Here is a 72,089-nt window from a genome sequence, read left to right as displayed (position 1 = left end):
ACGTTCGCCGAGAGTTGGCCTGCAGGGACACCAACCTAAGCTTCGATCAGTTGGTGGACATGTCGATCCGTCTGGATACCCTGCTGGCTACCTGCGGACGTCCGGAGTTGGGGCCGTCCATTCCATCCTCCAGCACCTCCGAGCCGAGCCCTATGGAGTTCGGGGGTGCTGGTGCTAGAGAGAGGAGGAGAGAGACCCGGAGAGAGGCCGTCCCCTGCACCAACAGTGGCCGTAGAGGACACACTGCGGCTCGGTGCTGGAGAGGGTCTCCTGGGGATCGAGGCAACAGGTCACGCACTGATGAGTCATTTCAGGTGAGTAGGCGCCCAACTCACCCAGGGCTCTCTGTTGTCCACTTGTGTATTCAAGTTGAATTTCCCCAGGTTTCATCTCATTCCCAGCATAAGGCGCTAGTCGATTCAGGCGCAGTTGGGAATTTAATTGATCATAATTTCTGTGTTAAGTTAGGGATTCCCCTCCTACCAGTAGATGTGCCTTTTCCTATTCATGCCCTAGATAGCTGTCCTTTGGGATCAGGTTTAATTAGGGAGGTCACGGCGCCACTAAAGATGAAGACGCAGGGGGGTCATGAGGAAATCATACAGTTGTATCTGATCGACTCTCCTGCGTTTCCCGTGGTGCTGGGGCTTCCTTGGTTAATCTCTCATGACCCCACCATTTCGTGGCAACAGAGGGCTCTCAGGGAGTGGTCTGATCAGTGTGTCGGGTGGTGTATAGGTGTTTCCGTAGGTGCGACCACGGTGGAAAGTCCGAACCAAATGCCCGCACTGCACATTCCTCCTGAGTATGATGATTTGGCACTCGTGTTCAGTAAGAAGAGGGCGACGCGATTGCCGCAGTGGTCTCCCGAGTGGCGCAGTGGTCTAAGGCACTGCATCGCAGTGCTAGCTGTGCCACTAGAGATCCTGGTTCGAATCCAGGCTCTGTCGTAGCTGGCCGCGACCGGGAGACCCATGGGGCGGCGCACAATTGGCCCAGCGTCGTCCAGGGTAGGGGAGGGAATGGCCGGCAGGGATGTAGCTCAGTTGGTAGAACATGGCGTTTGCAACGCCAGGGTTGTGGGTTTGATTCCCACGGGGGGCCAGTATGAAAAAAATATATATATATGTATGCACTCACTAACTGTAAGTCGCTCTGGATAAGAGCGTCTGCTAAATGACTTAAATGTAATAGACAGGGGGATTGTGCGATAGACCTCCAGGCAGGTGCTGCACTTCCGCGTAGTCATGTGTATCCTCTGTCTCAAGAGGAGATGGCGGCTATGGAGACATACATCGCCGAGTCTCTGAGACAGGGATACATACGGCCCTCCACTTCTCCTGCGTCCTCAAGTTTCTTTTTTGTGAAGAAGGATGGAGGTTTGCGCCCGTGTATTGATTACCGTAGTCTCAATCAGATCACTGTTAAATACAATTATCCTCTCCCTCTGATTGCGAGTATGACGGAGTCATTACACGGAGCGCGCTTCTTCACAAAATTGGATCTCAGGAGCGCCTACAACCTGGTGCGCATTAGGGAGGGAGATGAATGGAACACAGCATTTAGTACCACCTCGGGTCACTATGAGTATCTTGTCATGCCATACGGGTTAATGAATGCTCCTTCAGTCTTCCAATCATTTGTGGAGGAGATTTTTCGGGATTTGCATGGGCAGGGTGTAGTGGTGTATATTGACGACATTCTAGTATTCTCTGCTATACGAGCCGAGCATGTGGCCCTGGTGCGTCGAGTGTTGGGTAGGCTGTTGGAGCATGACTTGTATGTGAAGGCGGAGAAATGCCTGTTTTTCCAGGAGTCCATCTCCTTCCTGGGCCATCGGTTGTCCGCGTCAGGGGTGGAGATGGAGATTGACCGCATTTCAGCCGTGCGTAATTGGCAGACTCCTACCACGGTTAAGGAGGTGCAGCGGTTTTTGGGTTTTGCCAATTACTACCGGAGGTTTATCCGGGGTTTTGGACAGGTAGCAGCTCCCATCACCTCCCTGCTAAAGGGGGGCCCGGTGCGTTTGCAGTGGTCGGCTGAGGCGGACAGGGCGTTTAGACAACTGAAGGACCTGTTCACCTCGGTTCCGGTGCTGGCACATCCGGACCCCTCTTTGGCGTTCCAAGTGGAGGTGGACGCGTCAGAGGCTGGTATTGGGGCTGTACTGTCTCAACGCTCAGGCACGCCTCCTAAACTCCGGCCCTGTGCTTTTTACTCTAAGAAGCTCAGCCCGGCGGAACGTAATTACGACGTGGGGGACAGGGAGCTGCTAGCTGTGGTCCAAGCCCTAAAGGTGTGGAGGCATTGGCTTGAGGGGGCTCAACACCCTTTTCTCATTCTGACTGACCATCGTAACCTGGAGTACATCTGGGCAGCTAGGAGACTGAACCCTCGTCAGGCTAGGTGGGCCATGTTTCTGGCCCGGTTTGTCTTTAAGCTCACCTATATACCAGGGTCACAGAACGTTAAGGCAGACGCCCTGTCCCGGCGATATGACACAGAGGAGAGGTCCATTGAGCCCACTCCCATACTGCCGGAGTCTTGTCTGGTGGCACCGGTGGTGTGGGAGGTCGATGCGGAGATCGAGCGGGCATTACGTACCGACCCTACTCTTCCAGAGTGTCCGGAGGGGCGGAAGTACGTGCCGCTCGAGATTCGTGATCGACTCATTTATTGGGCTCATACGTCACCCTCCTCTGGACATCCTGGTATTGGCCGGACAGTGCACTGCCTTAGTGAAAAGTACTGGTGGCCAACATTGGCAAAGGACGTGAGGGTTTATGTCTCCTCCTGCTCGGTGTGCGCTCAGTGTAAGGCGCCTAGACACCTGCCCAGGGGGAAGTTACAACCCCTACCCGTTCCACAACGGCCGTGGTCTCACCTATCGGTAGACTTGGTCACGGACCTTCCCCCCTCCCAAGGGAATACCACTATTCTGGTCGTTGTGGATCGGTTTTCTAAGGCCTGTCGTCTCATCCCAATGCCGGGTCTCCCTACTGCCCTACAAACTGCTGAGGCCCTGTTTACTCACGTCTTCCGGCACTACGGGGTACCTGAGGATATAGTGTCTGAATGGGGTCCCCAGTTCACCTCTAGAGTCTGGAGGGCGTTTATGGAACGCTTGGGGGTCTCGGTTAGCCTTACCTCGGGTTTCCACCCTGAGAGTAATGGGCAGGTGGAGAGAGTGAACCAGGATGTGGGTAGGTTTCTGAGGTCTTATTGCCAGGACCGGCAGGAGGAGTGGTCGGGGACTCCCTTCGCCACTCCTCTACGAATCTGACCCCTTTTCAGTGTGTGTTGGGGTATCAGCCGGTTCTGGCACCCTGGCATCAGAGCCAGATCGAGGCTCCTGCGGTGGATGAATGGTTTCAGCGCTCTGAGTAGACATGGAACGCTGCGCATGTCCATCTGCAGTGGGCTATCCGTAGGCAGAAGGCGAGCGCCACCGCAGTGAGGGTCCAGTGTATGCACCTGGAGATCGAGTCTGGCTCTCGACTCGAAACCTGCCCCTTCGCCTGCACTGCCGGAAGCTGGGTCGGCGGTTTGTGGGGCCATTTAAAGTCCCCCATGTAACCAATACTTCCCCCCTTTGGACACATGCCTCACATCGTGATTCATGTGTTCAAAAAACAAAACAACAGCAATATTGCCTGTTAAACCAAAATAATAACTGAACTTAAAATGACAACCTTTGATAATATCTTAACCTAATTGTATTCCATAATATTATTCAAGGAATATCCCTCATTCAGGACTAACTCACTCACTTCATCCTTGTCCTGTTTGGAATGATATATAGGACTATTGCCAAATTATAATCTTCTTAATAATTATCAGTATTATAAATTACCCTTAACTCGGTATAAATTACCTTAAACTCATCATCCTATGTCACTCGGTTTTCCAGTGTGGGTGATCAAATCACACTAGAAAGTCAGGACAAAGGTCAGAGGTCATTCAAACTTTTCAAATAAGTGTTTCAAATAGTAGACTATAGTAGGCTAATCATTAACAACCGTCAAAACATTTCATAAATGTTGTATCCCGAGGGTACAGTAAGTCCTTAGTACAGCTCTTTTCAAAAGAATGTATTTACTTAAAACTCACTCAGTACATAAAACCTAAAATTAAATGTGTTTGCCCATTTAAGATATATCACTTCTATCCCATGAAAATAACCCTAAAATAAAAATAAAAATAATATACAGCTAACCTTTCATACTAAGTGGGTTGTTTGTGCTTATTTGAAAAACATATAGTAAAACAACAAACAAAAAATGTCCAGGCCTTATTTATATTCTCTGAAAATATTTTAAAGAAAAGAAAAAATCACTCCCCCCTTTTTCCTGGAAGACAAAGTACACATTTATTTAGTTTTCATTTTGATACCTCTCAACCAGTCCAAACAATTTTAATTCGAAATTCTCACTCTCTATTGCCACATCTCCTGATCCCCCCACTCAGAAAACCCTCAAGAACATCACTCATGACTGCTCCCTTCCCCGGTGAATTCCACAATCCAGTGTACATAAAATGAAATAAAGTCTCATGAGATTTAAACCCCTAGGCTTTTCCCTAGTCGCACTGCTCCCACTCGATCACGCCCACCATGCTTTGTGACTTCGAAAACTCAAATCCCCAAATATGCTATCTCTTGCCTAGTTTTTTGTACTTTCCCACATGCCCTGTGGCCTCTCTTCTACCAAACCAGTTTACTAGTGTGATGATGGTCTGGTCCATCATCTTCTGTGGACATACCCCTTCTATTATTAGTCCCTCTGATATGCATTTAATTTGGACCCCCATTCTACACAGTGCATCTCTTCCTAATAGAATAACTGGAGTTTGTTCTGATACCAATATAGGTATACATGTAGTTTTTTCCTGCTTCTTATTTTACTGGAACTGTCATATGTATTAACTGCAGTTGTCATGAATAGTGTACTGTTTGTGCATCTTTGCCTGACATGGGGAGGTGAGAGGCATAATTTGGACTTAAACATGAGTAAGTTGCTCCAGTATCTATCATCATTGGTGTGCCTCTATTATTCACCTGAACCTGCAGCATATGTTCTTCATCAGCCTGCATAGTTACTGCCACTAGCTGACCCTCCCCTTTAGGATTCCCTTGGCATTCCTAGTATCCATGATTTGTTCCTCCCCACGGGTTCACTGGGCCCTGTGGAGCCTGTGTCTGAGACTGCTGCCATTCAGCTAAGCTGGGCCCATTTCCTTGCCCTGTTGTGGTAGCCTAGGCCACGACGGCTTGGTAGGACAATTCCTTCTTGTATGTCCTGATTTATTGCACCTCCAGCAGACACCTGGTCTTCTTGGTCCACCATTCTGGTGTGTCTGCTGCTGTGGTCGGTACCATTGATTCCTTGGTCTGTTTCCATTTCCTCTGTTTTGCCACTGTTCAGGGGATTGTTGTGTGTACACGTTCACTACTGGTAAGGCAGGAGCTCTTTGGCCTTGCTGCTGAGGCAGTATTGGTTGACCTCCTTGGAGAACAGGTGCCATGGCGCCCTCCTCTGGCAATGCTGGAGTGATCACTGGGGCTTGTGTTTTCTTTTTGTCCTTTCTTGTCAGTGTAGTATCTAAACAGTTTATGATTTTGCTGATGTTTGCAAATGGTGTGTCAGAGGAATTTGGCTCTGCTTGCGGAAACATCTGGAAAACATTACTATAGGGGCCCCCTAAGACAGAGGAGATTCGGATGTGTAAAGGCCAGGGATTGGTCTATAAAAAACCACCAATATTATGTTACATGTTATAAATACCATGGTTGGAACAAAGGACGGGGAGAATAACATATTAGAGATTGGGTCAGATGTTCTCCAGATGTCTGCAGGAGTCTGTAAATTGATACTGTAATCTTTGATGTAATAAACCATTATAATCAAGGACAGTGTCAGCGGATTTCTTGTCATCACAGCATATCAGCATCGTTGTCTCGACACCACACGATTATTCGCAAATGGAATACAGGGCCCTCTCTCATCTTTTTAAGTGCGATAACATGCACAATTGGTGGCTGACTAAATACTTTTTCCCCCCACTGTATACAGGCCCGTCTGATGTTTGCCAATGAACATCTGAATGATTCAGAGGAGAACTGGGTGAAAGTGTTGTGGTCAGATGAGTCCAAAATCGAGCTCTTTGGCATCAACTCAACTCGCCGTGTTTGGAGGAGGAGGAAGGAATGCTGCCTATGACCCCAAGAACACCATCCGCACCTTGGCCGTGTGTTTTTCTGCTAAGGGGATAGGACAACTTCACCGCATCAAAGGGACGATGGACAGGGCCATGTACCGTCAAATCTTGGGTGAGAACCTCCTTCCCTCAGCCAGGGCATTGAAAATGGGTTGTGGATGGGTATTCCAGCATGACAATGACCCAAAACACACGGCCAAGGCAACAAAGCAGTGGCTCAAGAAGAAGCACATTAAGGTCCTGGAGTGGCCTAGCCAGTCTCCAACCTTAATCCCATACAAAATCTGTGGAGGGAGCTGAAGGTTCGAGTTGCTAAACGTCAGCCTCGAAACCTTAATGACTTGGAGAAGATCTGCAAAGAGGAGTGGAACAAAATCCCTCCTGAGATGTGTGCAAACCTGGTGGCCAACTACAAGAAACGTCTGACCTCTGTGATTGCCAACAAGGGTTTTGCCACCAAGTACTAAGTCATGTTTTACAGAGGTGTCAAATACTTATTTCCCTCACTGTATATCATACGTTATTATTTTTATGTTTCCCGTCACTGTGTAATCCACTATTCTATCTCCACTTATCTTACACATAAATGCGGCTGGTTCTCGTTCTAATCTTCGTCTTGGCATTTATTCCCTAGCTCATCCTTTTTTGTCTTTCTCTTTTACTTGTCTATATCTGGACAGCTAGTCCCTATCGTAAATTCTCCTACCTAGATTTATATTATTACTATCATCCTGGTCTCATTACTGAATCAACGACATAGGTAATAGCTGTTTCCCATTAGCTTGTGCCTTTTCCTGATAATGTTATAATTGTAGCTTATTGGATTACTTTAGTTAAAATATAAATTTGTTGTTTAACAAATCTAGAACCCACAATAAGTTGGTGCTATCCCATCAGCATAATAGTTCAAGCTACTTGCAATCCACTGGTCCACGTAACCAAAACAAATTATCGTTTTAGAATTCATTAACTATTTGCATACGTCACTGGTGTTACGCAAACTATAGCATAAAGTAATAACAATTAGAATTTGTCAAATAAATGTTTTCCATTCAACCATTCAGATTTCTGCTTCAAATGTCTCTTACAGCTCGATTCGTACTCGCTGGACTGTCTCTCTTTTCCCCGCGAACTAGAACATGGCATTAGTCAAGTCTATTCACAAACCACCCATAACTAATAGTATATTTGCATTCATATTACTAAAATACATTACTTTCCTTTCAGTCTACCCAAACAATTCACAGTTGCAATTCTAACTTCCCTATTAAATCACTTTCCTTTGTTATCAATTCAAATCATTGCCACAGCTCTATCGCAATTGCCAGTCTGCTATTACATTTATGTAACTGCCCTTTCTGATTAGGCTCTAATTAATAAAACAAATACTTGCTATAGATGACAAGCATACATTCAATTCATATCCATATTCAATTCAATATTCCAAATTACAACTCTATTCTCAGTAGTTTTTAAACTATTAACTCATTCGGCAACACAAAAAATAACTATCTTTCTTCCCCCACTATTCCTGTTGAGTAAGTGAGTCATTCAATTCGAACCCCGCAAACTACTAAATCCCACAAAATCAACACTGACTGTTCTATAAATCTACACAACCCATAACCATAGTTGAACTATAATCAGAAAATCTAGATTTTAGTCAGTAATGCAGAATCTATGCTTTATTGAAATGACAAGTAAATCCTCCTTTATTCCAATTATAATGGTCTGTAGTTTTAGTATCTGGCACATACCACACTTATCAGAAAATAGCTTTACCGGACAAAGCTCTCACAAGCTCAAAGGGAATGACTTAGCAGTCAACGAGTTAAATCTACTTTCATTGATTTGGAAACAGATCTAACGAATTTAATCAAAATGTTTTTTTCCCCCTAATATACTAAAATTCCTTTACTATATCACCTCTGCTCCGAAATGATAGATAGAAATAAGATTAAGCATCATAACAACTATCACATGATCTATGTACTGTCTCCCAACCCCCACGTACGTCTACGTGTTTGGGCGCGCAAGCCAGCACTTATATATTATTCCACTTTTATCCAATCTCTAGTAATCAATTACCCGCACATAACATTCATCATATTTTAATATATTCATATCAACCAAATCATTCATATTTCTAATGATTCTTTATTGCCACAAGTTAGTTTACCATAATCTAGTCCCAGTGGAACATCAACTTTACTACCTAGACCCTGCCCCTTAGTCCTAAAATCCTCCCAGAATCCTATAGACTGGTCACTATTCCCTGAACTAACATCTCACAATATTCTATGACAGGCAGTGTTTTTACAAACCCCAAGATATCATTATATCAACAGTTTATTCTCCAAACTTCAGATTAACTAATTCCCATATCCACACGACTCTCATATCACATTCACACAACGCTATTTCCCAACACACAATCAATCTTCGTATAACCTGCAGGAATATTTTCCTCTATAAAAGTGCCCAGATTTGTAATTTTGACATTTCACTATGGTCAATTTGACCATAATCCTACATTACTTCTAAATTTCCCAAATGTAATGACCCCCTAAAAGCTTGACCGAAATACAATGTGTTGACGTCATATGATCACACCCGTACACATGACCTGTTCCTCCAACAAGATTTATCATACCCCTCCGGGAAAAGACACACACAACTTCTGATTTTCTTCTAATCAGGACACACACACTCCTTCTGATTTTCTTCTCATCACGACACACACACTCCTTCTGATTTTCGTCTCATCAGGACACACACACTCCTTCTGATTTTCTTCTAATCAGGACACACTTCTTTTCACTAGCCTGCGTGTCCGCTAGCCGGCTTGTCCACTAGCCTGCTCAAACGTATTTACACTTATAAACAATAACATTGCATGCATGCTTATTTCTTACAGTGGGGAAAAAAAGTATTTAGTCAGCCACCAATTGTGCAAGTTCTCCCACTTAAAAAGATGAGAGAGGCCTGTAATTTTCATCATAGGTACATGTCAACTATGACAGACAAAATGAGAAAAACATTTCCAGAAAATCACATTGTAGGATTTTTAATGAATTGATTTGCAAATTATGGTGGAAAATAAGTATTTGGTCAATAACAAAAGTTTCTCAATACTTTGTTATATACCCTTTGTTGGCAATGACACAGGTCAAACGTTTTCTGTAAGTCTTCACAAGGTTTTCACACACTGTTGCTGGTATTTTGGTCCATTCCTCCATGCAGATCTCCTCTAGAGCAGTGATGTTTTGGGGCTGTCGCTGGGCAACACGGACTTTCAACTCCCTCCAAAGATTTTCTATGGGGTTGAGATCTGGAGACTGGCTAGGCCACTCCAGGACCTTGAAATGCTTCTTACGAAGGCACTCCTTCGTTGCCCGGGCGGTGTGTTTGGCATCATTGTCATGCTCCTGAGTGGCGCAGTGGTCTAAGGCACTGCATCGCAGTGCTAACTGTGCCACTAGATCCTGGTTCGAATCCAGGCTCTGTCGCAGCCGGCCGTGACCGGGAGACTCATGGGCGGCGCACAATTGGCCCAGCGTCGTCCAGGGTAGGGGAGGGAATGACCGGAAGGGATGTAGCTCAGTTGATAGAGCATGGCGTTTGCAACGCCAGGGTTGTGGGTTCGTTTCCCACGGGGGGCCAGTATAGAAAAAAAAAAATGTATTCACTAACTGTAAGTCGCTCTGGATAAGAGCGTCTGCTAAAAAAAATGACTAAATGATGAATGCTGAAAGACCCAGCCACGTTTCATCTTCAATGCCCTTGCTGATGGAAGGAGGTTTTCACTCAAAATCTCACGATACATGGCCCCATTCATTCTTTCCTTTACACGGATCAGTCGTCCTGGTCCCTTTGCAGAAAAACAGCCCCAAAGCATGATGTTTCCACCCCCATGCTTCACAGTAGGTATGGTGTTCTTTGGATGCAACTCCAGTTTTTACCAAAAAGTTATATTTTGGTTTCATCTGACCATATGACATTCTCCCAATCCTCTTCTGGATCATCCAAATGCACTCTAGCAAACTTCAGACGGGCCTGGACATGTACTGGCTTAAGCAGGGGGACACGTCTGGCACTGCAGGATTTGAGTCCCTGGTGGCGTAGTGTGTTACTGATGGTAGGCTTTGTTACTTTGGTCCCAGCTCTCTGCAGGTCATTCACTAGGTCCCCCCGTGTGGTTCTGGGATTTTTGCTCACTGTTCTTGTGATCATTTTGACCCCACGGGGTGAGATCTTGCGTAGATCCCCAGATCGAGGGAGATTATCAGTGGTCTTGTATGTCTTCCATTTCCTAATAATTGCTCCCACAGTTGATTTCTTCAAACCAAGCTGCTTACCTATTGCAGATTCAGTCTTCCCAGCCTGGTGCAGGTCTACAATTTTGTTTCTGGTGTCCTTTGACAGCTCTTTGGTCTTGGCCATAGTGGAGTTTGGAGTGTGACTGTTTGAGGTTGTGGACAGGTGTATTTTATACTGATAACAAGTTCAAACAGGTGCCATTAATACAGGTAACGAGTGGAGGACAGAGGAGCCTCTTAAAGAAGAAGTTACAGGTCTGTGAGAGCCAGAAATCTTGCTTGTTTGTAGGTGACCAAATACTTATTTTCCACCATAATTTGCAAATAAATTCATTAAAAATCCTACAATGTGATTTTCTGGAGAAAAAAATTCTCAATTTATCTGTCATAGTTGACGTGTACCTATGATGAAAATTACAGGCCTCTCTCATCTTTTTAAGTGGGAGAACCTGCACAATTGGTGGCTGACTACTTTTCCTAAATTTAGTCCTTAATGCTGGAGAGACCCCTTCCGTACCCCACCCTCAGATTCAGCTTGTTCGAATCACACAGTTCTATGCTAATAGTAAGAACGCCGCTTACCTGTTTAACAGTGGCCACTGTATCTGTGTGATTCGTCAAAACCTCCTCCGAAAGTAAAGCACTCAACAATCTCTTTCAAGCCCCACGTTGGGCGCCAATTATGTTGTGGAAAATAATCACTATACTTTATTAAAAATCAAAGTTCTTCCAGAGTTTTTGTAGAATCAATAATGACTTTATCACAGTTTCAACAAAGCCAGGCTAGTCTGCAGATTTAGCCCCCCTCTCTCTCTCTGCTCCCCATCTATATAGTCTCCTTCACACCCACTAGCTTAAAATCCCTCCCTCTTCAGTATCCTGCTCTTTATCGCTCCGCCCACTTCCTTTGTCTATGATGGCGGCTTAAATCGACGGAATCTAAAACAAAAATCCAGAAAATCACATTGTATGATTTTTAAGTAATTCATTTGCATTTTATTGCATGACATAAGTATTTGATACATCAGAAAAGCAGAACTTAATATTTGTTACAGAAACCTTTGTTTGCAATTACAGAGATCATACGTTTCCTGTAGGTCTTGACCAGGTTTGCACACACTGCAGCAGGGATTTTGGCCCACTCCTCCATACAGACCTTCTCCAGATCCTTCAGGTTTCGGGGCTGTCGCTGGGCAATACGGACTTTCAGCTCCCTCCAAAGATTTTCTATTGGGTTCAGGTCTGGAGACTGGCTAGGCCACTCCAGGACCTTGAGATGCTTCTTACGGAGCCACTCATTAGTTGCCCTGGCTGTGTGTTTCGGGTCGTTGTCATGCTGGAAGACCCAGCCACGACCCACCTTCAATGCTCTTACTGAAGGAAGGAGGTTGTTGGCCAAGATCTCGCGATACATGGCCCCATCCATCCTCCCCTCAATATGGTGCAGTCGTCCTGTCCCCTTTGCAGAAAAGCATCCCCAAAGACTGATGTTTCCACCTCCATGCTTCACGGTTGGGATGGTGTTCTTGGGGTTGTACTCATCCTTCTTCTTCCTCCAAACACAGTGAGTGGAGCTTAGACCAAAAAGCTATTTTTTTGTCTCCTCAGACCACATGACCTTCTCCTATTCCTCCTCTGGATCATCCAGATGGTCATTGGCAAACTTCAGACGGGCCTGGACATGTGCTGGCTTGAGCAGGGGGACCTTGCGTGCGCTGCAGGATTTTAATCCATGACGACGTAGTGTGTTACTAATGGTTTTCTTTGAGACTGTGGTCCCAGCTCTCTTCAGGTCATTGACCAGCCGTGTAGTTCTGGGCTGATCCCTCACCTTCCTCATGATCATTGATGCCCCACGAGGTTAGATCTTGCATGGAGCCCCAGACCGAGGGTGATTGACCGTCATCTTGAACTTCTTCCATTTTCTAATAATTGCGCCAACAGTTGTTGCCTGCTCACCAAGCTGCTTGCCTATTGTCCTGTAGCCCATCCCAGCCTTGTGCAGGTCTACAATTTTATCCCTGATGTCCTTACACAGCTCTCTGGTCTTGGCCATTGTGGAGAGGTTGGAGTCTGTTTGATTGAGTGTGTGGACAGGTGTCTTTTATACAGGTAACGAGTTCAAATAGGTGCAGTTAATACAGGTAATGAGTGGAGAACAGGAGGGCTTCTTAAAGAAAAACTAACAGGTCTGTGAGAGCCGGAATTCTTACTGGTTGGTAGGTGATCAAATACTTATGTCATGCAATAAAATGCAAATTAATTACTTAAAAATCATACAATGTGATTTTCTGGATTTTTGTTTTAGATTCCGTCTCTCACAGTTGAAGTGTGCCTATGATAAAAATTACAGACCTCTACATGCTTTGTAAGTAGGAAAACCTGCAAAATTGGCAGTGTATCAAATACTTGTTCTCCCCACTGTATATGTTTGTGATTAACTCAGTTTTATCTCATAGTCCACTAAAAAATCTCCCTCAAGTTCTCCAAGTTCCTCACTTTCAGGTGGTGGTGGTGTCTAGATGGTGTAAAGTCAAAGGTCCTGCATCAATGTTATATATTATCACATATCATATAAATACCTGTAACTAACTCGTTTTTAAACGAATGAATTACATTAAGAGAATCTTGCCACATCTCTCAGTTTTGTCTGGAATGTTTTTCTCACTTGGTCCATGACCTTATGCTGTTCCATTGGTTTGGGTTTCTTCAAGTTCTTGCAGATTTTTAGAGGTACAGGCATGTCCACCTTTAGAAACAATAACCCACCATTAGCTAGTTATCTGTAAATAATTAGTACCACATTAAGTCAATTACAATGTCAGTTAATTTATACCAACCTGTGAAGACTCAATTGGCCTCTTCAAGGTTTTTTCCCGCTGTCCCTTTTCAAACTTAGTCCTTAGCCCAATAAGCAGCTGGCGATCATCTACAAGGTAAATAGATGTTCATAGTAAGTTGACAGGACATAAGTTGCACGGCAGGGGTCCAATTTCATTGTCTCTTGAAAGTGACATTTCTTCATTTGTAAGGGCCTTAAAGAACCAACCACTGCAGTCACTTCTAAAATGAGGCCCCTAGTTAACTTATCGGCCTAAACCTGTTTTACATACCTAGCTAGCTAATATGTTAGCTAACACAGATTTAGGCCTATAGCTTGGGGCCTCAAGTGACTGCAGTGGTTGGATAAGTCATCAAATGAAGAAATGTCATATTATTATTTTCATATTAATGATAGCTATAAAACACATTGCAAGTAGCCATCTAAAATAGGAAAGAAACAGGAGGAAATAAACGTACCACTAAATTGCATAACTCGGCATGGGCACTTTTTTATTTCATGAACTAAACAAATGTGAAGTGAATATTCATAAAAAAAACTAAATTAATGCGAATTTAGGATCCATATCTGCGTCGTTGTCTAGCTTGTCAGGAAGCTAATTCATCATCAGTTATTTAACCATAGAATTTGAAGAGACGGCAGAAGAGTGCTTGAGCAGGGCTGTGGCAAGCGCCACTTACGGTAAATATCTTGTGACTAGCTCTTAGGAAACTTTGCGATATTTTGTTTTTTTTATGTATTATTTTTTACATTATTAGCTCAGAAAGTGTTTTGTATCATTACATACAGCTGGGAAAAACTATTGGATATCAGAACGGTGGTAACTCACCAGCATTACGACCAGGAATACGACTTTCCCGAAGCAGATCCTTTGTTTGCTCTCCCCAGGGCAATTGAACTGATTCCAGCGGCTGACCCAAAACACTCGACTTAGGAGGCGCGCACACCACCCACCACTTCCAAGTATACTACTCCCTAATGTTCAGTCTCTGGTTAACAAGGTCGATGAGCTCCGGGCAAGGATTTCTTTCCAAAGAGACATCAAGGAATCATGGCTCTCTGGGGATATTCTGTCGAAATCGGTCCAACCAGATGGGTTCTCAGTTCATCATGCAGACAGGAATAAATATCTCTCTGGGAAGCAACATGTGTGTTTCATGACTAACTCACAATCAAATGGCGACCGTGTTATCTCCCAAGATAATTTTCTTTGGTTATAATCACGGCCGTGTATATCCAACCTCAAGCCGATACCACGACGGCCCTCAAAGAACTTCACTTGACTTTATGCAAACTGGAAACCACATATCCTGTGGCTGCATTTATTGTAGCTGGGGATTTTAACAAAGCAAATTTGAGGACTAGGCTGCCGAAGTTCTATCAACATATCGACTGTTGTACTCACGCTGCTAAAATCCTCGACCATTGCTATTCGAACCTCCGGGATGGTTATAAGGCCCTCCTTTCGGCAAATCTGACCACGACTCCATTTTGCTCCTCCCTTCTTATAGGCAGAAACTCAAACAGGAAGTACCCGTGCTAAGGACTATTCAACGCTGGTCTGACCAATCGGAATCCACGCTTCAAGATTGTTTTGATCACGCGGACTGGGATATGTTCCGGGTAGCTTGCGGAAATAATTTAGACGAATACACTGAAATGGTGACTGAGTTTATCAGGAAGTGTATAGGTGATGTTGTGCCCACTGTGACTATTAAAACCTACCCTAAACAGAAACCGTGGATAGATGGCAGCATTCACGCAAAACTGAAAGCTCGAACCACCGCATTTAACCATGGCATTGTGACTGGGAATATGGCAGAATACAAACAGTGTAGGTTCTCACTCAGCAAGGCAATTAAACTGGCAAAACATCAGTATAGAGACAAAGTGGAGTCGCAATTCAACGGCTCAGACAAGAGATGTATGTGGCAGGGTCGACAGACAATCACGTACTACAAAAGGAAAACCAGCCACGTCGCCAACACCGACGTCTCGCTTCCAGACAAGCTAAACACCTTCTTCGCCCGCTTTGAGGATAATACAGTGCCACCGACGAGGCCCACTACCAAGGACTGTGGCCTCTCCTTCTCCTTGGCTGACGTGAGTAAGACATTTAAGCATGTTAACACCCGCAAGGCTGCCGGCCCAGACGGCATCCCTAGCCGCGTCCTCAGAGCATGTGCAGACCAGCTGGCTGGTGTGTTTACAGACAATTTCAATCTCTCCCTTTCCCAGTCTGCTGTTCCCACATGCTTCAAGATGGCCACCATTGTTCCTGTACCCAAGAAAGCAAAGGTAACTGAACTAAATGACTATCGCCCTGTAGCACTCACCTCTGTCATCATGATGTGCTTTGAGAGACTAGTCAAGGATCATATCACCTCTACCTTACCTGTCACCCTAGACCCACTTCAATTTGCTTACGCCCCAATAGATCCACAGACGATGCAATCGCCATCACACTGCACACTGCCTTATCCCATCTGGACAAGAGGAATACCTATGTAAGAATGCTGTTCATTGACTATAGCTCAGCATTCAACACCATAGTACCCTCCAAGCTCATCATTAAGCTTGAGGCCCTGGGTCTGAACCCCGCCCTGTGCAACTGGGTCCTGGACTTCCTGACAGGCCGCCCCCAGGTGGTGAAGGTAGGAAACAACATCTCCACTTCGCTGATCCTCAACATTGGGGCCCCACAAGGGTAGGTGCTCAGCCCCCTCCTGTACTCCCTGTTCACCCATGACTGCATGGCCAAGCACGCCTCCAACTCAATCATCAAGTTTGCAGACGACACAGCAGTAGTAGGCTTGATTACCAATAATGACGAGACCGCCTACAGGGAGGAGGTGAGGGCTCTGGGAGCGTCGTGCCAGGAAAATAACCTTTCACTCAACATCAACAAAACAAAGGAGATGATCATCGTGGACTTCAGGAAACAGAGGGTGCACCCCCCTATCCACATCGATGGGACCGCAGTGGAGAAGTGGAAAGCTTCAAGTTCTTTGGCGTTCACATCACTGACAAACTGAAATGGTCCACCCACACAGAGAGTGTGGTGAAGAAGGCACAACAGAGCCTCTTCAACCTCAGGAGGCTGAAGAAATATGGCTTGGCTCCTAAAACCCTCACAAACTTTTACAGATGCACAATTGAGAGCATCCTGTCGGGCTCCGCCCGCAACCGCAGTGCTCTCCAGAGGGTGGTGCGGTCTGCCGAACGCATTACCGGGGGCAAACTACCCGCCCTCCAAGACACCTACAGCACCCGATGTCACAGGAAGGCCAAAAAGACCATCAAGGACATCAACCACCCGAGCCACTGCCTGTTCACCCCGTTATCATCCAGAAGGCGAGGTCAGTACAGGTGCATCAAAGCTGGGACCGAGAGAATGAAAAACAGCTTCTATCTCAAGGCCATCAGACTGTTAAATAGCCATCACTAGCACATTAGAGGCTGCTGCTGCCTATTGAAATCACTGGCTACTTTAAGAAATGGAACACTAGTCACTTTAATAATGTTTACATATCTTGCACTACTCATCTCAAATGTATATACTGTATTCTATTCTATAATATTCTACTGTATCTTCGTCCATGCCGCTCTGTCATTGCTTGTCCATATATGTATATATTCTTAAATTCCATTCCTTACTAGATTTGTGTGTATTGGGTATATGTTGTGAAATTGTTAGATATTAATTGTTAGTTATTACTGCACTGTCGGAGCTAGAAGTACAAGCATTTCGCTACACCTGCAATAACATCTGCTAAACACGTGTATGTGACAATTAAAATTTGATTTGATTTGAAATTACTCAGCACCATGGACAGTGAGTGGACACCGGGGAGAGCTCGAGCAGGGCTGTGGCAATTGCCACTCGCGGGAAATATCTTGGCACATCATTCAGCATGGACAGTGGACACCAGGCAAGGACGCGATGAATGGTGAGTAACTGACAGAAAATCTTTGATGTACTCTAAAATGTATAGTTACAATTATTTGCTATATTGTTGACTTTGGTCATTAATGGGTTTAACCCCTGGATATTATGTGAGACAACAAAGTTTAAGTTGAAAAACAATGTTAGCTGGCTACATATAGCTAGATGCTACCTATAGGCCCACAGTTCTCTCATGATTTGGCCAAAGGCGATTTCATATAAGCTTGATAAGAATGAATGATATTTAATCAGATTCTCTTATTGTCTGTGTTTGTACAAAAGGAGGGAGAGAGAGAGAGAGCGAGCGAGCGAGCGAGCGAGAGAGAGAGAGAGAGAGAGAGAGAGAGAGAGAGAGAGAGAGAGAGAGAGAGAGAGAGAGAGAGAGAGAGAGAGAGAGAGAGAGAGAGAGAGAGATAAAGGTTTCAGACATGTGGCATCCCAGGCATCAAAGATATAACGTTTTCTTAGAGGAGGACAGTGAGGAAACCCCTAGAAACGCAGCATCAAGACGAGCTCCAGCTGTAAGTTAGCTTTATCTTACAAAGATGGTGACAAACTGTATGCAGTAAACAGGGTCCAGGCTAAGTTATTTATCATAACTTGATTCAGTACTTTAGTGAATGGGATGGCCAGCACATCAAAAATAATCATCAATAATCAATTTATTTGCTCTGCAGGTTGCTGTCGGAATTTGCTCCTGCAGAGCAAATATTTGGATTAATGATAATATTTGATTTTACTTGCCTTGAAGCTGCTTAGGCAACATGTGATTACTGAAAATTATAAATAGATTATTTTATTTCAGAAAGACCTCATGTCATTCATAAAGACATGTCATTAAACTAGAATTGTATTTCCTTTTCTACTAATTGTTTTCTGTTATGAAACCACCTAGCCAGCTCCTTTCATGACAATTCATTTTTTTTAGGCTGCTGAAGCTGTGGATGGGGATGGGAGCGACACCCGAGCCAGAAACAAACGTGCATGAGGTACATCTACAGTTGAAGTCGGAAGTTTACATACACCTTAGCCAAATACATTTAAACTCAGTTTTTCACAATTCCTGACATTTAATCCTAGAAGGTCAGTTAGGATCACCACTTTATTTTAAGAATGTGAAATGTCAGAATAATAGTAGAGAGAATTATTTATTTCAGCTTTTATTTCTTTCATCCCATTCCCAGTGGGTCAGAAGTTTACATACACTCAATTAGTATTTGGTAGCATTGCCTTTAAATTGTTTAACTTGGGTCAAACGTTTCAGGTAGCCTTCCACAAGCTTCCCACAATAAGTTGGGTGAATTTTGGCCCATTCCTCCTGACAGAGCTGGTGTAACTGAGTCAGGTTTGTAGGCCTCCATGCTCGCACACTCTTTTTCAGTTCGGCCCACAAATTGTCTATAGGATTGAGGTCAGGGCTTTGTGATGGCCACTCCAATACCTTGACTTTGTTGTCCGTGAGCCATTTTGCCACAACTTTGGAAGTATGCTTGGGGTCATTGTTCATTTGGAAGACCCATTTGCGAACAAGCTTTAACTTCCTGACTGATGTCTTGAGATGTTGCTTCAATATATTCACATAATTTTCCTTCCTCATGATGCCATTTATTTTGTGAAGTGCACCAGTCCCTCCTGCAGCAAATCACCCCCACAGCATGATGCTGCCATCCCCCGTTCTTCACGGTTGGGATGGTGTTCTTCGGCTTGCAAGCAGCCCCCTTTTTCCTCCAAACATAACGATGGTCATTATGGCCAAACAGTTCTCTTTTTGTTTCATCAGACCAGAGGACATTTCTCCAAAAAGTACGATCTTTGTCCCCATGTGCAGTTGCAAACCGTAGTCTGGCTTTTTTATGGCGGTTTTGGAGCAGTGGCTTCTTCCTTGCTGAATGGCCTTTCAGGTTATGTCGATATAGGACTCGTTTTACTGTGGATATAGATACTTTTGTACCAGTTTCCTCCAACATCTGCACAAGGTCCTTTGCTGTTGTTCTGGGATTGATTTGCACTTTTCGCACCAAAGCATTTTCATCTCTAGGAGACAGAACGCGTCTCCTTCCTGAGTGGTATGACGGCTGCGTGGTCCCATGGTGTTTATACTTGCGTACTATTGTTTGTACAGATGAACGTGGTACCTTCAGGCGTTTGGAAATTGCTCACAAGGATGAACCAGACTTGTGGAGGTCTACAAAAAAATGGCTTGGCTGATTTATTTTGATTTTCCCATGATGTCAAGCAAAGAGGCACTGAGTTTGAAGGTAGGCCTTGAAATACATCCACAGGTACACCTCCAATTGACTCAAATTATGTCAATTAGCCTATCAGAAACTTCTAAAGCCACAACATAATTTTCTGGAATTTTCCAAGCTGTTTAAAGGCACAGTCAACTTAGTGTATGTAAACTTCTGACCGACTGGAATTGTGATACAGTGAATTGTAAGTGAAATAATCTGTCTGTAAACAATTGTTGGAAAAATTATTTGTATCATGCACAAAGTAGATGTCCTAACCGACTTGCCAAAACTATAGTTTGTTAACAAGAAATTTGTGGAGTGGTTAAAAAACTAGTTTTAATAACTCCAACCTAAGTGTATGTAAACTTCCGACTTCAACTGTAAATGTGTGGCATGTTGGACACAAACACACACACACACACAGAGGTAGGCTTAAGTTAATAAAGCATTACAGTGCTAGTCTGCACGTAAAAGGACAGTGTAACAATTGTGTTCCTCTTTAGGCTGCAGGAGCTGTGAGTGAGAGTCAAGACATGGATTTGGAAGACTTTAACGACGTCCTTACAAGAAACAGGAATCTAGGAAACTTCACCTGCACTGTCCAGTATCCAGGTATTTATTTCAGTCACACTGGTTGAATTTTTGGCTAAAAGGTTACTGAATCGATTTCAAGTCACTGAATCGTTTCGGATCGGATCGTTCTAAATGAACCAATATCGTCCTTGAATCGTATCGACAACAACGAATCGTGATACAAATCGAATCGTTGTTAAAACGAATCGTTACACCCCTAATATATACAGTGAGGGAAAAAAGTATTTGATCCCCTGCTGATTTTGTACGTTTGCCCACTGACAAAGAAATGATCAGTCTATAATTTTAATGGTAGGTTTATTTGAACAGTGAGAGACAGAATAACAACAAAAAAATCCAGAATAACGAATGTCAAAAATGTTATAAATTGATTTGCATTTTAATGAGGGAAATAAGTATTTGACCCCCTCTCAATCAGAAAGATTTCTGCCTCCCAGGTGTCTTTTATACAGGTAACGAGCTGAGATTAGGAGCACACTCTTAAAGGGAGTGCTCCTAATCTCAGCTTGTTACCTGTATAAAGACACCTGTCCACAGAAGCAATCAATCAATCAGATTCCAAACTCTCCACCATGGCCAAGACCAAAGAGCTCTCCAAGGATGTCAGGGACAAGATTGTAGACCTACACAAGGCTGGAATGGGCTACAAGACCATCGCCAAGCAGCTTGGTGAGAAGGTGACAACAGTTGGTGCGATTATTCGCAAATGGAAGAAACACAAAATAACTGTCAATCTCCCTCGGCCTGGGGCTCCATGCAAGATCTCACCTCGTGGAGTTGCAATGATCATGAGAACGGTGAGGAATCAGCCCAGAACTACACGGGAGGATCTTGTCAACGATCTCAAGGCAGCTGGGACCATAGGCACCAAGAAAACAATTGGTAACACACTTCGCCGTGAAGGACTGAAATACTGCAGCGCCCGCAAGGTCCCCCTGCTCAAGAAAGCACATATACAGGCCCGTCTGAAGTTTGCCAATGAACATCTGAATGATTCAGAGGAGAACTGTGTGAAAGTGTTGTGGTCAGATGAGACCAAAATCGAGCTCTTTGGCATCAACTCAACTCGCCGTGTTTGGAGGAGGAGGAATGCTGCCTATGACCCCAAGAACACCATCCCCACCGTCAAACATGGAGGTGGAAACATTATGCTTTGGGGGTGTTTTTCTGCTAAGGGGACAGGACAACTTCACCGCATCAAAGGGACGATGGACGGGGCCATGTACCGTCAAATCTTGGGTGAGAACCTCCTTCCGTCAGCCAGGGCATTGAAAATGGGTCGTGGATGGGTATTCCAGCATGACAATGACCCAAAACACACGGCCAAGGCAACAAAGGAGTGGCTCAAGAAGAAGCACATTAAGGTCCTGGAGTGGCCTAGCCAGTCTCCAGACCTTAATCCCATAGAAAATCTGTGGAGGGAGCTGAAGGTTCGAGTTACCAAACGTCAGCCTCGAAACCTTAATGACTTGGAGAAGATCTGCAAAGAGGAGTGGGACAAAATCCCTCCTGAGATGTGTGCAAACCTGGTGGCCAACTACAAGAAACGTCTGACCTCTGTGATTGCCAACAAGGGTTTTGCCAAGTCATGTTTTGCTGAGGGGTCAAATACTTATTTCCCTCATTAAAATGCAAATCAATTCATAACATTTTTGACATGCGTTTTTCTGGATTTTGTTGTTGTTATTCTGTCTCTCACTGTTCAAATAAACCTACCATAAAAATTATAGACTGATCATGTCTTTGTCAGTGGGCAAACGTACAAAATCAGCAGGTGATCAAATACTTTTTTCCCTCACTGTATACATATATATATATATATATATATATACAGCTGTGGAAAAAATTAAGAGACCACTGCAAATGTTTCTTAAATCAGCATCTCTACATGTATGGCAGCCATTCCATTCCAGTGTCTGTTGAATTCCAACACAGGCACACCTCATTCTACTGAATTAGGTACTGATTAGGTGATCACCTGAACCAAATCTTATTTAACGAGGAAAAGTATAAAAACCACTGCTGTGGTCATCACTATCCTCTTGCAATAGGACCAGCTGGATGGCAAAAACAGTGCTAATAGTACCTCAAACGTAATATTAATCAAAAAATAACTATTGACCATGCCAAAAGAGTTGAAAAGGAAATTTTTGAGTGAGGAAAAGAAGGGTTCAATTCTGGCTTTACTGGCAGAGGGATACAGTGAGCTTAAAATGTCAAAGACGGCGGTTCATAAGAACAAGGTCAAGCAGCAGACATTGGGGACAACAAAGCTACAGACCGGCAGAGGGCGAAAACGACTCTCTACTGACCGGGATGACCGCCAACTCATTCGAATGTCACTCAACAACCGTAGGATGACATCAAGTGACCTACAAAAAGAATGGCAAACGGCAGCTGGGGTGAAGTGCACAGCGAGGGTGGTTCGAACCAGGCTCCTAGGGGCAGGGCTGTGGTCCTCTGTAGCTCAGCTGGTAGAGCACGGCGCTTATAACGCCAAGGTAGTGGGTTCGATCCCCGGGACCACCCATACACAAAAAAATTATGCACGCATGACTGTAAGTCGCTTTGGATAAAAGCGTCTGCTAAGTGGCATATTATATTATTATTATAAGTCGTGCAAAGCTAGAAAAAAGCCCTTCATCAATGAGAAGCAAAGAAGAGCCAGGTTGAGGTTTGCAAAAGTCCATAAGGATTGGACCATAGAGGACTGGAGTAAGGTCATCTTCTCTGATGAGTCCAATTATCAGCTTTGCCCAACACCTGGTTGTCTAATGGTTAGACGAAGACCTGGAGAGGCCTACAAGCCACAATGTCTCGCACCCACTGTGAAATTTGGTGGAGTGTCGGTGATGATCTGGGGGTGCTTCAGCAAGGCTGGAATCTGGTAGATTTGTCTTTGTGAAGGACGCATTAATCAAGCCACGTACAAGGTTGTCCTGGAAGAAAACTTGCTTCCTTTTGCTCTGACATTGTTCCCCAACTCTGAGGATTGGTTTTTCCAGCAGGACAATGCGCCATGCCACACAGCCAGGTCAATCAAGGTGTGGATGGAGGACCACCAGATCAAGACCCTGTAATGGCCAGCCCAATCTCCAGACCTTAACCCCATTGAAAACTTCTGGAATGTGATCAAGAGGAAGATTAATGGTCATAAGCCATCAAACAAAGCCGAGCTGCTTGAATTTTTGCGCCAGGAGTGGCATAAAGTCACCCAACATCAATGTGAAAGACTGGTGGAGAGCATGCCAAGACGCATGAAAGCTGTGATTGAAAATCAGGGTTATTCCACCAAATATTGATTTCTGAACTCTTCCTAAGTTAAAACATTAGTATTGTGTTGTTAAAAATGAGCATGAACTTATTTTCTTTGCATTATTCGAGGTCTGACAACACTGCATCTTTTTTGTTATTTTGACCAGTTGTCATTTTCTGCAAATAAATGCTCTAAATGACAATATTTTTATTTGGAATTTGGGAGAAATGTTGTCAGTAGTTTATAGAATAAAACAAAAAATGTATTTGTACCCAAACACATACCTATACATTTTTTCCACAGATGTGTATATATATAAATGTGTATATATATATGTATATTTTATGGATTTATTGGATTTTACACCCTTTTTCGATCTTGTCTCATCGCTGCAACTCCCCAACGGGCTCGGGAGGTTAAGGTCGAGTTATGTGTCCTCCGAAACATGACCCGCCAAACCGCGCTTCTTAACGCCCGCTTAACCCAGAAGCCAGCCGCATCAATGTGTCGGAGGAAACACTGTCCATGTCACATTCACATCACATTCATTTTTACATATCCACTGTATACATGAATTGCGGCAAATTTGGTTCCTGTTTACATGAGGGGATTCTATTAAGCTGCCGCGGGAGCCCGGGTAGGCCTAGTTTGCACCAGGTGAAAAGTGATAGCATTGGTTTTGGAACGAGGCTGCCTCCTGGCCGATGGCGAAGTAGGCTCAAAACAAAAGTGATGAACACTTAGTTACAATATACCCTATTACAGAATAAAATAAAACAGAGATGAACTATCAATTCATATAATTGATTTGCATAGATTTAAACATACTATCAAATCAATTGACCAAGTAGTAAAGATAAATTATTACTACAGTGGGGAAAAAAAAGTATTTAGTCAGCCACCAATTGTGCAAGTTCTCCCACTTAAAAAGATGATAGAGGCCTGTAATTTTCATCATAGGTACACGTCAACTATGACAGACAAATTGAGAAAAAGAAATCCAGAAAATCACATTGTAGGATTTTTTATGAATTTATTTGCAAATTATGGTGGAAAATAAGTATTTTGTCAACAAACAAGCAAGATTTCTGGCTCTCACAGACTTGTAACTTCTTCTTTAAGAGGCTCCTCTGTCCTCCACCCGTTACCTGTATTAATGGCACCTGTTTGATCTTGTTATCAGTATAAAAGACACCTGTCCACAACCTCAAACAGTCACACTCCAAACTCCACTATGGCCAAGACCAAAGAGCTGTCAAAGGAGACCAGAAACAAAATTGTAGACCTGCACCAGGCTGGGAAGACTGAATCTGCAATAGGTAAGCAGCTTGGTTTGAAGAAATCAACTGTGGGAGCAATTATTAGGAAATGGAAGACATACAAGACCACTGATAATCTCCCTCGATCTGGGGCTCCACGCAAGATCTCACCCCGTGGGGTCAAAATGATCACAAGAACGGTGAGCAAAAATCCCAGAACCACACGGGGGGACCTAGTGAATGACCTGCAGAGAGCTGGGACCAAAGTAACAACGCCTACCATCAGTAACACACTACGCCGCCAGGGACTCAAATCCTGCAGTGCCAGACGTGTCCCCCTGCTTAAGCCAGTACATGTCCAGGCCCGTCTGAAGTTTGCTAGAGTGCATTTGTATGATCCAGAAGACGATTGGGAGAATGGCATATGGTCAGATGAAACCAAAATATAACTTTTTGGTAAAAACTCAACTGGTCGTGTTTGGAGGACAAAGAATGCTGAGTTGCATCCAAAGAACACCATACCTACTGTGAAGCATGGGGGTGGAAACATCATGCTTTGGGGCTGTTTTTCTGCAAAGGGACCAGGACGACTGATCCGTGTAAAGGAAAGAATGAATGGGGCCATGTATCGTGAGATTTTGAGTGAAAACCTCCTTCCATCAGCAAGGGCATTGAAGATGAAACGTGGCTGGGTCTTTCAGCATGACAATGATCCAAAACACACCGCCCGGGCAACGAAGGAGTGCCTTCGTAAGAAGCATTTCAAGGTCCTGGAGTGGCCTAGCCAGTCTCCAGATCTCAACCCCATAGAAAATCTTTGGAGGGAGTTGAAAGTCCGTGTTGCCCAGCGACAGCCCCAAAACATCACTGCTCTAAAGGAGATCTGCATGGAGGAATGGGCCAAAATACCAGCAACAGTGTGTGAAAACCTTGTGAAGACTTACAGAAAACGTTTGACCTGTGTCATTGCCAACAAAGGGTATATAACAAAGTATTGAGAAACTTTTGTTATTGACCAGATACTTATTTTCTACCATAATTTGCAAATAAATTCATTAAAAATCCTACAATGTGATTTTCTGGATTTTGTTTCCTAATTTTGTCTGTCATAGTTGACGTGTACCTATGATGAAAATTACAGGCCTCTCTCATCTTTTTAAGTGGGAGAACTTGCACAATTGGTGGCTGACTAAATACTTTTTTCCCCCACTGTACATAGAATTGCAGGAAATTCGTTTTTAAAACAGCCATAAAATCAAGCTTTTGGTGTGGTGTATTCATGCATCTTAATAAACTATAACCTAAATGCATTATTACTTCCAATGTGGCCCAATTCACATTTCCAATTCCCCACCCTAACATACCTAGCTAGAACGGGGCCCTGAGTCTCAACCAATAGCCAATATAGGATAAATATCCCAAGCAGGGCTACAGCAACTTCTAGAGAGGGTCAGGCTCCTTGGGCTTTGCGGTGGCCGCTCTGGTTTGGGTGTCCTCGGCAGAACGGTGTCACCATAACCAAGAGGTTACATATCGTTCTGGGTTCCACTGTGCAAGAGGGAGTCCGTGGAGTTTTATAAACATCAAGACAGACACAAGGTGAATTTAGATTTATTTTTTCAGCGTTCTGATTGGCCAAAGTGCACACACATAGTTCTTCATCATTCTCGCCACCGCCAGAAAGAAGACAGGGAAGAAACCACAATTTGCCAACCTATTTGGTATGTCATTCTATAGTTTTTCATGCAATTCTTGCGGTAATTAAATATAATAGATTTTTCCAGAAATAGTTTTACCAACTCTGTGTATTCTCAAATTGAAAAAGGTGAGGAGCGCCGCTCCCCCGTGCTACAGCAGCACTACAACCCTGGTAAGCAGGTGGACTAATGCATGCAAAAATGATTGCTTTTGATAAAAACGCTTTATCTGCCTTCACAATGAAAAGTTCATGAAAAATTCAACCATATATTTTATGGAAAATATATGTATGTTTCTGAACATGGTTCATGCTGCCTTGTTGACAACATAACAAGCTTTGCAGCACAGGAGGTTGGCGGCACCTTAATTGGGGTGGACGGGGACGGGCTCGTGGTAATGGCTGCAGCGGAATGGGTAGAATAGTATCAAATACATCAAACACATAGTTTGATGCCATACCATTTGCTCTGTTCCATAAATTATTATGAGCCGTCCTCCCCTCAGCAGCCTCCACTGCTTTTCAGATTGCTGTTTGATTTGAGCAGGGCGCCTCGAGGCTTCACTGGTCACGTGTAGGGCCATAGGCTGGTTCAACCCCAGCCAGTCACGTCTTTGTATTTATTATGGATCCCCATTAGCTGCTGCCAAGGCAACAGCTACTCTTCCTGGGGTCTAGCAAAATTAAGGCAGTTATACATTTGAAAAACATTACAATACATTCATAACAGATTTCACAACATATTAAGTGTGTGTCATCAGGCCTCTACTCTACTACTACATATCTATAACACAAAATCCATGTGTACATGTGTGTATAGTGCTTATGTTATCGAGTGTTTGTATGCATGTGTCTATTTTTTGTTCCATAAGGTGTATTTCTATCTGTTTTTTAAATCAAATTTTACTGCTGGTATGAGTTACGTTGGCCACGGAGAGTTGTCGGGAGAGGTTGTGTTTTCTCTAGCAGGAGGTAAGCTTGGCTTCTTATATGGTGTTGAGTAAAGCTTAAACCATGTATTTAGATTGTAGGTAGGTATTGTAGTTAGTGTCAAAGTTGCGTCAATTCAAGTCTGGCATTAGGAACAAAAGAGGTCAACACGACTTCTAAGGTATACTAGTTATTTTAATTAATGCAAAAACCTTCAATGGTAAATATGATGTTTCGTATATACGGGCTCTCTGATATGCCTCGCAGGACATTCCAGAGAACTAACACATTGCTCCAGAAACAATACCCAAATACTAGACAGAGGAAGTTTCCCACTTCTCTGCTGGCCAATTAGAGTAAAGACTTGAGCAGTTTAAACTATCTCAGCCAATACGTTGATGCAGGGGGTTGGTCTCATCTCTTCGGCGCCCTTTGTTACACACTTCAGGCAGGCACAAGATTATCATAACAACCTGTCATAGTGAGAAGAGCCAGCTCCCTTAGACATCATTCCCATGTCAAAGGAAGACTCATAGATCACAATGAACCATTATAGTCTTGTATTTGAAGACACAATCCTTATCTTCTCTTCACATCAATCACAGCCTTGCCAGGTGTCACAGCCTACATTAGCCCAGTCAAGAATGCATTCTTTCTAAGTTAGTCATCCCATTAGTTTAGGAGAATAATAAATCCCTAATAGTCCCCCTTTTCACACCTCATAAGGTGTGATTCAAAAAATAAGAAAACACAGATTGTCATTCATTATAATACAATACAAACAAAAAATCACACTTTTATTAATAGGCCATAATGTTACTAAAAATGCAAACCCTCAGTTCATCTACACCCCACTTGCAAATTGTTACCAGTCACCAAGGAACTTCAAACCATCACATAAGAAAAGACAAACATTCACATGGTTAACTTGATTAATAAAGCATAAAACACAGGATTAATAGAACACAAAACATAAGACTATTAAAACATAAAACACAAACAGAGAAGTATATTTTGGACCCCTTTAGACACCCTCTAGTGTCACTCCACCAAGCCTGGTAGGTCATATCCTCCATTCCTAGGTTGGAGTCCAGGATTGGGCCTTATCTCACCATCTGTGGGAAATCACCTTCTCCATCTCCTTTCTCACCAAACCTCAGACACAGGAAATAAGACAACATCCACAAAGAACAAGTATACCCATATAAGCTATAACTTCACCCAGAATAGTTACAACAATAGTTTTCCATTTATCAAATATGTTATCAAACCAACCGTTTATGGAGCTATCAATATCAGAGTTCTCAGCCAGTTTGTTCGTCAGTATAGTTACTCCCCTGAAGCTCTTTTGTCACTGACCCGTCCGGTGCTATATTGTTTGAGGATGAAAATACAGCACATAGATCCAAACAGAACACAAACTCCGCCCCTCTCAGCCAAAAGCATATCTAACGCTATTCTATTCTGCTTTGTCATTAAGATAGTTGCCGCTGTCTGCTCATCTAATCCCTTTATTGCATCACAAGTGTGGTTTATAAATCTTTGCTGGTTATAGTAAATATAATTTATCCAATCTAAGTTTTTATTAATTGTTGACCAACAAAAAATACTTGATTCAAACTCAACTGCGGTCTGATTCCTAGCTTTGAATTGTTCTGGAACCTCTCGAGGTACTCCTATCCCATCACAGGATCCTTTCATCAAAGGATCCCAGGAGGAGGTCCTACTTTCTATTTGACAACTCACCAGTCTCTGACACATTTGATTGTTTGCGTATGTAGGTGAGTTCACAATCAGTTATCACCACACAACCATCAGATGTCAGCACGGGCCTGGCTTTAGTTCCTACAATCCTCTGGCTGCAACAAAAAGGAAATATTAGTCATGTTTTCTTTCAGTTGTGATATTCTCTGTGTAGGAGCAGAGCTAAGATGCCCTACTATGTATCCTATCTTACTAGTCCTAGAAAAACGATTAGAATCCCCTGAGACTTCAAACGTAGGCAACCTAGGTCGGAATGAGTTTGTTATCGGGGATACTGATAGTTCAAGTTACTACAAGACTCTTTCACCACATTCCCAGGTGGTTTGCATGGGGATAAACCTGTTTTTGCGTACTTCAGACTTTCAGACAGTACCTACCCTTCTATGGGTCGCACTGCCATTTCTGGTAATTCCCTACCCTCACAACACTACACCTGTCCCCAAACTGTGTATGGAGATTTACATATCCCCCACGCTCTCGATATGAGCAACTACATAGTCCCAGGATGTACACGGCGACACACATATAGTGATGTCCTCCCCTAAAGTCCCTAATCTTCCCCTTTCCCTACGTCTAGCTGTCTCCTATGCCTTCATAGACTATGCTCAGGTATCATTTTATCAACTTGTTTTAGGTTAACTACTACTTTCGGCTGATCAGAAGGGTTTGAGTGTGTTAGGAATATGGCCCCCACAATCAGACAGCTACCTACCGTCAGGAGACCTGTGAATCCCCACCCTTGCCCTGAGAACATGTCAGACGCCAACCCATTACTTCACCTTCTACCAAACTCACACAGGGATGATCAGACAGGGTAAGGGAATCTTCGTTAAGGAGGCAACCCCCGAACCATAGTGGTGATCGGATCTTTCTCCTAACTCTGTGTTTGTTCATCAGGTGTAACTGGGTTTACCTTTTTGCAGTGTGTGACATGCACCCAGATTGATCTAATAGGACTTGATAGGGCCCTTCCCAACAGGCCTGCTTCCAGTTTTTCTTCTTTTTAGGGACTGGATCCACACCCAGTCTCCTGGTGTGATAGAGTGGGTCACCTTCTCCTTTAGTTCACCTGTGGGGCACAAAACCTCTGACATACGGGTGTGGTTAATAAACTATCTTCACACATACATGTTGAGCTCTCAATTTCTATTGTTGTTTTTTCTTTTTATTTAATCCTATCATTATTATTTAATCCTATCACTATTATTTAATCCTATCATTCCCCCTTTTTGACACATGATTTGCCCATGTGTCAATATTACCACCTTTCTAAACCATTTCTTATGTAATTTATCATCCTATTGCCATGCCTTTCATTTTTTAGATTATCTTTTGCTCCTTTATTGCTCCTCCCACTTCCTTTGTCTTTTATGGAAGCTAAATTCAACTTTCATCCAGTTCAGAATCAATTAGTAATCCAATCAATCAATCTCTTATCTTATAAAAACACTTATGTTTAGTTCAAACTCTGTTCTACCCAGGCTCTCCCGGGCTTGACCTGAAGACTAATTGTTGGACATGACAAGTCTATTTCTTAAGTCACCTAAGTCTTCTGTCTAGCAACAAAGAATAAAATATCTATGTTCATGATTAACCCAGTTATATCTAATAGCCCACCAAAAAACCTCATCATCTTTAAATCACTACCAATGTCATATCCCTCGTTACTCTCTACCATTTGGATAACATCCCTGATGTATGTATGTCTCCTTAGAGTTCCAAATTACTTTACCATGGGCTACCATTGCCTTCCCATAGCTAAGATCACTTAATTTACCTGTATGCAGTACATGATGAAGTACGCAAACTTTACAGCACTTTATCATTACCAATTATTTTTGCTCACTTTGTGTCCCTGTTCTGCCAGGAAGGTTAACAATTGGATTGTATCCCTCTTACATCCCTCCTGAGTGGGATTAGCCAATAGAATATAATCTACATAAACTAACATTTGTTTCCTTCCCTAGGTTCAAACTTTCCCAAATGTTTAGTTATAGCCTGGGCTAAGATTGTAAGACTTTCTGAAACTAACTGTAAGTCCATGACCATCCTCCAGTCGGCGCTAGGTGCCTCCTTTCTAACAGGAAATAATGGAGAGTTGCATTGTACCACATCTCGAGGAATTATCACCCCTCCCTTAAGTAAATGCTCAAATGTAGGTGTTATCCCTTTTATTGCTTCTGGTTTCATAGTATCATTTTTGGTATGGTCTATTATTGAATCGAGGAATCACTTTTACTGGAGCTACCCCCTTTATTAGTCCTACATTTGTTGTCCTTGTGACCATAATTTGAACAGAATTGCTGCTAACTCAGCCTCCTGTTCCTGAGTTAAGAAAATCTCTTCCTGTCATCCGTTAAAACTTATCTCCAGATGGACACTGGGCTGGGTTTTTGCTCTCCCATTCAACTTTATTCTATATCTCCCAGTGGAGTGGCCATACTGATCCCCATTTGGTGTATTCTGCCAGTCAGTAATGTTCTTCCCTTGTTTTATATATTTACCTAGTGATAAACATTCCTCTGAATGTTCTTTCACTAGGACAACATGGGGGCTCCACCTTTCTCTGTACAGCCTCTGGCTCTGTGAACCCATTTTAACCCAATTTGAAAAAACAACAATCACAAATAGCCAGGCCTCACTCAATTTGATAGCTCGCTTTTATGACCTAAATTCTGCCTAACTGAGATGAGCTAATCTCTTTCTCCTAGTTATATTCTAAAGATGGTAGTACACACAAAACATGATAGATATTCCCAGTCTTAACCCATTAATAATTGTTTGTATCATTCTAATTCCTCCTAACTAATCCATTAAACCACTCAAAATTCCTCGAGTATACTATGATTATTTAATTGATTACCCTAACTTTGCTACATGTGATCTCATCTCAAATGATCCATTTATCAATTATTTATTCAACTCCCTAGGAAAACCTGTCTTCCCTTCCATTGTTCCTGTCCTCCCTGTATATGTCATATTTGAGTTTTTAGCCAATACAATCACAGTTACATCAAATGTTCCCTCATTTAATGGTATTTTCTTCCTAATATAACTTCCCTAAATGAGATTAAATCCCCTGCCTTCCTCTACTATCCTTATATCATTACTGGATCAATGATAATAACCGTAACAACTATCAACAACAATTGTAATAACTAATTCACATTAAATTGTGTCTTTTTTCTGATTATGCTACAATTGTAGCCTATTTTATCACCCCAGTCCAAAATATAAGTTTATGTAACAAATCCATAACCCACTACAGGCTGGCGCCATTCCCCAGCACAACAGCCAATGCATACTTTCATCCCAACCAAAATAAATTATCGTTTCAAAATGGTCCATCTATCTTGTATTTCCCCGCTAACCCATTTCAGTTCGCTATTCAATGTATTTAACTGTTCTCTCTGATTATGCCCTAATTAATAAAACAAATACTTGCTATCGTTGGTCAGCATACGCTTAATGACATTCTTATCATCTGAACTATACTGTCTCTCACCCTCCCCTTGCTCCTTCGGGGAGAGCGCATGGTAACCTTATTACATATTTTCATAGACTTTTCTAGAATAGTTATATTTAAGCTATCTAATTCAATCTTTCACATTTCTCAATCCACATAGTAATTTAGGTATATAGCCCCATTGCGAAAGCTTTGTCTACTGTCCCTACCTGTGTTCGAACCAGGGACAACGCCAGTCACTTCACACCATCTGCGATGCTCTCAAAGTAACTACTTCCAGTTCATAGAGCAAGTGACGTCACCAAATGAAAATCGCAGTAGCTTTCACCTCAGCAAAAAACTCTCTCTCCTTTTGATTCCCTATTGTATAAGTTAGTTTTTCTATTTAACCCCTAAACACGCTTGCTACAAATAGTCCATTCAACATTACCAAACCAAATACTCATCGTACCCATTCAATCAACACATCAGCCGTGGAATTTACACTCATAAATGCAGATTGTTACTCCATGCCTTGAAATGATAAATAGATTTCCACCAATAGCATATTACAATGATTTCTCATTTTACCCTCTGACACAAAATGAAGTTCCCTCACTGTACTACGTTAGCTCTACCATGATAATTAGTTCAATTTAACCCTCTATTTGTTTTGTACTATATTATACATTACGTCTAAAACAACATTACTTATGGTCAGTTTATTCCGCCATCATATTATCCAACAACGCCACAATCTTAAACTCATATGGGGCGGCTGGCAGTTTAGTAACCAATAGCGCCGCGCCAACAACCGAGAGGTCACCGGTTACAATCCCCGAGCCGACCAGGCGAAAAATCTGCCGATGTGCCCTCGAGCAAGGCACTCAACCCCAATTGTTCCCATAAATCGCTCTAGACAAGAGCGTCTGCCAAATTACCAAAAACGCACATGTAAATATTCTCTACTTTCTCACCCAACGCACGTCTACGCTCGGTGAGCAAGTTTAGAACACTCTCTCGCCAGATACCCACATGCGTTCCCAGCCATCTCCCAGTCTTTTCATGGCTCCAAAAGCCACACTTTCGCTCTCTCCAGCCCCTCCCCTCGCAACTCTACCTTTTTGAGGAGCTGTGAGGAGCTGCTTCTCGTCCCAGCGCGCCTCCAATATTCCGCCGTTACTCAAAGTACTCCAGTCCATTTATTTAAATCAAATAATTCCCACCTAATTAGTTAAAGTTGGTGCACCGAATTATTTCGGTCTAATTGTTTAACCAGTATTTTGCACGGTCAAACATCAAACGTTAAATCAAATAATAAACCAAATAGCCCAAACCAAGCACCTAAAACCAGTATTATTCTATGTCAAACATCAAACCTCAAATCAAATACTAAACCGAATTGTTTCGACACAACTATTCAAAAGCAGTATTATGCTATTTCAAACACCAAACGTTATATTTCAATATATCAATTCAACCGTTTTAGTTCAGTCACACTCATTCTTAACTTTTCATTTCATGTTCTCGATTGTTACTGACGGGTTATATGGTTTGAGTAACCACAAATCCAACATTTATTCCCAAATTATACCGTTTGGTCAGCCACAAACGTCTTTTGATTCCCAATTTGTTTTCTATCAAGGTATACAGGTTTATCATTCACACTTTCATGCATCCGACAACACTCGCACTGTCTAACTTTTATAGTACCTCCTATGGGTGTTTTTTGTTAACGCACACTTTAAACTTTAGTTCCTAATTGCATTTCTCATTATTTACTGTTTTAAAATATTCTTTGTATTCACAGTCAAAAATGGTACACAGTTAAACGTAGTATACAGTTATCACCCAGCAAAAATAGTGCACAGTTATCGCCCTCACTCACAATACACAGTCATAATCCTATCATACAGTCAAATATGTCACACAGTCATCAATTACACCCATGTTCCACACACAATCTATTTGGGCACACAGCCTCTTCTATTTTATTCAAGACACTGTGCTGAACCTAGCCGCAACCCTTAGTTACGGACCTTGCCAGTCACCAGTATTACAGTCGCGTCTATTTTATTCAAAACACTGTGCTGAACCTAGCCGCAACCCTTAGTTACGGACCTTGCCAGTCACCAGTATTATCTAAAATTTCCCGAACCTTAGCCGTATCCTCGTATTTACGGACCTTGCCGGTGTAATTCTTCGAACCTAGTCGTACTGTCGTAGTTACGAACCTTGTCGATAGCAATTACTTAAGCCAATTATTCCCTGTATCTTCCGAACCTTAGCCGTATATCGGACCTTGCCGGTAGATCTCAGCATTGTCTCCTGAACCTAGCCGTCTCTTAGCGGACCTTGCCGGTAGAATCAACACTCTGGTACCATGGTTTTAAACATCACATTTAGCAAAGGTTTGCATGTCACAATATTGTGCTTATCTACTCATAATAATTTCATAATTTAGTTCACTTACATCAGACAGTTGTTTCACAAAATTAATTTGAATAAAGCCAATTTGCAGATTTTCAGTTATTTAACAATAGGCATCTGCTTACCTTTAATTTTGTCCGGACTTTTTGTGAAACACAGTCCAATGAAAGAGATGACCAATGGGCCGGAAAGTATCCAGCGAAGTCCCTTCTACCAGATCACGTCGGGGTCACCAATTGTCAAAGTTGCGTCAATTCAAGTCTGGCATTAGGAACAAAAGAGGTCAACACGACTTCTAAGGTATACTAGTTATTTTAATTAATGCAAAAACCTTCAATGGTAAATATGATGTTTCGTATATACGGGCTCTCTGATATGCCTCGCAGGACATTCCAGAGAACTAACACATTGCTCCAGAAACAATACCCAAATACTAGACAGAGGAAGTTTCCCACTTCTCTGCTGGCCAATTAGAGTAAAGACTTGAGCAGTTTAAACTATCTCAGCCAATACGTTGATGCAGGGGGTTGGTCTCATCTCTTCGGCGCCCTTTGTTACACACTTCAGGCAGGCACAAGATTATCATAACAACCTGTCATAGTGAGAAGAGCCAGCTCCCTTAGACATCATTCCCATGTCAAAGGAAGACTCATAGATCACAATGAACCATTATAGTCTTGTATTTGAAGACACAATCCTTATCTTCTCTTCACATCAATCACAGCCTTGCCAGGTGTCACAGCCTACATTAGCCCAGTCAAGAATGCATTCTTTCTAAGTTAGTCATCCCATTAGTTTAGGAGAATAATAAATCCCTAATATTAGGTATTATAGGTAGTTTACTCAGGTAGTTATTGTAGGTTATTGTAGGTAATTATTGTCGGTAAGTATTGTATTCGGCGGACCCCGGCGAAGCACGAGGCTAGCTTACCCACTACTTGGACCAACAAAGCTAGCTAGCTAGCTAGCGGGTAGCTACTGGTAACTTTTAGCAACTGTGGTTAGTTGTTTCCAATGTTATTTCACGCTTAAGAGTACCTGTGATTGAGCCAGCTAGCTGCCACCATTCAGCTGTTTTTCTAACCTCATTATCCGAGGCATTAACGTTAGGTGGTTGGTAGCTGCTGTACTTAATTACAGCTACTGATTGCAGTCTGCCAGTTTGGCTTTATACATAGCTTGGGCTTTGTCGAGTAAGGCTTAAACTATGTATTTAGATTGTAGTTAGGTATTATAGGTAGGCATCGTGGGCTGTATATTATTAAGTAGTATAGGTAGGCATCGTGGGCTGTTGTGGGTAGTTGTTGTGTAGTTATTGTAGGTTACTTTTGTATTCGGCGGTGCCGGGTGTAGCACGAAGCTAGCTAGCTAACTCACCTCCTGGATTAGCTGGCGAGTAGCTATTAGCAATGGTAGCAACTAAAAACAATATCCTTTTAGCCAGCTACATTCGTTCGCAGCGACGCCGTTTTTCAAACAAAGTCAACACAGCAGCCATTGCTAGCTAGCCAACACTACCAGCTGGCTGTACTGTAGTAGCTAAATACAATATCTTTGTGCTAGCTAGCCAACGTTTAATCATTGCTGCGTTATGAAAGAACTAGACACGGACACGAATTATCTGTTTAGTGTGTTCACACACTATTGGTAGTTTGTTGTAACCAAGTATTGGTGCTAAACTGTGTGTTATTGGATGCTAGCATGCTAGTTAGCTATGGCGTCATAGTTAGCTAGCTGAATAAAGTAAGTTGAGTCTATTCATTGAAACATTGAACCGCTGTAGTTTACAACAATTCTAATTTCTAAAGTGGAAGTTGGGAGAGTTTTATTCGGGTGGTTCAGTGAAACAATTATAGTTTCTGAGGTGGAAGTTGGGAGAGTTATATTTTTTTGGTGAGGGAGGCCTGCTCTCTCCTTTCCCAGATGTTTAGTTCATTTCATTCCGATCTCCTCTGCATTATTGTAGCCATCTGCTGCAGCCTGTCAACTATGCCTCTACCTATCCCTGTTCTCTCCTCTCCGCACAGGCTACACAAACGCCTCACACCGCGTGGCTGCTGCCTCTCTAACCTGGTGGTCCCTGCACGCACCACACACACCTGGAGATCCAGGTCTCAGGCAGCCTCTGGAACTGCCGTTCTGCCGCCAACAAGGCTGACTTCATCCCAGCCTATGCTACCCTCCAGTCCCTCGACTTCCTGGCGCTGACGGAAACATGGATTACCACTGAAAACACTGCTACTCCTACTGCTCTCTCCTCGTCTGACCATGTGTTCTCGCATACCCCGAGAGCATCTGGTCAGAGGGGTGGTGGCACAGGAATCCTCATCTCTCCCAAGTGGTCATTCTCAATTTTTCCCCTAACCCATCTGTCTATCTCCTCATTTGAATTCCACGCTGTCACAGTCACTAGCCCATTTAAGCTTAATATCCTTGTCATCTATCGCCCTCCAGGTTCCCTTGGAGAGTTCATCAATGAGCTTGACGCCTTGATAAGTTCCTTTCCTGAGGATGGCTCACCCTTCACAGTTTTGGGGGATTTCAACCTCCCTACGTCTACATTTGACTCATTTCTCTCTGCCTCCTTCTTTCCACTCCTCTCCTCTTTTGACCTCACCCTCTCACCGTCCCCCCCTACTCACAAGGCAGGCAATACGCTTGACTTCATCTTTACTAGATGTTGCTCTTCTACTAATCTCACTGCAACTCCCCTCCATGTCTCCGACCACTACTTTGTATCCTTTTCTCTCTCGCTCTCCTCCAACACTACTCACTTTGCCCCTACACAGATGGTAACGCGCCGCCGCAACCTTCGCTCTCTCTCTCCCACTACTCTCTCCTCTTCCATCCTATCATCTCTTCCCTCTGCTCAATCCTTCTCCCTCCAATCTCCTGATTCTGCCTCCTCAACCCTCCTCTCCTCCCTTTCTGCATCCTTTGACTCCCTGTGTCCCCTATCCTCCCGGCCGGCTCGGTCCTCCCCTCCAGCTCCGTGGCTTGATGACTCATTGCGAGCTCACAGAACAGAGCTCCGGGCAGCGGAGCGGAAATGGAAGAAAACTAAACTCCCTGCCGACCTAGCATCTTTTCACTCCCTCCTCTCTACATTTTCTTCATCTGTTTCTGCTGCTAAGGCCACTTTCTACCACTCTAAATTCCAAGCATCTGCCTCTAACCCTAGGAAGCTCTTTGCCACATTCTCCTCACTGCTGAATCCTCCCCCCCCCCCCCCCCCCCTCCTCCCTCTCTGTGGATGACTTCATCAACCACTTTGAAAAGAAGGTTGATGACATCCGATCCTCGTTTGTTAAGTCTAATGACACTGCTGGTCCTGCTCACACTGCCCTACCCTATGCTCTGACTTCTTTCTCCCCTCTCTCTCCAGATAAAATCTTGCGACTAGTGACTGCAGGCCGCCCAACAACCTGCTCGCTTGACCCCATCCCCTCCTCTCTTCTCCAGACCATCTCCGGTGACCTTCTCCCCTACCTCACCTCGCTGATCAACTCATCCTTGACCGCTGGCCATGTCCCTTCCGTCTTCAAGAGAGCGAGAGTTGCACCCCTTCTCAAAAAACCAACACTCGATCCCACTGATGTCAACAACTACAGACCAGTATCCCTTCTTTCTTTTCTTTCCAAAACTATTGAGCGTGCCGTCTTTAGCCAACTCTCTTGCTATCTCTCTCAGAATGACCTTCTTGATCCAAACCAGTCAGGTTTCAGGACTGGTCATTCAACTGAGACTGCTCTTCTCTGTGTCACGGAAGCTCTCCGCACTGCTAAAGCTAACTCTCTCTCCTCTGCTCTTGTCCTTCTAGACCTGTCTGCTGCCTTTGATACTGTGAACCATCAGATCCTCCTCTCCACCCTCTCCGAGCTGGGCATCTCCGGCGCGGCTCACTCCTGGATTGCGTCCTACCTGACCGGTCGCTCCTACCAAGTGGCGTGGCGAGAAGCTGTCTCCGCACCACGTGCTCTCACCACTGGTGTCCCCCAGGGCTCAGTTCTAGGCCCTCTCCTTTTCTCCCTATACACCAAGTCACTTGGCTCTGTCATATCCTCACATGGCCTCTCCTATCATTGCTATGCTGACGATACACAACTAATCTTCTCCTTTCCCCCTTCTGATAACCAGGTGGCGAATCGCATCTCTGCATGTCTGGCCGACATATCAGTATGGATGACGGATCACCACCTCAAGCTGAACCCTGGCAAGACGGAGCTGCTCTTCCTCCCGGGGAAGGACTGCCCGTTCCATGATCTCGCCATCACGGTTGACAACTCCATTGTGTCCTCCTCCCAGAGTGCGAAGAGCCTTGGCGTGACCCTGGACAACACCCTGTCGTTCTCCGCTAACATCAAGGCGGTGACCCGATCCTGCAGGTTCATGCTCTACAACATTCGGAGAGTACGACCCTGCCTTACACAGAAAGCGGCACAGGTCCTAATCCAGGCACTTGTCATCTCCCGTCTGGATTACTACAACTCGCTGTTGGCTGGGCTCCCTGCCTGTGCCATTAAACCCCTACAACTCATCCAGAATGCCGCAGCCCGTCTGGTGTTCAACCTTCCCAAGTTCTCTCACGTCACCCCCCTCCTCCGCACACTCCACTGGCTTCCAGTTGAAGCTCGCATCCGTTACAAGACCATGGTGCTTGCCTATGGAGCAGTGAGGGGAACGGCACCTCCGTACCTTCAGGCTCTGATCAGTCCCTACACCCAAACGAGGGCATTGCGTTCATCCACCTCTGGCCTACTGGCTCCCCTTCCTCTGCGGAAGCATAGTTCCTGCTCAGCCCAGTCAAAACTGTTCGCTGCTCTGGCACCCCAATGGTGGAACAAGCTCCCTCACGACGCCAGGACAGCGGAGTCACTCACCACCTTCCGGAGACATTTGAAACCCCACCTCTTTAAGGAATACCTGGGATAGGATGAAGTAATCCTTCTACCCCCTTCACAGTCCCCAAGTCTCTCCCCCCCCCCCCCCCCCCCCCAAAAAAAAAATAAAAAAAAAAATGGTAAAGTGGTTAACCCACTGGCTATAGGGTGAATGCACCAATTTGTAAGTCGCTCTGGATAAGAGCGTCTGCTAAATGACTTAAATGTAAAATGTAAATGTACTTGATGTGGAATAAAGTTCCATGTAGTCATGGCTCTATGTAGTACTGTGCGCCTCCCATAGTCTGTTCTTGACTTGGGGACTGTGAAGAGACCTCTGGTGGCATGTCTTGTGGGGTATGCATGGATGTCCGAGCTGTGTGCCAGTAGTTCAAACAGACAGCTTGGTGCATTCAACATGTCAATACCTCTCACAAATACAAGTAGTGATGAAGTCTTTGATCAAGTTCGTGTGGGTCAAACAAAAACTCCCAAATGATTCGTTGACAATAGAGCCTCCCACAATGCAGGATGAAGTTGGTGAAGAGGAACAGCAGAAACGTGCAGTCAAAGCTTCATGACCTTTGATCACAAAAGTTCGCACGTCTGAAAATGTGTATTCTCATAATGAAAGGCGACAAAAGTGAACTGCTTTCAAGACAACTCGGAAACTCCAAGTTAAAATGTGCGTACATTTTTGTTAAGAGCTTCCTATTGATTTATTCTGATACAGGACATTCCAAGTGGAAAACTCGGAGAAACGCTATGTTCACGTGCTATCGGAACGTCCCGAGTTAAAACGAACGTAGGTTATCTGCGTAGAGATTGTTATTGGTTGATTCTGATACTTTCAATTGGGAAACTCAGAGCTCATGTTTCCGAGTTGTCTTGAACGCGGCATGAAACATGCACTATGTGACGCAAACGACCTCAACTCTTCATTACCAAAATGGAGGACTACTCATCGAAGCAGTCAGTAGAAAATCTTGACAATCCTCCAAACAGTCGCTTGTTTCTCGTAACAAGTCGATCAGTTTCAGATGATGTTATTCGAGAGAAATTTTCTGTCTTTGGAGAGATCCAAGGTGTATGGGTCGTTAAGGACAAACAGACGAAAGAATCGAAGGGGATCTCCTATGTTAAATTTGCGAAGTCTTCGGAAGCATGCACCGCCATGGAGGACATGCATGGAAAATGCCTGTTAGACGGAACGAAGCCCATTAAGGTTTGCATGTACATAAATCTAAACTTAATATGTGCCATCATCCTCTAAGTCTCTAACATATACTATTTATTTCCTTGGGTAATTTTTTTATTGATTCCATGCTGGGCCCGGTTTCCCGATATCGATGGAATTTAGGTTTACGCAAGTTTTAACGATGCACTTTTCCTACAATGGCCCGAAACACCAAGCAGAGAAAATGGTCGCTACAGTGCGTCGTCGGAGAAGGTCAATATTTATAGGATGGAAATATAGGGAGCTCTGTTCTAGGATCAGCTTTCTCCGTTCAAATCTTTCCTTGAAGGTGCATTATGCAGAAATATTTCTTGATTGCTTCTAATAGTTAAACTGAAATTAGTCTATCTGACAAAGCAAACAATGTATAGTGTAGAGAATCATTGTACCAATTAAACCGCTGTGATATATTTTCATTAACCAGGGCCGGATGCAATTCCACAATATTTACATGATAGACATTAGCTGAATCATTTTTAATACCACAAATGACCGAAATGAGTGGCTAATCTGACACTGACAAACAGATCAATCTGGTCTTGAATTCAAACAAACAATAGCTCTGGCAAATGACATGACATACAGATTGTACAATAGTAGGAAGATGTGTGTGTGTGTGTATGATAGGCTACTAAATAACATTTCCAGTGGCACACTGACTCACCTAATGTCGAAGCCATAAGCTACTACTCACAGTGTTGGCTGATGCGCTCGTCTTGGCAAAAGCATATCTCAAGATGAGCTACTTTGAAAAACAATGCTGTTGTTCGCAAAACATTTGGAGTTGTTGAGAAAAAAATTATCGATTGGTTCGACAGATTAGTCTTCTCATTTCAGCAGTAGGTATTTGCTTTCCAAAGTATGTTTTTCCCTCGATAGTATTTTGAGATTTGCAAAAGGACAGAGAAATATAATCCATAGATGTCAGTTCCCATTTAAATCAGGACTGGCAGCCGGTTTAATGCAGGGGCTTTAATAGTCAAATAGCCAGGGTAAGAGGTTCCAAACCCCTTCTATGGATTATTTCTATGGCCACAACGCTACAAGCTGTATATTTGGCGTGCATGCTGGCCAAATTGCGGGCTTCCCGACTGTGGCAACCAGTAACTGCCTAAATAAATAAAACGCTTAGTAAATTGGGGATACAAATAATGTTATGGTGAGGGGTGCATTTCCCTGGCATGGTTTAGGTCCACTTGTAGAATCTATCTATGCCAAGGCGCATTGAAGCTATTCTGGCAGTTCATGGTGTCCAAACACTCTTTTAAGACACTATGTTGGTGTTTCCCTTATTTTGGCAGTTACCTGTATGTGCTTGTGATAAAATGTAATCCACAGTTATGTTTTTTAGTCTGTTGCTACATTATGCTCTCTGGTCTAATTTGAACATTGACAGTGGGCTCCTGTGGTTGGATAAAAAAAAAGTAATAAAAAAAGTGTGGCCCTAGACTCACACAATTGACCAGTCACATTTATTTGTTATTTTATTAATCAGGTACCCAATCAACGCAGGGCCCCCCAGTTACCCACGTGTGCCCCCTACCACCTCTCCTCCACCATCTGACGAGAGGCAGCAGGCAGGAGCAGGATGTCTACACTCATTGAGAGCGGGCTCCTGAATCCTGTGGTTGGCGGTTGCAGTAAAAAAGTATATACATTGCTATGAAAAAGTATTTGCCCCCTTTCTAATTTTCTCCACTTTTGCATATTTGTGATACAGAATGTTATCAGATCTTCAACCAAACCTACTATTAGATAAAGGGAACATAAGTGAACAAGTAACACAAAAATTATATATTTATTTCATCAACAAAGTTATGCAGCACAGGCCGAAGATGTAACATGCATTTCCCCAAACACCATGCAGAGAGAACGGTCACTAAGTGTGTCGTTGGACCATGTTTCGCTACTGATCGGATCGAAAGGGAGCGCTGTTCTCGAACAGCTTTCTCCATTCAAATCTTACCATTAAAATTATTTGACAATACTGACGACACTATCAGCTCCTAGTGAGATATTACCACCTGCGGCTGCACATATTGAGGCGGCTTATTCTAATAATTACCCAATACAAATGCACTAAATCGCAGATTTGGCACATTGTGCGCATGTTAGGCTACACATCATGAAAAATATTGAGACAAATTAGACAGGCCTATAGCGACACTTGAGGCATTCTAATTGTCTACAGACATGTCGTTAGAGCAAGTATAAGTAGAGCAAGTAGCAAAGTAGAACTCAATTGATTGAACATAAAATGTATTTCAATATGTATGAATAAATAGGCCTATAGCCTACTGTTTATATTTTAATGCAGTCATTCCGGTTTTCATTTGAAGCATCTTTGTATACGTAGATTGTTTGTATCCATTGCAAAGACTTGCAACTTTATTTGTAGTCAACTTTGTTCTGAAGTTAGCAGCAGTCAGAGACTGATAAACAATGTGATTCCCTGTTTAGTGGACATCTGTGTATGATGGCAAAAAAGCATAAAAAAATTATAATTGTATTTTCAATAAATGTATAAATGCGTGGACAACACGCAGTTAAAATGGCTAAAAGTAAGGATTTAAAAATGAAATGCAAAAGGAGCTATCAAAATGTGCCAAGACTTCTCCCTAAATCTCTCAAATTCAAATCTGGACTTCGAAGACAGTTTCACTGCTTATTTTTACAGTCTTCCCCTCTAATCAGGGACTGATTTTAGACCTGGGACAGCAGGTGGGTGCAATTAGTTATCAGGTAGAACAGAAAGCCAGCAGTACTCTGGACCTCGGGTAAGATTTGAATACCCCTGCCCTACATCCTTTATACTTTTTCATAACGACAACGACAAGTTTGATGTCAGACGACAATAGCATGTTCATGATGTCGCCACGACAGGCTGGTTTACAGTCAGTCTGTCAACGTCTGTAGACAATTGTCGTAGCGACATCAAACTTGTTGTTATGAAAAAGTATAAACACAAAATGACAGCCTCTGCATGAATGACATCAGCAGCCCGGTGCTCCAAATAGCATACTTTCTATATTTTAACACCAATAAACCCATCTGTTTTAAAAATTTATTCAGTAAATGTACATCTAGAAAGCCAGGGAACTAAAACAATTTTCCAAACAATGTTTTAGTTTGTTACTTGCTAGCTAGTTCAGATAATGACCAGAATATAGCTGACAACGTCTTAACTTTAGCTACTTTTTCTTCATTACAGGAAAATAAACCTACATCATTATTTACAAGGTAATGGCGAGCTTACCGAAAATAGCTTACTGCCACAGTGTGACGAAATAATAGTAGGTCATTCTATCTGAACATTTTACAGGAGGATCTTGTTACAGGAGGATTTGTTCTGGTTGCTGTGGCAGTCTGGTAATCATGACAACAGATGTTGCCACAGTCGCAGATAAACATTTTTCACGTCTGTGGGACAACGAAACTGACAGTCGCAGCGACGGTCTACAGACATTCCACTGGAGTATAAATTAAATGTTTTCAACAGCGACACTTGAGGCATTCTAATTGTCTACAGACATGTCGTTAGAGCAAGTATAAACCAGCCTTTAGGGGTATAACATAGGAGAAGCATTTGAGTTAAGTCACACTGAAATGATTGTACCTGTTTAGCGACACGTGTCCCACATCGGAAGGTAGTGGGGTATTATTTGTCATAAGTATATTATGCTGTGTATGTATGGTCAGTGAGTTGGAAAAAAGTATTTGATCCCCTGCTGATTTTGTACGTTTGCCCACTGACCAAGAAATGATCAGTCTATAATTTAATGGTAGGTTTATTTGAACAGTGAGAGACAGAATAATATGGAGGTGGAAACATTATGCTTTGGGGGTGTTTTTCTGCTAAGGGGACAGGACAACTTCACCGCATCAAAGGGACGTTGGACGGGGCCATGTACCGTCAAATCTTGGGTGAGAACCTCCTTCCCCCAGCCAGGGCATTGAAAATAGCTCAGCTGGTAGAGCACGGCGCTTGTAACGCCAAGGTAGTGGGTTCGATCCCCGGGACCACCCATACACAAAAATGTATGCACGCATGACTGTAAGTTGCTTTGGATAAAAGCGTCTGCTAAATGGCATATTATTATTATTATTATTATTATTTATTCCAGCATGACAATGACCCAAAACACACGGCCAAGGCAACAAAGGAGTGGCTCAAGAAGAGGCACATTAAGGTCCTGGAGTGGCCTAGCCAGTCTCCAGACCTTTAATCACATAGAAAATCTGTGGAGGGAGCTGAAGGTTCGAGTTGCTAAACGTCAGCCTCGAAACCTTAATGACTTGGAGAAGATCTGCAAAGAGGAGTGGGACAAAATCCCTCCTGAGATGTCTGCAAACCTGGTGGCCAACTACAAGAAACATTTGACCTCTGTGATTGCCAACAAGGGTTTTGCCACCAAGTACTAAGTCATGTTTTGCAGAGGGGTCAAATAGTTATTTCCCTCATTAAAAAGCAAATCAATTTTTAACATTTTTGACATGCGTTTTTCTGGATTATTTTGTTGTTATTCTGTCTCTCACTGTTCAAATAAACCTACCATTAAAATTATAGACTGATCATTTCTTTGTCAGTGGGCAAACGTACAAAATCAGCAGGGGATCAAATACTTTTTTCCCTCACTGTACAGTTGAAGTCGGAAGTTTACAGTGGGGAAAAAAAGTATTTAGTCAGCCACCAATTGTGCAAGTTCTCCCACTTAAAAAGATGAGAGAGGCCTGTAATTTTAATCATAGGTACACATCAACTATGAGGGAAAAAAATCCAGAAAATCACATTGTAGGATTTTTAATGAATTTATTTGCAAATTATGGTGGAAAACAAGTATTGGTCAATAACAAAAGTTTCTCAATACTTTGTTATATACCCTTTGTTGGCAATGACACAGGTCAACCGTTTTCTGTAAGTCTTCACAAGGTTTTCACACACTGTTGCTGGTATTTTGGCCCATTCTTCCATGCAGATCTCCTCTACAGCAGTGATGTTTTGGGGCTGTCGCTGGGCAAAATGGACTTTCAACTCCCTCCAAAGATTTTCTATGGGGTTGAGATCTGGAGACTGGCTAGGCCACTCCAGGACCTTAATGCTTCTTACGAAGCCACTCCTTCGTTGCCCGGGCGGTGTGTATGGGATCATTGTCATGCTGAAAGACCCAGCCACGTTTCATCTTCAATGCCCTTGCTGATGGAAGGAGGTTTTCACTCAATCTCACGATACATGGCCCCATTCATTCTTTCCTTTACACGGATCAGTCGTCCTGGTCCCTTTGCAGAAAAACAGCCCCAAAGCATGATGTTTCCACCCCCATGCTTCACAGTAGGTATGGTGTTCTTTGGATGCAACTCAGCATTCTTTGTCCTCCAAACACGACGAGTTGAGTTTTTACCAAAAAGTTATATTTTGGTGTCATCTGACCATATGACATTCTCCCAATCCTCTTCTGGATCATCCAAATGCACTCTAGCAAACTTCAGACGGGCCTGGACATGTACTGGCTTAAGCAGGGGGACACGTCTGGCACTGCAGGATTTGAGTCCCTGGCGGTGTAGTGTGTTACTGATGGTAGGCTTTGTTACTTTGGTCCCAGCTCTCTGCAGGTCATTCACTAGGTCCCCCCGCGTGGTTCTGGGATTTTTGCTCACCGTTCTTGTGATCATTTTGACCCCACGGGGTGAGATCTTGCGTGGAGCCCTAGATCGAGGGAGATTATCAGTGGTCTTGTATGTCTTCCATTTCCTAATAATTGCTCCCACCGTTGATTTCTTCAAACCAAGCTGCTTACCTATTGCAGATTCAGTCTTCCCAGCCTGGTGCAGGTCTACAATTTTGTTTCTGGTGTCCTTTGACAGCTCTTTGGTCTTGGCCATAGTGGAGTTTGGAGTGTGACTGTTTGAGGTTGTGGACAGGTGTCTTTTATACTGATAACAAGTTCAAACAGGTGCCATTAATACAGGTAACGAGTGGAGGACAGAGGAGCCTCTTAAAGAAGAAGTTACAGGTCTGTGAGAGCCAGAAATCTTGGTTGTTTGTAGGTGACCAAATACTTATTTTCCACCATAATTTGCAAATAAATTCATAAAAAATCCTACAATGTGTTTTTCTGGAAATGTTTTTCTCAATTTGTCTGTCATAGTTGACGTGTACCTATGATGAAAATTACAGGCCTCTCATCTTTTTAAGTGGGAGAACTTGCACAATTGGTGGCTGACTAAATACTTTTTTTCCCCACTCTAACATCTGAATTGGACCAAAACATTTTCTAACAATGAGTAAGACATGAGGATTCCAAAGAAATTGTTAAAAGCCACCAACGGACCCCCCCCCCCCCAAACACATTTTTCCTATTTGTATGCCTCTTTAGTCCAGGGTGCATTGCATGGTGCTGTTGCAAATGTCAAACTCCACTCTGTGAGGCACATCGATCTGCAGGTTAAACATGGTGAGATTGTAGACTCCTATATTGATTTTGCAGTTTGTTTAGGTGATTTTACAGCGAACTAGATACTTCAAATGCTGAAATTGACTTTGGTATTATTGTGTGTAGCTAGCCAGCCCATAGAGAGCATTGTGGGTTTTGTAGCCAACTTGAGCTGCAACATATTTCCACAACAATAGTAATTGTTGTGGATAACTGATATTTTCATCTGTCACATCAAACTGCTTGCTTTTGACAACCGTGTTTTCCCGCTAATTGCATTATGGAACGAACATTCGCGCGTAGCCTACTGCCTTGTGCGCATTGCTGCGCTTATGTGAAGAAATGATAGTTTATCAACATTTTTAAGCTGAACGTTCTGATCTGTTGCATCACTCATTGCTTTTTTAAACTTTTTATTTTATTTTATTTTTTATGTAGCCTAGGCCTACTGGTTGTATGAATTTGGGATCTATCGTCCCACAACTGTCAGTCTGTTTGGAATAGGCTATTTCCTTCTCGACAAGATGACCAATAGAATAGGTAAACTTTTCTACTATGTGGGATAATAGATTGACATAGGCTAGTGATTTTGCTGTTCGCTACTAGTCTTGTTGGCTGAGGAAAAGTAAATGTGGGCATTAGAATTTGGTAAGAAGGACCGCACATTGTTGCGTCCTCGACTTGCATGTTCTCTTAAGATGATTTGCCATAATCTAAAGCACCGTGGGTGGATGCTCTAATTGGGTTTCCTAACGAAAACCCTGTGTTAGACATACAACCATACGATGTTTGGCAAACACTATTTTAGGCTAAGGCATACAGTGCATTCTGAAAGTATTCAGACCCCTTCACTTTTTCCACGTTGTTACTTTACAGCCTTATTCTAAAATTGATTTAAACAAATGTTTTTCCACAATCTAAACACAATACCCCATTTTTAAAATATTTTTTTTACGTATTTACATAATTATTCGGACCCTTTGCTATGAGACTCGAAATTGAGCTCATGTGCATCCTGTTTACATTGATCATCCTTGATGTTTCTGCACCTGTTGATTGGACATGATTTGGAAAGGCACACACCTGTCTATATAAGGTCCCACAGTTGACAGTGCATGTCAGAGCAAAAACCAAGCCATGAGGTCGAAGGAATTGTCCGTAGAGCTCTGTGACAGGATTGTGTCGAGGCACAGATATGGGGAAGTGTACCAAAACATTTCTACAGCATTGAAGGTCCCCAAAAACACTGTGGCATCCATCATTCATAAATGGAATACGTTTGGAACCACCAAGACTCTTCCTAGAGCTGGCCGCCCGGCCAACCTGAGCAATCGTGGTAGAAGGGCCTTGGTCAGGGAGGTGACCAAGAACCCGATGGTCAATCTAACAGAGCTGCAGAGTTCCTCTGTGGAGATGGGAGAACCTTCCAGAAGGACAACCATCTCTGCAGCACTCCACCAATCAGGCCTTTTATGTTAGAGTGGCCAGACGGAAGCCACTCCTCAGTAAAAGGCACATGACAGCCCGCTTGGAGTTTGCCAAAAGGCAACTAAAGGACTCTCAGACCATGAGAAACAAAACAACGCAGAATTGGCTTCGGGACAAGTCTCTGAATGTCCTTGAGTGGCCCAACCAGAGCCCGGACTTGAACCCGATCGACCATCTCTGGAGAGTCCTGAAAATAGCTGTGCAGCGACGCTCCCCATCCATCCTGACCGAGCTTGAGAGGATCTGCAGAGAACAATGGCTTGTAGCGTCATACCCAAGAAGACTCAAGGCTGTAATCGCTGCTAAAGGTACTGAGTAAAGGGTCTGAATACTTTTTCTAATATTGGAAAAATGTTTATTTTTATTTTTATGTTTTTGCTTTGTCATTATGGGGTATTGTGTGTAGATTGATGGATGAAAAAAAACTATTTAATCCATTTTAGAATAAGGCTGTAACAAAATGTGGAGAAAGTCAAGGGGTCTGAATACTTTCCGAATGCACTGTATACAAGTTATGCATTTTGACTGAATTTGACCACTGTTTCAGGTGTTCATTGCCCAGTCAAGGTCCTCTGGTAGACACAGAGACGTGGAGGATGAAGAGCTCACCAGAATATTTGTAAAGATTCCCAAAACATTCACAGAAGAAGATCTGAAAGACACGTTCAAGGTATGAGGTCCATTGCATTGTATTTGATCACCTGGTGAAATATTACTGGCCAATTTACCCTAAGTGACCCCCCTTACATTTTAGAAATTTAGCAGACACTCTTATCCAGAGCGACTTACAGTAGCAATTTACACACCTTGTCGGCTCGGGGAATCGAACCAGCAAATGTTCAGTTACTGGCCCAACCCTCTAAACACTAGGCAACCTGCCGCACTTGGATGATATAAGATAGCAGACCAATAGAGATAATGCTATTTTTTTGCTTGTAGGAGTATGGTGACATAGAATACTGTGTGATCATAAAGAATAAAACCACGGGGGAGAGCAAAGGCTTGGGATATGTGAGGTATCATAAGCCATCACAAGCAGCCATTGCCATTGAGAACTGTGATAGAGGTAAGCAAGCATCAGCCCTCTCATTGAAGCCTCAAAGCAATGCTTTTCAGAACGGATGAACTCAAGTTAAAACACTTTGACTCCACTGTAGTATTTAATTTGTATCGATCTAACCCTTGTCTGTGCAACCAGCCTACAGGGCTGTTCTTGCTGAGCCCCGAAGCAAGAACTCATCTGCAGATAATGACTATCACAACAGTGGCAGAGCAGAGCACATGTCAAGTGACCTGGGAATGAACCCCTATTCCTTTGGAGCGTGTATGTGAAGTGCTTCAAATTCTGATTCAGAATGTGACATTTGCTTTCGTTTGCATTTGCTTTAACCTAGCTGTGGTCTGACATCTGTCTGTGTTCCCTACATGACAGCTGACCCTGGCAGTTATGCCGTAACTGACTACCGATCCAGTGACCTCATTACCAGGTGCCTAATGGTTTCCTCGAGAGCTAGCATTACCCAGGAGCAGATTTATGGCCTCTGTGACCTCATACCAGGGATGGATTACTGCGAGATGCAGCGGGATCATTATGGACTCAACAAAGGTATGATACATTGATAATTGTGTATTTAATAGGGAAAGATGCAGTTAAATAAAATTAGTATCACACATTGATTTATCAACAGTAACACTTTAGACACGACTATAAAGACAGTTTATAAACTATGTTTATAATGCTTATAAGAAATTCTAGAATAAGCCTACTCATTCTTTTGTTAATAAAAAAAACAAAACAATTACGTTCTTATGTAGTGTTACCCACAAAGGTTAACACTCCTGATTTTGTATTTAAATTGTTCACATTAATGTTTGATATTGCTCATGATGCATGTAAAACGTTTTAACTGGACACAGGACATGCTGTGATTCGCTACAACAACCTGGGCTCTGCCGTCTACGCCAAAGAGAAGCTGAATGGCTTTGAGTATCCTCCTGGAAACCGCCTCATCGTGACCCACATAGATGATGGAGAAGACAGGACCAGGTACAGACTTATCATGTGATGATAGACACTTCAAATGTGTCAAATGTCTTGATCGTTGTTTATCAATAATGATAATGGATTTATTTGAAAGTAGTACGCTTTAAAGCATGATCTTTAGGTTTATTTTATCTTGTACATATTCATTGCTTAAGACCCACTCCAGCCACCCACTCACCTAATTTATTTACCTGAGACTGGAAACTTTCGACGGCAGTTACTGGGCCATAGTTAGTTGTGTTTAGTTGTTGAAAGATAGTGTAAGTTAGTTTTGTTTATTAGGATTAGCTACTGCACATGCAGCAGCTACTCTTCCTGGGGTCCACATAGAGTGAGGGGAAAAAGTTTTTGATCCCCTGCTGATTTTGTACGTTTGACTACTGACAAAGAAATGATCAGTCTATAATTTTATTAGTACGTTTATTTGAACAGTGAGAGACAGAATAACAACAATAAAATCCAGAAAAACGCATGTCAAGAATGTTATAAATTGATTTGCATTTTAATGAGGGAAATAAGTATTTGACCCCCTCTCAATCAGAAAGATTTCTGGCTCCCAGGTGTCTTTTATACAGGTAACGAGCTGAGATCAGGAGCACACTCTTAAAGGGAGTGCTCCTAATCTCAGCTTGTTACCTGTATAAAATACACCTGTCCACAGAAGCAATCAATCAGATTCCAAACTCTCCACCATGGCCAAGACCAAAGAGCTCTCCAAGGATGTCAGGGACAAGATTGTAGACCTACACAAGGCTGGAATGGGCTACAAGACCATCGCCAAGCAGCTTGGTGAGAAGGTGACAACAGTTGGTGCGATTATTCGCAAATAGAAGAAACACAAAACAACTGTCAATCTCCCTCGGCCTGGGGCTCCATGCAAGATCTCACCTCTTGGAGTTGCAATGATCATGAGAACAGTGAGGAATTAGCCCAGAACTACACGGGAACATCTTGTCAATGATCTCAAAGCAGCTGGGACCATAGTCACCAAGAAAACAATTGGTAACACACTACGCCGTGAAGGACTGAAATCCTGCAGCGCCCGCAAGGTCCCCCTGCTCAAGAAAGCACATATACATGCCCGTCTGAAATTTGCCAATGAACATCTGAATGATTCAGAGGAGAACTAGGTGAAAGTGTTGTGGTCAGATGAGACCAAAATCGAGCTCTTAGGCATCAACTCAACTCGCCGTGTTTGGAGGAGGAGGAATGCTGCCTATGACCCCAAGAACACCATCCCCACCGTCAAACATGGAGGTGGAAACATTATGCTTTGGGGGTGTTTTTCTGCTAAGGGGACAGGACAACTTCACCGCATCAAAGGGACGATTGACGGGGCCATGTACCGTCAAATCTTGGGTGAGAACCTCCTTCCCTCAGCCAGGGCATTGAAAATGACCCAAAACACACGGCCAAGGCAACAAAGGAGTGGCTCAAGAAGAAGCACATGAAGGTCCTGGAGTGGCCTAGCCAGTCTCCAGACTTTAATCCCATAGAAAATATGTGGAGGGAGCTGAAGGTTCGAGTTGCCAAACGTCAGCCTCGAAACCTTAATGACTCAGAGAAGATCTGCAAAGAGGAGTGGAACAAAATCCCTCCTGAGATGTGTGCAAACCTGGTGGCCAACTACTAGAAACGTCTGACATCTATAATAATAATAATAATAATAATATGCCATTTAGCAGACGCTTTTATCCAAAGCGACTTACAGTCATGCGTGCATATTATTATTATTTTTGTGTATGGGTGGTCCCGGGGATCGAGCCCACTACCTTGGCGTTACAAGCGCCGTGCTCTACCAGCTGAGCTACAGAGGACCACCTGTGATTGCCAACAAGGGTTTTGCCACCAAGTACTAAGTCATGTTTTGCAGAGGGTTCAAATACTTTTTTCCCTCACTGTACAAATACATTATAAAGTACAGAACAGTTATAGACAAGAACAACACAAGATATTACTTACAAATATAAAAAGTTATGTCTGTATATGTATGTATATAAACTCAGCAAAAAAAGAAACGTCCTCTCAATGTCAACTGCGTTTATTTTCAGCAAACTTAACATGTGTAAATATTTGGAAAAATGTGTCCCTGAACAAAGGGTGGGTCAAAATCAAAAGTAACAGTCAGTATCTGGTGTGGCCACCAGCTGCATTAAGTACTGCAGTGCATCTCCTCCTCATGGACTGCACCAGATTTGCCAGTTCTTGCTGTGAGATGTTACCCCACTCTTCCACCAAGGCACCTGCAAGTTCCCTGACATTTCTGGGGGCAATGGCCCTAGCCCTCACCCTCTGATCCAACAGGTCCCAGACGTGCTCAATGGGATTGAGATCCGGGCTCTTCGCTGGCCATGGCAGAACACTGACATTCCTGTCTTGCAGGAAATCACGCACAGAACGAGCAGTATGGCTGGTGGCATTGTCATGCTGGAGGGTCATGTCAGGATGAGCCTGCAGGAAGGTTACCACATGAGGGAGGAGGATGTCTTCCCTGTAACGCACTGCGTTGAGATTGCCTGCAATGACAACAAGCTCAGTCCGATGATGCAGTGACACACCGCCCCAGACCATGACAGACCCTCCACCTCCAAACCGATCCTGCTCCAGAGTACAGGCCTCGGTGTAATGCTCATTCCTTCGACGATAAACGCGAATCCGACCATCACCCCTGGTGAGACAAAACCGCGACTCGTCAGTGAAGAGCACTTTTGCTAGTCCTTTCTGGTCCAGCGACAGTGGGTTTGTGCTTATAGACAACGTTATTGCCGGTGATGTCTGGTAAGGACCTGCCTTACAACAGGCCTACACGCCTCAGTCCAGCCTCTCTCAGCCTATTGTGGACAGTCTGAGCACTGATGGAGGGATTGTGCGTTCCTGGTGTAACTCGGGCAGTTGTTGTTGCCATTCTGTACCTATCCCGCAGGTGTTATGTTCGTATGTACCGATCCTGTGCAGGTGTTGTTACACGTGGTGTGCCACTGCGAGGACGATCAGCTGTCCGTCCTGTCTCCCTGTAGCGCTGTCTTAGGCGTCTCACAGTACGGACATTGCAATTTATTGCCCTGGCCATATCTGCAGTCGTCATGCCTCCTTGCGGCATGCCTAAGGCACGTTCACGCAGATGAGCAGGGGCCCTGGGCATATTTATTTTGGTGTTTTTCAGAGTCAGTAGAAAGGCCTCTTTAGTGTCCTAAGTTTTAATAACTGTGACCTTAATTGCCTACCGTCTGTTAGCTGTTAGTGTCTTAACGACCGTTCCACAGGTGCATGTTCATTAATTGTTTATGGTTCATTGAACAAGCATGGATTTTTACGAATTATCTTTGAAAGACAGGGTCCTGAAAAAGGGATGTTTCTTTTTTTGCTGAGTTTATATGAAAGACACAAAGAGATGACAAAAACACAATTTACACTAAATGTTAGGTCTGACCCAATTTAGTCGATTGTTTGGTCGATTGACTGTTGATCGACTGATCTCTTCTAGTCGAGCAATCGCAATTGTTTATTTTATCATGGTGCACAAGACACCTGTCTGATTCGCGCCTGTCTCAGTGGACTAATCCTTTGCGAAGGATGGCACAGATATAAAATTGTATATGGTTATATTATTTGAAAAATAATGGTGCAACTCTAAATGTAATTACATTTTATAACAAATGTGCTTTCTCCGGCGTTGAATACGGTCGCTGTCCGCGGTTCTAAAACATAATCTTCAGTGCGCCATTGAATTGGCGCCTTTCCCTATGTTGCTATGTGCATAATAACACAGTTGAACAATGCGGCGGAGGCAGCAGCAGCAGAGACAAAGAAACAGTCCTTGCCTTAGCCTAATTGTCTAAGAAAATTGGAGAGAGGAAATCCCAAATTAATTAGGTCTATAATTATTAGTCTAACTGTTAAATGTGCCTGGCTTTGTAAATCATTCATATACAGTGCATTGGGGAAGTAACGTTTTGTTACGTTACAGCCTTATTCTAAAATGGATTAAATTCATTTTTTTCCTCATAAATCTACACACAAAATCCCATAATGACAAAGCAAAAACAGATGTTTGCAAAAAATAATCAAAATGTATTACAAATAAAAAACATACCTTATTTACATAAGTATTCAGACCCTTTGCTATGAGACTTGAAATTGAGCTCCGGTGCATCGTGTTTCCATTGATCATCCTTGATGTTTCTACAACTTGATTGGAGTCCACCTGTAGTAATTTAAATAGATTGGACATGATTTGGAAAGGCACACACCTGTCTATATTAGGTCCCACAGTTGACAGTGCATGTCAGAGCAAAAACCAAGCCATGAGGTTGAAGGAATTGTCCATAGAGCTCTGAGACAGGATTGTGTCGAGGCACAGATCTGGGGAAGGGTACTAAAACATTTCTGCAGCATTGAAGGTCCCCAAAAACACAGTGGCATCCATCATTCTTAAATGGGAAGAAGTTTGGAACCACCAAGACTCTTCCTAGAGCTGGCCGCCTAGCCAAACTGAGCAATCGTGGGAGAAGGGCCTTGGACAAGGAGGTGACCAAGAACCTGATGGTCACTCTTACAGAGCTCCAGAGTTCCTCTATGGAGATGGGAGAATCTTCCAGAAGGACAACCATCTCTGCATCACTCCACCAATCAGGCCTTTATGGTAGAGTGGCCAGTCGGAAGCCACTCCTCAGTAAAAGGCACATGACAGCCCGCTTGGAGTTTGCCAAAAGGCAACTAAATGATCATGAGAAACAAGATTCTCTGGTCTGATAAAACCAAGATTGAACTCTTTGACCTGAATGCCAAGCGTCATGTCTGGAGGAAACCTGGCACCATCCCTACAGTGAAGCATGGTGGTGGCAGTATCATGCTGTGGGGATGTTTTTCAGCGCCAGGGACTGGGAGACTAGTCAGGATCGAGGGAAAGATGAACGGAGCAAAGTACAGAGAGGTCCTTGATGAAAACCTGCTCCAGAGCGCTCAGGACCTCAGACTGGGGTGAAGGTTCTCTTTCCAACAGGACAACAACCCTAAGCACACAGCCAAGACAACGCAGGAGTGACTTTGGGACAAGTCTCTGAATGTCCTTGAGTGGCCCAGCCAGAGCCCAGAATTGAACCTGATCTAACATCTCTGGAGAGACCTGAAAATAGCTGTGCAGCGACGCTACCCATCCAACCTGACAGAGTTTGGGAAGATCTGCAGAGAAGAATGGTCCTATGGGTGGTCCTCTGTAGCTCAGCTGGTTAGAGCACGGCGCTTGTAACGCCAAGGTAGTGGGTTCGATCCCCGGGACCACCCATACACAAAAATGTATGCACTCATGACTGTAAGTCGCTTTGGATAAAAATGGCAAATGGCTAAATGGCATATAATAATAATAATAATTATTATTATTATTATAAGAATGGGAGAAACTCCCCAAATACATGTGTGCCAAGCTTATAGCGTCATACCCAAGACGATTTGTGGCTGTAATCGCTGCCAAAGGTGCTTCAACAAAGTACTGAGTAAAGGGTCTGAATACTTATGTAAATGTGATATTTCGTTGATTTCTTTGCACACATTTTTAAAAACCTGTTTTTGCTTTGTCATTATGGGGTATTGTATGTAGATTGATGTGAAAAACAACAACAATTTAATCAATTTTAGAATAAGGCTGTAACCTAACAAAATGTGGAAAAAGTCAAGGGTCTGAATGCTTTCTGAAGGCACTGTATATGTAGATGTACAATTTTGACACTGACTGTGTGTGTGAGAGAGAGAAGGACCCCTTTTGCCCATTTGTTTTTGAGTTAGTCCTTGGTGGGACAGTATTTACCAAAACTGCTGGTTGTCATGTCATGGCACCTTCTGGGTATCCCCCTTCAGGACTGTGACACCATAACTTATTGAGCAGTAAAGCTGTTCCTTGACTCAATACTGTTAAAGCTGCAATATACAAGTACACCCCCTGGATAGGACGCTAGTCTATTGCAGGGCCTTAACCACAATCTATCTTGAGTGCCAAGCAGAGACTCATCGGGTCCCATTTTTTTACAGTCTGGTATGACTCTGCCAGTGGTCGAACTGTCCAACCTTCAAATCTCAGGGAGGACACTGACAAGGGCACTGAATTGGTTATGCAAGCCATAGGTATAACTGTATTTTGACATGTTGACTGAGGCATGCACAATTTAAACATTTACTGGCTACCCTTGGTGACCTTAGAGAGAGACATTGTCCTACAGGTAACAGCTATTCTTCTTAGTTGTGATCTTGTTTACTATCTACACAATGTTCAACTACTGTAGGTTTCTTTGATAATGGTTTCCAACATGTTTGACATAACCTCATAACATTTCTGTGTTGTTATTTTTGCAGAACATCTTATTGAACATATGACTAGTGGTAACTAGGGGTGGTGGGGGGGAATTAGGGCATCAAGGCATCTTTCAGCCATTTTGGTTCCCCTCCAGCCCTTGCTTCCTATGGGAGAGTATCTTTACCTGTCTGATGGTGGGCAGCAGCATCTGGAAGACAGGAGGGGGCAGCGTCTGCTGGAGGAGCTGCTCGGGTTGCCCGTACACAGCAATGACATCATAGTTTCCTGATGGTTGAAACAGGTCTGGGGCAAATGAGCTAAAATAGAAAAGGCTTTTCTTCCCAGAATAACTTTGGTAGCCTTCAAATCAGACAACAGCTACTCATAAGAATCGACTCGTTCCAGTACATATCATAGATCATCTGCCCCCTTACAGAGTCTCTGTTACTGTCCCCTGCAGGTATAATAATAATAATATGCCATTTAGCAGACGCTTTTATCCAAAGCGACTTACAGTCATGCGTGCATACATTTTTGTGTATGGGTGGTCCCGGGGATCGAACCCACTACCTTGGCGTTACAAGTGCTGTGCTCTACCAGCTGAGCTACAGAGGACCACATAATAATTTAATACTGACAATATTTACTGGCATGCAAACGAAAGCTTGACTTGCAATAAGCAAAATGTCACGTACAAGAATTCAGTGGGGAGGATCATGGGACTACAATATGAATAGAATTAGATTTTATTCTAATGTGGACACTACCATGCCGTAGAGTAGTCCGTATATTGAGGGAGTTTAATTAAGCTGGACCGGGGTGCACCGAGCTATGGCCCGTGACGTGAATAGGTGAAAGCTGTGAGGGAGGAGTGCCCTGGTCATATTGTCAACAAGACCGCATGGTTCAACGTTCAGAAACATAGAACATGTATTTTCCATAAAGTATATGTTAAGACTATTACTAGTTCTTCTTGAAAAGGCAGATAAAGTACATATTCGTTTTTCTTTTACCAAGAGCAAACACTTTGGATGTATCTCTATGTTCTTGACAAGCGTCACTTTGTTTTGAGCCGACATAGCCATGGGCTCACGCCCTGTTTTATTGTACATGTGACGTTACACTATATAGTCAGATGACATGCTTTCAGATAATTGCCTTGTTTTTGAATAGCCACATACCATTAGTGGTTACTTTAGTGCATCATAGCTTGCTAGATGTCTTTAAGAAAATAAATAACCATGCTAGCTAGTTATCCAGCTAATTGTTTCAATGCCCCTTCCAAATGTGAAATTACAAGACAAAAAAGCCACTTATCATACCTAAAGGTGTTCCACGATGGTGTCTTGTTGTGAAGGTAGCTAGCTAGCTAACGTTAGCCAGTAGTGACTATTCATAGAAAGCTAGCTACTAGCTGGCTAACCTACCAGTGGCTAGCTACATACACTGAGTGTATAAAACATTAGGAACACCTGCTCTTTCCATGCCATAGACTGACCAGGTGAAAGCTATGATCCCTTATTGATGTCCCTTGTTTAATCCACTTCAATCAGTGTAGATGAAGGGGAGGAGACAGGTTAAATAAGGATTTTTAAGCCTTGCACTGGTTTGAGTGTCAAGAAGTATAACGCTGCTGGGTTTTTCATGCTCAACAGTTTCCTGTGTGTATCAAGAATGGTCCACCACCCAAAGGACATCCAGCCAACTTGACACAACTGTGGGACGCATTGGAGTCAACATGGGCCAGCATCCCTGTGGAATGCTTTCGACACCCTGTGGAGTCTATGCCCTGACGAATTGAGGCTGTTCTGGGGGCAAAAGGGGTGGTGCAACTCAATATTAGGAAGGTGTTCCTAATGTTTTTACCCTCAGTGTATAATAGCCAATTGGCCATATTAGCTAGCTACTAGTATCTCCCCGTGTCCCCTCCTCTGAGCTTTATAGTCCCCTCCCGCAAAGTCCTCGCAAACACTGTCTGTTTACATTTACATTTTAGTCATTTAGCAGACGCTCTTTTCCAGAGCGACTTACAGTTAGTGAATACATCTTTTTTTATTTTTTATTTTTTTTATACTGGCCCCCCGTGGGAATCGAACCCAAACGCCATTCTCTATCAACTGAGCTACATCCCTGCCGGCCATTCCCTCCCCTAGCCTGGACGACGCTGGGCCAATTGTGCGCCGCCCATGAGTCTCCCGGTCGCGGCCGGCTGCGACAGAGCCTGGATTCGAACCAGGATCTCTAGTGGCACAGTTAGCACTGCGATGCAGTGCCTTAGACCACTGCGCCACTCAGGAGACTCAGGAGTCTGTTCTACTTCTTCTGTGGGGTTTCACACTGGCTGTTGTTGCCGGTACACCCTAAAAACATGACTTTAGGCAGCTACATGCTTCCATATCTAAATACTTTCCTGTTTGTGTTTTGAAAATTATGACAACTGAGCAATGTAAAATATAAATATTTATAAATATAAATATTTAGGAGCAGGACGTTGGAATTCTTTTGGCAGTTTTTTAATGTACAAAATCAAACGTCAGTGGTCGTTGGCCTATGACAGTTCTAGTGTTAAAACTGGCCCAAAAACACTCTTTAGGAAGGCCTTCTCTTAGTTATAGCGGTGTTCCTTGTTTTCCTTGTCCCTTGTAGTGTCAACTGTGTTCTTTGTCAGTGGCCTTAATTTATCTACGTCTCTTGTTTTTATTTATTTTATTGCACTCACTGTCATTGTTTTTCAATGAAAAGCGTTATCAGTTATTATTAATAGTATTAACTACAATTGGATACACGCAGCTTATTTTCTCTCACAACTAGTTTCCCTAGAAGTAGCAGCACTCACAATAATAAATGTCAAATCGATAGAATGAATGCATCAAATTGTATGTCTACTTTATGTGTTTGTCTCTGTCCCTACCCGTCCGTTCGAGTACATTCTAGAGATGCTGAAAGGGTAAAAAAACGAGTGGGTCACCATTGTAAGACAATTGTCATGTCCTTTTGTTAGTCCTGTCGGGAAGATGGCGATGCAGCTGGTTGCTGCTCAGATGATGTCAATGGTGTGGAATGGTCCTACCACCAGCCAGCAACTGATGAAGACGAGCACAGTAAGCAACAGTGTTGTACTTGCACTTGCAGTTATTCTAGTATCAAGATTGGCATAGCTCCTCAAAGGAGCTCACAACCTTTCCAACTCATTTTTCATGGACTATCACATCTAGACAGATCGTAGATTTTCAAGACTCAGAATGATTTTCTTTTTAGGACTAACTTCAGGATGTTGGTGTGCGAATGGGTATTCTGTTAATCTCTTAATGTGACGTGTGTCTATCAGGGTTACCGCACAGCCTCTCCGATGCCCCGGATCCAGACAGATGTATCACTTCCCTCTCTGAAGAACCTGGCACCCCCAGATAGCCGGGTTAAGGAGCGTCTCTTTGTGGTCTTCAGCCCTGCACCTCTTCCCATGGACGTCTTGGAAGATGTCTTCTGGTATGGAAGAACTTAAAATAGCTAAGCTGTGTCCTTCAGTTCACAATCCCAATAAGTCCTTACTATGATAACACATTATTTAAAGGTCTTATATAAGAGCCTCAGATAGCGACATCGACAGAGCCTATGGCAGGAGCGGGGACAACTCCTCCCGCTGCGTGCGTGTGTGCGTGCATGCATGCATACACACATACATACATACAGCACCAGTCAAAAGTTTGGGCACGCCTACTCATTCCAGGGTTTTTCTTTATTTTTACTATTTTCTACTTTGTAGAATAATAGTGAAGACATCAAAACTATGAAATAACACATATGGAATCATGTAGTAACAAAAAAAAGTGTTAAACAAATCAAAATATATTTTATATTTGAGATTATTCAAATAGCCACCCTTTGCTTTGATGACAGCTTTGCACACTCAGCATTCTCTCAACCAGCTTCACCTGGAATGCTTTTCCAACAGTCTTGAAGGAGTTCCCACATATGCTGAGCACTTGTTGGCTGCTTTTCCTTCACTCTGCGGTCCGACTCATCCCAAACGATTTCAGTTAGGTTGAGGTCGGGGGGATTGTGGAGGCCAGGTCATCTGATGCAGCACTCCATCACTCTCCTTCTTGGTCAAATAGCCCTTACACAGCCTGGAGGTGTGTTGGGTCATTGTCCTGTTGAAAAACAAATGATAGTTCCAATAAGCCCAAACCAGATGGGATGGCATATCGCTGCAGAATGCTGTGGTAGCCATGCTGGTTATACAGTGGGGAGAACAAGTATTTGATACACTGCTGATTTTGCAGGTTTTCCTACTTACAAAGCATGTAGAGGTCTGTAATTTTTATCATAGGTACACATCAACTGTGAGAGACGGAATCTAAAACAAAAATCCAGAAAATCACATTGTATGATTTAAGTAATTAATTTGCATTTTATTGCATGACATAAGTATTTGATACATCAGAAAAGCAGAGCTTAATATTTGGTACAGAAACCTTTGTTTGCAATTACAGAGATCATACGTTTCCTGTAGGTCTTGACCAGGTTTGCACACACTGCAGCAGGGATTTTGGCCCACTCCTCCATTCAGACCTTCTCCAGATCCTTCAGGTTTCGGGGCTGTCGCTGGGCAATACGAACTTTCAGCTCCCTCCAAAGATTTTCTATTGGGTTCAGGTCTGGAAACTGGCTAGGCCACTCCAGGACCTTGAGATGCTTCTTATGGAGCCACTCCTTAGTTGCCCTGGCTGTGTGTTTCGGGTCATTGTCATGCTGGAAGACCCAGCCACGACCCATCTTCAATGCTCTTACTGAGGGAAGGAGGTTGTTGGCCAAGATCTCACGATACATGACCCCATCCATCCTCCCCCCTTTGCAGAAAAGCATCCCCAAAGAATGATGTTTCCACCTCCATGCTTCACGGTTAGGATGGTGTTCTTGGGGTTGTACTCATCCTTCTTTTTCCTCCAAACACGGCGAGTGGAGTTTAGACCAAAAAGCTCTATTTTTGTCTCATCAGACCACATGAACTTCTCCCATTCCTCCTCTGGATCATCCAGATGGTCATTGGCAAACTTCAGACGGGCCTGGACATGCGCTGGCTTGAGCAGGGGGACCTTGCGTGCGCTGCAGGATTTTAATCCACGATGGCGTAGTGTGTTACTAATGGTTTTCTATGAGACTGTGGTCCCAGCTCTCTTCAGGTCATTGACCAGGTCCTGCCGTGTAGTTCTGGGCTGATCCCTCACCTTCTTCATGATCATTGATGCCCTACGAGGTGAGATCTTGCATGGAGCCCCTGACCGAGGGTGATTGATTGTCATCTTGAACTTCTTCCATTTTCTAATAATTGCGCCAACAGTTGTTGCCTTTTCACAAAGCTGCTTGCCTATTGTCCTGTAGCCCATCCCAGCCTTGTGCAGGTCTACAATTTGTATCCCTTATGTCCCTACACAGCTCTCTGGTCTTGGCCATTGTGGAGAGGTTGGAGTCTATTTGATTGAGTGTGTGGACAGGTGTCTTTTATACAGGTAACGAGTTCAAACAGGTGCAGTTAATACAGGTAATGAGTGGAGAACAGGAGGGCTTCTTAAAGAAAAACTAACAGGTCTGTGAGAGCCGGAATTCTTACTGGTTGGTAGGTGATCAAATACTTATGTCATGCAATAAAATGCAAATTTATTACTTAAAAATCATACAATGTGATTTTCTGGATTTTTGTTTTAGATTCCGTCTCTCACAGTTGAAGTGTACATATGATAAAAATTACAGACCTCTACATGCTTTGTAAGTAGGAAAACCTGCAAAATCGGCAGTGTATCAAATACTTGTTCTCCCCACTCTATCAAATACTTGTTCTCCCCACTCTACAATATTTACAGTTACCTAAACAAACTATTTCATAATGTTTTATAAGCAATCAGGCCTAATAAGCACAAGTACTTACTGATGGTTCTTTCTGCAGTCGATTTGGTTCCCTTGTGGAGGTGCACCTCGTGCCTGGGAGGAACGTAGGCTACATGAAGTATGCCGAGAAAGAGAGTGCGGGTGAAGCTATGGCTGCCTTGCATGGTAAAATGGTGAACGGAGTGAGGATGAAGGTGATGCTGGCTGACCCGCCGAGGGAACCAAGGGAGGAGTCCCACAAGCGCCCACGGACATACTAGCCAACTCCTAGGTAGAAGAGGTAAGTCATTTTTAAAGTTAAGATGAATGTATTTTGTTGATGCTAAATTAACATTGTTAACCCTAACCCTTAATTTTGTAATGCTTTTAAATTATATTTTCTTAATTTTGTCATTTTCACCAAAATGAGCAATTCTTATAGAACACAATACTGGGGCTTCTTATGATCCTAGAAACTGATCCACGTGAATAAAATATTGTTTTGTGAACTCGAGGAGAACCATGCCCTCAGGGTTGACCTAGATCGACGCTGGAGAAGCTTAAAGGCCCAGTGCAGTCAACAACATGATTTTCCTGTTTAAAATATATATATTTATTTTATTGAACCTCTATTTAACTAGGCACGTCAGTTAAGAACAAATTCCTATTTACAATGACGGCCTAGGTGTGTCCAAACTTTTGACTGGTAGTGTGTATATATATATATATATATACACACACTACCAGTCAAAAGTTTGGACACACCTACTCATTCAAGGGTTTTTCTTTATTGTAGAATAATAGTGAAGACATCAAAACTATGAAAAACACATATGGAATCATGTAGTAACCAAAAAAGTGTTAAACAAATCAAAATATATTTTATATTTGAGATTCTTCAAATAGCCACCTTTTGTCTTAATGACAGCTTTGCACACTCTTGGCATTCTCTCAACCAGCTTCATGAGGTAGTCACCTGGAATGCATTTCAATTAACAGGTGTACCTTCTTAAAAGTTAATTTGTTGAATTTATTTCCGTCTTAATGCGTTTGAGCCAATCAGTTGTGTTGTGACAAGGTACAGAAGATAGCCCTATTTGGTAAAAGACCAAGTCCATATTATGACAAGAACAGCTCAAATAAGGTACTGTGTGTATACATACATACATACATACATACATACAGTGGGGAGAACAAGTATTTGATACACTGCCGATTTTGCAGGTTTTCCTACTTACAAAGCATGTAGAGGTCTGTCATTTTTATCATAGGTACACTTCAACTGTGAGAGACGGAATCTGAAACAAAAATCCAGAAAATCACATTGTAGGATTTTTAAGTAATTAATTTGCATTTTATTGCATGACATAAGTATTTGATACATCAGAAGGGCAGAACTTAATATTTGGTATGGAAACCTTTGTTTGCAATTACAGAGATCATACGTTTCCTGTAGGTCTTGACCAGGTTTGCACACACTGCAGCAGGGATTTTGGCCCACTCCTCCATACAGACCTTCTCCAGATCCTTCAGGTTTTGGGGCTGTCGCTGGGCAATACGGACTTTCAGCTCCCTCCAAAGATAGTTCTGGGCTGATCCCTCACCTTCCTCATGATCATTGATGCCCCACGAGGTGAGATCTTGCATGGAGCCCCAGACCGAGGGTGATTGACCGTCATCTTGAACTTCTTCCATTTTCTAATAATTGCGCCAACAGTTGTTGCCTTCTCACCAAGCTGCTTGCCTATTGTCCTATAGCCCATCCCAGCCTTGTGCAGGTCTACAATTTTATCCCTGATGTCCTTACACAGCTCTCTGGTCTTGGCCATTGTGGAGAGGTTGGAGTCTGTTTGATTGAGTGTGTGGACAGGTGTCTTTTATACAGGTAACAAGTTCAAACGGGTGCAGTTAATACAGGTAATGAGTGGAGAACAGGAGGGCTTCTGAAAGAAAAACTAACAGGTCTGTGAGAGCCGGAATTCTTACTGGTTGGTAGGTGATCAAATACTTATGTCATGCAATAAAATGCAAATTAATATGCCATTTAGCAGACGCTTTTATCCAAAGCGACTTACAGTCATGAGTGCATACATTTTTGTGTATGGGTGGTCCCGGGGATCGAACCCACTACCTTGGCGTTACAAGCGCCGTGCTCTACCAGCTGAGCTACAGAGGACCACTTAAAAATCATACAATGTGATTTTCTGGATTTTTGTTTTAGATTCCGTCTCTCACAGTTGAAGTGTACCTATGATAAAAATGACAGACCTCTACATGCTTTGTAAGTAGGAAAACCTGCAAAATCGGCAGTGTATCAAATACTTGTTCTCCCCACTGTACATTCATACTTACATGCATACAGTGCCAGTCAAAAGTTTGGACACACCTACTCATTCCAGGGTTTTTCTTTATTTTTACTATTTTCTGTCATTCCAGGTGACTACCTCATTAAGCTAGTTGAGAGAATGTCAAGAGTGTGCAAAGCTCTCATCAAGGAAAAGGGTAGCTACTTTGAAGGATCTCAAATATAAAATATATTTTGATTTGTTTTAACACTTTTTGGGTTACTACATGATTCCATATGTGTTTTATTTCATAGTTTTGATGTCTTCACTATTGTTCTACAATGTAGAAAATAGTAAAAATAAAGAAAAACCCTTGAATGAGTAGGTGTGTCCAAACTTTTGACTGGTACTATGTATATACACTACCATTCAAAAGTTTGGGGTCACTTAGAAATGTCCTTGTTTTCGAAAGAAAAGCAATTTTTTGGTCCATTAAAATAACATAAAATTGATCAGAAATACAGTGTAGACATTGTTAATGTTGTAAATGGCTATTGTAACTGGAAACGGCTGATTTTTAATGGAATATATACATAGGCGTACAGAGGCCTATTATAAAAAATCAGTCCTGTGAAACAAATAACTTTCTTCTGAAACTCGTCTTGTTCTGAGAAATGAAAGCTATTCCATGCGAGATATTTGTTTCTGGCCATTTTGAGCCTGTAATCGAACCCACAATTGCTGATGCTCCAGATACTCAACTAGTCTCAAGAAGGCCAGTTTTATTGCTTCTTTAATCAGCACAACAGTTTTCAGCTGTGCTAACATAATTGCAAAAGGGTTTTCTAATGATCAATTAGCCTTTTAAAATAATAAACTTGGATTAGCTAACACAACGTGCCATTGTAACACAGGACTGATGGTTGCTGATAATGGGCCTCTGTAGAGCCTATGTAGATATTCCATTATAAATCAGCCGTTTCCAGCTACATTAGCCATTTACAACATTAACAATGTCTACACTTTATTTCTGATCAATTTGATGTTATTTTTATGGATAAATTTTTTTGCTTTTCTTTCGAAAACAAGGACATTTATAAGTGACCCCAAACTTTTGAACGGTAGTGAATATATAGGTGCTTAATTGTTACCCATAAATGATTTAATACTGAGAGAAAAAATGGCTGCATTGGACCTTTTTTTAAAAGGATTGGTTCACTATTTTACTACCAAATCAAAAAATGTTATGTAAATGGTATGTTATAAAAGGGTCCAGACATTATTTTTTTTGCGATTTCACTTTGTTTTGAGAAACTTACACCCCACCCGCAATAGACTCCCTCATTGCTCGTTCTGCAGTATGGGGGCTACGAAAAACATGAACAAAGGCTCCAAAAACACCCAAATACGTCCTTTAGAAAATACACATGAAATTGTATAATTCCAAACATTATTCGTAATGTTATATTCCATTTTGTGCGACTCAATTGTTTTCCCAAACAAGCTGTGCTGCTTCTCCGTGTAGCCCGAGTAGCATAGCTTGTCGAAGAAACAGCTCGAGTCCTTGCAAAATCAAACTCCACTGGCGGTTCTAGTATTAACTAAACCAACTGGTTATGTTTACACTGTGGTCACATAGCACCATCAACTAATATGGCACATACAGTGGGGAAAAAAAGTATTTAGTCAGCCACCAATTGTGCAAGTTCTCCCACTTAAAAATATGAGAGAGGCCTGTAATTTCCATCATAGGTACACGTCAACTATGACAGACAAATTGAGAAAGAAAAATCCAGAAAATCACATTGTAGGATTTTTAATGAATTTAATTGCAAATTATGGTGGAAAATAAGTATTTGGTCACCTACAAACAAGCAAGATTTCTGGCTCTCACAGACCTCTAACTTCTTCTTTAAGAGGCTCCTCTGTCCTCCACTCGTTACCTGTATTAATGGCACCTGTTTGAACTTGTTATCAGTATAAAAGACACCTGTCCACAACCTCAAACAGTCACACTCCAAACTCCACTATGGCCAAGACCAAAGAGCTGTCAAAGGACACCAGAAACAAAATTGTAGACCTGCACCAGGCTGGGAAGACTGAATCTGCAATAGGTAAGCAGCTTGGTTTGAAGAAATCAACTGTGGGAGCAATTATTAGGAAATGGAAGACATACAAGACCACTGATAATCTCCCTCGATCTGGGGCTCAACGCAAGATCTCACCCTGTGGGGTCAAAATGATCACAAGAACGGTGAGCAAAAATCCCTGAACCACACGGGGGGACCTAGTGAATGACCTGCAGAGAGCTGGGACCAAAGTAACAAAGCCTACCATCAGTAACACACTACGCCGCCAGGGACTCAAATCCTGCAGTGCCAGACGTGTCCCCCTGCTTAAGCCAGTACATGTCCAGGCCCGTCTGAAGTTTGCTAGAGTGCATTTGGATGATCCAGAAGAGGATTGGGAGAATGTCATATGGTCAGATGAAACCAAAATAGAACTTTTTGGTAAAAACTCAACTCGTCGTGTTTGGAGGACAAAGAATGCTGAGTTGCATCCAAAGAACACCATACCTACTGTGAAGCATGGGGGTGGAAACATCATGCTTTGGGGCAGTTTTTCTGCAAAGGGACCAGGACGACTGATCCGTGTAAAGGAAAGAATGAATGGGGCCATGTATTGTGAGATTTTGAGTGAAAACCTCCTTCCATCAGCAAGGGCATTGAAGATGAAACGTGGCTGGGTCTTTCAGCATGACAATGATCCCAAACACACCGCCCGGGCAACGAAGGAGTGGCTTCGTAAGAAGCATTTCAAGGTCCTGGAGTGGCCTAGCCAGTCTCAAAATCTCAGCCCCATAGAAAATCTTTGGAGGGAGTTGAAAGTCCGTGTTGCCCAGCGACAGCCCCAAAACATCACTGCTCTAGAGGAGATCTGCATGGAGGAATGGGCCAAAATACCAGCAATAGTGTGTGAAAACCTTGTGAAGACTTACAGAAAACGTTTGACCTGTGTCATTTCTAACAAAGGGTATATAACAAAGTATTGAGAAACTTTTGTTATTGACCAAATACTTATTTTCCACCATAATTTGCAAATAAAGTCATTAAAAATCCTACAATGTGATTTTCTGGATTTTTTTTCCTAATTTTGTCTGTCACAGTTGACGTGTACCTATGATGAAAATTACAGGCCTCTCTCATCTTTTTAAGTGGGAGAACTTGCACAATTGGTGGCTGACTAAATACTTTTTTTCCCCACTGTATGACACAGACAAAAATGGTACAATGTTTAATTACAGTCTAATTACACTCTACCAAAAGGTAGTCTCTTCTCACGGAGCGTGCGGAGTGCCCAGAGTCTGGTGAGACTACCCAGAAGTTTACTCCCTCAGTCCAGATCATATTGAAGATGGCTGGTAGTCATAGTTTGAACTGAGTGACAATGCCAGGGAAAGCTTTAGAAGCCACATGTCTCACTGTACCCTGAATGTTTTTGTTTCTGCAGAGGTGACCACGGACATGACCACGGACATGACTGGACATGACCACGGACATGACTGGACATACTGAGACGATGACACGACCAACTACTACAGACATTGATTTCTGTACCTTTTCTTGACATTTGCCATTAGCATCAAACTTGCAAGACGTTTCTTTTCATAATGTGAGGTATGATATCAGTTAGGACTTTCAGTAGTGTAGTCACAGTGAATACTACTGACGGTATATACTCAAGCTTGTTCACCATGTATGTACCCTGAATTCCTCAATAAACAAAAGTATAAATGTATCTTGTCTGTTAGTCATTGATTGCATTTCACAGACACCATAATATCTATATTATACAACGAGTGGGTCTAATCCTGAATGCTGGTTGGTTAAAACCGCATTCCAGCCGGTGTCTATTCTACAAGTTACTACCGGCTAAATCTATGACGTTAAAATGCCTATTTACTCTGTTCCAGCTGACTGCGCTATCCACTGTCTCATCAGCCCAGCCAGGCAATTTCTTAACTTGATCTCCACTAAAAAAAAAAGCATCTAGACATTATCTCACATTTCTTTTAGACTAACATTTAGTTTTCAGCAGCGGAGATTTGTATAAAACTTGCTGTCTGTCTCCCCGACATTTGCAACATGTTTTGAATGTTCAAATTCGATCTCCAGCTGTCCCATAGTAATGAACGTGTCGGGAGTCGTAACGAGACAGGCAGGCAGCGTTTCTCGGCCAGTCGAAATCGTGAATCAGCTGGCATAATTTTTATGGATATATACAAAGACGTCAATTGAAAAAAGGTAAAACGAAACGAAGTGCAGCTGGTTTGCAGTCTTTCCAGCTTCAGTTTGAAGTGATTGTGTTAACTGGGTTGTTGGCTCTCTGAACAGTGTCCTGACGAGAGCACATTTTCTATACCTCATTAGCTCATTGTCATGGATATATCCAAATAAATGTCACTAGAAAACAGCTTATGCAAATGCAGCTACTTTGTTGTTATTCTGGCTGCACCGTTTGACCTCACTGAAATTTGCCGTAGTTGGCTAGCTAGCGAGCAAGGGAAAATAATTTTGCAAGTTTGATGAGCCAGCCAGTATGGCAATGGAACATTTAGAACGAATGACTGGGTCTCGTCTATAGATACTGAACAAAAACACTGAATGACTGGGTTGAGTCTCTGGCAACCGAACCGATAGAACGACCAGCCGGCTTGGGTAGCAACCCTAGATTTGTGGAAGGATGAAATAGTATGAATAAATACTTGTCTCGGGCCTAACACCCATGCCAATATATCCTCCAAAAACCGGCCTTTCGGGCATTATCACTTAATGATAATACGCTAAGCATTCTAAGCTACGGGAGTGTCTACCCCTGTAGCTCAGTTGGTAGAGCATGGCGCTTGCAACGCCAGGGTTGTGGGTTCGTTTCCCACGGGGGGCCTGTATGAAAATGTATGCACTCACTAACTGTAAGTCGCTCTGGATAAGAGCGTCTGCTAAAATGACTAAAATGTAAAATTTAAATTTTATTCTCAAAGGAAGCGTGTCATCCTCTTAGATCCATTAGGCTACTTTATATCCCGCAGTTTTTTTTTTTTTTTTTGTTCCCAAGGCAAAGCCTATAAAAGCGCTGGTCTAGCTACTCAGGTATAACAATCATCACTCCCAGATGCAGACGATCCACTTCTCGCCCAGTCCGCAGAAGGCGTAGAGCCATTCGGACCGTGAGGCGAAAGAGGAGATTTGGCAGTAGGAGACGTTTGGGCTCTTGCTAGTGGTTAGATGAATGTTATTTGGGCTGCAAAGCTCACTGGGCAAAATGCTTCTAAATAGAAATTAGGGCCTTTAACTAACTTGGATTACTTTCTCTTGTTATTATTAGATGATTTAGTTAATTTTCTTGGTTTTTGTGTTTGGAATGGCACCGTTACTACGGGAGATGATGCTGTTTATAAAGCATTTGATGTAAGCGTTGGTAGATCAATTTTGAAACTATAGAATGACTAGGCCTTATTACCCCTAATGTTCATTGACTAGACATTCAATATTACCATGGCAATTATGCATCACAATAGTAATGTTAATTTTTTTGCAACCTCCAGCAGTCCATTGTCTTACGTCAGATAGCGTGTCGATTCCGCCTCCACCTATTGCGGGACGAGAGCCGCAAAGAAGGGACGCCATCTGACATGAGACAATGGCAATCCACAGTACAGTATCAACTGCGATGCTGCGCTTAGTCTATGGCGGGCCCTTGCGTAAAATCTTCAACAGCCTCTGCCCTGTTTCTCTTAAACTAACCCTCAAATCCTTTCCAATAATGTTGTCAAATAAAGCAAGGTATATAATGTGCCACCAAACTCCTGTCATCCACAGAAAAGTATAAATCAACTTTTCAAAGTGCTGGTAGTGTGTTCAGATTTTTATCGCCTGAAGCATGTGCACAAGATGAAAATACATGCTCTTGCTCATGTTTACATGGTTCTGCACGTTTCAGGTGATAGAAATCTGAACTCACTACCAGCGCTTTGATAAGGTTATTTAATTCTACTTTGAGACATGATGGAGCCGGAGGGGATGGCTGCCGTTTTTTATGGACTCTTAACCAACTGTGCTATTTTGTTAGTTTTTTCGCATTGTTTTGTACAAAATGTTGCTGCTACTGTCTCTTAAGACCGAAAAGAGCTTCTAGACATCAGAACAGTGATTATGCACCTTGAACTGGACTAATAATTTTTCTTTAATGAATCGGACGAGAGGGATGTGCTCCAGACACCCGACAGGGCCCTCATCCCCGTCATTCGCAGTAGAAAGAAAAGGAGATATCGCAGAAGGAGATCGGGGTGCCTGGTAAGGAGCCGGCGACGAGTGGCTTATCTGCCTTTGCCATCGATACTATTGGCCAACTTACAATCACTTGATGGTAAAGTGGACGAACTACAAGTACGTATATCCTACCAACGGGACATTAAACTGTAATATCTTATGTTTCACAGAGTCGTGGCTGAACGAAGACATAACATACAGCTGCCGGGTTATACAATGTATCGGCAGGCTAGAACAGCAGCCTCTGGTAAGACAACGGTGGCTGGTCTATGTATATTTGTAAACAACAGCTGGGGCACGATATTTAAGGAAG

General features: G+C 42.9%; 1 protein-coding gene across 2 annotated transcripts; it reads left to right on the top strand.

The window, feature by feature from the left end:
• Nucleotides 1-40,701: 40,701 nt before the first annotated feature.
• LOC311109760 (RNA-binding protein 45-like) lies at nt 40,702-69,245 on the top strand. Of its 2 annotated transcripts, XM_084152737.1 has the most exons (11): nt 40,752-41,036; nt 42,544-42,696; nt 49,515-49,637; nt 49,907-50,033; nt 50,166-50,291; nt 50,400-50,573; nt 50,885-51,014; nt 60,299-60,398; nt 60,626-60,783; nt 63,242-63,463; nt 68,958-69,245. In XM_084152737.1, the coding sequence occupies exons 2-10, from the start codon at nt 42,637-42,639 to the stop codon at nt 63,441-63,443; spliced, it is 1,200 nt and encodes a 399-aa protein (XP_084008863.1). In that variant the 5' UTR covers nt 40,752-41,036; nt 42,544-42,636; the 3' UTR covers nt 63,444-63,463; nt 68,958-69,245. The 2 variants fall into 2 exon arrangements, with proteins under 2 accessions (XP_084008864.1, XP_084008863.1); XM_084152738.1 differs by lacking the exon at nt 42,544-42,696 and having other exon boundaries at nt 40,702-41,036.
• Nucleotides 69,246-72,089: the final 2,844 nt, after the last annotated feature.

The sequence above is a fragment of the Coregonus lavaretus genome, assembly GCF_964263955.1.
Source record: "Coregonus lavaretus genome assembly, chromosome: 35".
Classification (NCBI taxonomy): Eukaryota; Metazoa; Chordata; class Actinopteri; order Salmoniformes; family Salmonidae; genus Coregonus; species Coregonus lavaretus.
This window is presented reverse-complemented; position numbering and strand designations above follow the sequence as displayed.

Coding starts and splice junctions, on each gene's coding strand:
- LOC311109760 (XM_084152738.1), top strand. CDS start 40,761: ATGGAGGACTACTCATCGAAGCAGTCAGTAGAAAATCTTGACAATCCT. Junction 41,037..49,514: donor ACGGAACGAAGCCCATTAAG/GTTTGCATGTAC, acceptor CCACTGTTTCAG/GTGTTCATTGCCCAGTCAAG. Junction 50,034..50,165: donor CATTGAGAACTGTGATAGAG/GTAAGCAAGCAT, acceptor CTGTGCAACCAG/CCTACAGGGCTGTTCTTGCT.